The sequence below is a fragment of the Lycium barbarum genome, chromosome 1, assembly GCF_019175385.1.
Source record: "Lycium barbarum isolate Lr01 chromosome 1, ASM1917538v2, whole genome shotgun sequence".
Classification (NCBI taxonomy): domain Eukaryota; kingdom Viridiplantae; phylum Streptophyta; class Magnoliopsida; order Solanales; family Solanaceae; genus Lycium; species Lycium barbarum.
This window is the reverse complement of record NC_083337.1, coordinates 139672604-139744692: the sequence shown is the minus strand read 5'-3', so window position 1 is coordinate 139744692 and position 72089 is coordinate 139672604. Positions and strand designations below refer to the sequence as shown.

The 72089-nt window shown below is 35.3% G+C and overlaps 2 protein-coding genes, 1 non-coding gene and 2 pseudogenes across 4 annotated transcripts; 1 reads left to right on the top strand and 4 right to left on the bottom strand.

Moving 5' to 3' along the window:
• Positions 1–33323: 33323 nt before the first annotated feature.
• On the top strand, positions 33324–40322 carry LOC132639866 (polyadenylate-binding protein-interacting protein 11-like). Of its 2 annotated transcripts, XM_060356257.1 has the most exons (11): positions 33328–33642; positions 33766–34319; positions 34914–35024; positions 35115–35159; positions 35279–35351; positions 35446–35558; positions 35639–35698; positions 35781–35828; positions 35917–35985; positions 39818–39879; positions 39977–40322. In XM_060356257.1, exons 2-11 carry the CDS (start codon positions 33840–33842, stop codon positions 40032–40034), a joined length of 1119 nt encoding a protein of 372 aa, XP_060212240.1. In that variant the 5' UTR covers positions 33328–33642; positions 33766–33839; the 3' UTR covers positions 40035–40322. The 2 variants fall into 2 exon arrangements, with proteins under 2 accessions (XP_060212244.1, XP_060212240.1); XM_060356261.1 differs by lacking the exon at positions 35917–35985 and having other exon boundaries at positions 33324–33642.
• A 4742-nt stretch (positions 40323–45064) lies between these two features.
• On the bottom strand, positions 45065–45145 carry TRNAL-AAG (transfer RNA leucine (anticodon AAG)). The gene has a single exon. It is a non-coding gene; the product is annotated as a tRNA-Leu (tRNA).
• Positions 45146–48136: 2991 nt separating this feature from the next.
• On the bottom strand, positions 48137–50668 carry LOC132615032 (putative F-box protein At1g65770; annotated as a pseudogene).
• A 5175-nt stretch (positions 50669–55843) lies between these two features.
• LOC132639856 (protein CANDIDATE G-PROTEIN COUPLED RECEPTOR 7-like) lies at positions 55844–57665 on the bottom strand. The gene has a single exon (XM_060356252.1). The coding sequence runs from the start codon at positions 57427–57429 to the stop codon at positions 56122–56124; it is 1308 nt and encodes a 435-aa protein (XP_060212235.1). The 5' UTR covers positions 57430–57665; the 3' UTR covers positions 55844–56121.
• Positions 57666–71903: 14238 nt separating this feature from the next.
• The window catches only part of LOC132615024 (F-box protein CPR1-like), a 15914-nt pseudogene continuing 15728 nt past the window's right edge, over positions 71904–72089 (bottom strand).

Below are 72089 nucleotides of genomic sequence, written 5' to 3'. Positions count from 1 at the left end.
GGAATTATATTGTTTGTTAAAGGTCTTTTGGGTGGTCTTTAAATTTTGCCCCTCATATTTGCGATCTTTAAATTTTGCCCCTCATATTTGTGGTCTTTAAGTTTTGCGCTTGGATACCTGAGGTTCTGGGTTCGAACCCCCGCTCAGACATAAAATAAAAAAATAATTTTGCAAGGCAGGGCTGGAGGGAGTGTATGCCGGATCCGCATAAAGTCCTTAAGGAAAAACTAAAGTTATGCCGGAGGGAGCATAACTTTTCCTCAAGGCATAGTTTAGTTATGCCTTATGAGGCAAAAATTTTCCTTAAAGAACTATGCCTTATGGGGCAGACTTTTAATTAAGGCATAACCAAAAGTATGCCTCATAAGGCAGAACTTTTCCTTATGGCAAATTTTTAGTTATGCCTTAAGGAAAAGTTCCGCCTTATGGGGCATACTTTTAGTTATATTTTATGGGGCACACTTTTAGTTAAGGCATAACTAAAAGGATGCCCCATAAGGCGGAACTTTCCCTTAAGGCATAATTAAAAGTTTGCCTTGAAAAGTAAAAAAATAAAAATAAAATAAATAAATATATATATGTCTCAAGGCAAAGTCTGCCCCCTTCGGCATAACTTTAGTTTTTCCTTAAGGATTGTATGTCGGATCCGGCATAAAGTCCTTAAGGAAAAACTAAAGTTATGCCGGAGGGGGCATAACTTTTCCTCAAGGCATAGTTTAGTTATGCCTTATGGGGCAAAACTTTTCCCTAAGGAGCTATGCCTTATGGGGCAGACTTTTAATTAAGGCATAACCAAAAGTATGTTTCATATCTGCCTTATGCAGCATACTTTTAGTTATATTTTATGGGGCACACTTTTAGTTAAGGCATAACTAAAAGTATGCCCCATAAGGCGGAACTTTTCCTTAAGACATAATTAAAAGTTTGTCTTGAAAAGTAAAAACAAATATATATATATATATGTCTCACGGCAAAGTTTGCCCCCTCCGGCATAGCTTTAGTTTTTCCTTAAGGATTGTATGCCGGATCCGACATACACTCCCCCCAGCCCTGCCTTGCGAAATTATTTTTTTATTTTATGCCTGAGCGGGGTTCAAACCCAAAACTCCAGGTATCCAAGCGAAGGGCAAAACTTAAAGAACACAAATATGAGGGGCAAAATTTAAAGACCACCCCAAAAGAAGGGAAATCCGTGCAAAAAAATGTTTGTTAAAGTGCTAAAACTTTTAAGTCCAAAATGTTGATTAGGGTTTTAAACCTATCTTTAATAGTAATAAGATAAGCTTTTAAGCTGTCACACTTTAAAGGAGCTGACGTGCATAGCGAACACAAAACAAATGAATGTATATATAGAGCCACCTTGAAGAACGAAGTCTATGATAAAGAAAAAAGATAGAATAAATGCACATTTACTATGCTGGGATTGTCATGGTTATCCTACTAATTTGCTGATTAAGGCTCAACCTTAGCTTTGATTCCGCTTGTTAGGATTTGAATCCCAAATCCGACCTTTGTAAGAAGGTTTTCAGGAAAGATTGGAGGGTCACAGCTGGACCACTTAAATACCAACCTCCTTAGACAGAACCTACTTACGCCGTGATGTAAGCGAAGAATAAATAACACACACAAATTTATAGTGGTTCACCCTCAATGTGAGAGCTACGTCCACATTGCTGCTGCAGATCTTAAGAAAGAAGAAATATTACAAGTGTTTACAACACTCAACCTCACAACCCCAATCCCAATTACACTCAAGAATTTTACCACAGAAAATTCTCTCAAAGACCTTCTCTTATTTAGGCCTTTCACTAAGAGTATTTCTCTTAGATTTTTTCTCTCTTTGGGATGTGTTGTCTTATTCAATTTGGTGTGTATAGCAAATGATCATGGTGTCTTACAAATGAACCATAAGCTGCCTATTTATAGGAATGAATTTCCTAAGATGAGGTAAGCGCTTACATCACGACTATGTGAACAAAAGAATTGACTTGTTGGCCAATTCCACAATTGCTACCAATGTGATTTTGTCAAAGGAAGAAAAATCTTCCTTCCTTAAAATAAGGGGATGGACCCACCAAATCTCCCACTTGAAGACTAATTTTAATTTGTCTTCACACTTTGATCGATGCAGCAGCTCTTTCCTAGTTTCATACTTCGTGCAGGCCAACTGAAGCTGAGCATAGCTTCAGTTTGTCTATCGTCACTGCCTTTGTCAGCATGTCTGCTGGATTCTGACTCCCTGCGATCTTCTCAAGCACTAGCGCTCCATCTTCCAAAGCTGATCTAATGAAATGGTACCGGAGTTGTATGTGCTTCGTTCGAGCATGGTAGACCGGGTTCTTTGCCAAATGAATGGCACTTTGGCTATCACAATATAGCACACTTCCCTCGTGGTCCTGATCCAATTCCTCTAGAAAATATTGTAGCCACATCATTTCCTTTGTGGCCTCCGTCACAGCAACGTACTCAGCCTCACAACTAGAGAGAGCTACGATCTTTTGCAACTTGGAAACCCAAGAGATTGCAGTACCTCCGAAGGTGTAAACATACCCGGATGTGCTCTTTCTGCTATCACTATCACCACCGTTGTCAGCATCAACATACCCTTGCACTCCTGTTTTTTATTTTCGGAAATACAGAGCTGAACTCGAGCTGCCTTTCAGATATCTGAATATCCACTTCACAGCCTCCCAGTGTTGCTTTCCCGGATTGCTCATAAATCGGCTGACAACTCTCAATGCATGTGCAATGTCTGGCCTTGTACATATCATTGCATACATAAGACTACCGATTGCAGATGCATAAGGTATCTTGTCCATCTACTTCTTCTCATCCTCGGTTGTCGGCGACTGATCCTTTAACAACCGAAAGTGTCCAGCCAAGGGAGTGCTGACTGGCTTGGCATCATGCATGTTGAGCCTTTTGATAACTTTCCTCACATATTCTTCTTGTGAGAGTTTGATGCCCTCCTTGCTTCGGTCGATTCTCATCCCAAGGATTTGCTTTGCAGCTCCCAAATCCTTCATTGCAAACTTTTCCGATAACCCTTTTTTTCAATCGATCAATCTCATGTAGGTTTGCTCCTACGATTAGCATGTCGTCGACATAGAGTAGCAGTATCATGTACGAGTCTTCAAATTTTTTGAAGTAACAGCAGTGATCTGCCTCGCACCTTGAAAAATCAGCTTTCTTCATAAAGCTGTCAAACTTTAAATACCACTGTCTTGGAGCCTGTTTTAGTCCGTACAGACTTTTTTGAAGTTTGCACACCACATTCTCCTTTCCTTTGACTTTGAATCCCTCCGGCTGTCGCATGTAGATTTCCTCGTCTAGATCACCGTGAAGAAATGCAGTTTTCACGTCCATCTGTTGCAGATGTAGATTTTCCTTTACTACTAGTCCAAGAACAGTTCTGATAGTCACCATCTTGACTACGGGAGAGAAGATCTCTGTATAGTCGATGCCTTCTTTCTGTTGAAATCCCTTTGCAACCAGCTTTGCTTATTAACGCTTGCTTCCATTGGGTTCTTCCTTTATCCGATAAACCCATTTGTTTTGCAATGCCTTCTTATCCTTTGGCAACTCGGCTAACTCTCATGTATGATTTGCCGATAGTGAATCCATCTCATCTTTCATTGCCTGCTCCCACTTGGTCGATTCATCGACTTGCATTGCTTCTTCATAACATTCCGGCTCCCCTCTATCAGTGAGTAGAATGTAGTTGAGGGATGGAGAGTGCTTGTGAATCGGCTTCCTGATCCTGGATGATCTACGCAGTTCTGTGATTGGCGTCTGCTTATTTGTTTCAGAATCGGCAGTTTTATCAGCACCTTCTCGGATTGTTTGTTCCTCTTCCTCGGTTGTACCTGGTTGCGGCTCAGGTGTCGGGAAGTCTCTCAAATCGACTATTTCCGATTCCTTGTCCTGTCATTCTGAATTTTTTTGCAACTTGTCTTTGTACAGTACCTCTTCATTGAAGACAACATTCCTGCTTCGGATGATCTTCCGATTTTGTTCATCCCAAAATCGGTAACCAAGCTCGGTGTCACCATAGCTAATAAAGTAACACTTCTTTGATTTTGGATCAAGCTTGCTTCTAGCCGTATCATCATTATGAAAATATGATAAGCAGCCGAACACTTTCAGAAATGAAAGATTTACCTTCTTGCCACTCCAGACTTCTTCTGGAATTCTGAAATCCAAGGGAACTGACGGTCCTCAGTTAATTAAGAAGGCCGCAGTATTGACTGCATCTGCCCAGAATGTCTTAGGCAGTCCAGAGTGTATTCTCATACTCCGAGCACGCTCGTTCAACGTTCGGTTCATTCTTTCGGCTATTCCATTTTGTTGCGGCGTTCCAGGAATAGTCTTCATCATCTTGATCCCATTATCAGCACAGTACCGTTTGAAATCACCATCGGTGTATTCTCCGCCGTTGTCGGACCTCAAACACTTCAACTTGAGGTTTGTTTCTGTCACGACCCAACCCCGTGGGTCGCGACCAGTGCCCTAGCTGGGCACCTATACGTACCCAATACCCAAATTAGCATATTATCAGAATAATAATATAATAATAACATTAGTGGATGCTACAGAATTTAGCAGAAGAGCAGACTTGGCACACAGAAGCCGATAAGGCTATCATAAAACAAAACATCCCAAACATATGTACATAACCCACACAGATGTATCCACAGACCTCTACAGAACATATCATAATCATAAGACGGGACAGGGCCCCGTCATACCCAGAACAAAGTACATATCCAGATAGCAGTGACAGACTGTACCAAAAGATGGGCTTTGAAGAAGGGAGCGCCCCAAAATAGCAGAAATGGGATCCTAAATGTGTGGATCAGCAAACCTGTCGTCTGTACCTGCGCGGCATGAAAACGCAGCCCCCGAAGAAAGGGGGTCAGTACGAAATATGTACTGAATATGTAAAGCGGAATCACAGAAGTCAAATCATAATGGTTACAGAAAATGAGTACAGAATCCAGAGTGTCAAATGCATATTTCCAAAACAGACAAAATGCGTACAGAAACATATGTCATATCATATCATATCCGGTCCCTGCCACGGGACTCGGCAGATAGAATGTGGCCACCCTCCCGACGCTGGTGCCACTATACAGAGGAATCAGAAAAAGGGGCGTGGCCCCGTATCATATAATGTCATATCAAAATGGCCATAACATATCAGATCAGAATAGGCGGACATGGCACATCATACTCCACAGACCCATGTACGCGTATACCTGCCCCCTCACATCGGGACGCGGCGAACAATGCAGAGAATTACGCTTGACAACATATCCTGGCCCGGGCTCAGTGTGGGAAACATTGGGACATCCACGAATGGAGTAGTGAGAGACTAATGCAATTTAAAAATATCATAAGTGTTTTCAAAGACTCGATGAAGCGTAGCAAAGACAAACAAATCAAATGGAGTCGGACGAAATCATATTAAATGTATTCCGGATATCATAATAAATTACAGAAGTATAACTTTCCCGAAGTCATTCAGAGTGTCAAAATAATTTATAATATTTAACAGAATATTTAAAATAATATTCGTTAAGTGATTAGTAGGGTAATTAAAACATTTCTTTCAAAAATCGCTTAAAAAGGAAGCTTTAGCATATTAGGGGCAAAACCGTAAATAGCGGGCCCGCCTTGGGACAAACAAGGCGGCGGACTCAAATTGTGCCCTCTAAGCATATAGTATCACCTAAAAAGGTTATACAGACATTCTATGGCTTTCTGAATAATTTAGAGCAAAATTGCATAATTTCAGAAAAAGCGTATCAAAATGGTTCAATTCTACTGAAGGAAAAACTGAAATTTTGTCTTGCGGATTCCGAGGGCCAAGAGGTCCTTCGAGGCCCGGATCCGACCCTAACACACTAGGGGCATGCCAAGGGAAGAATTGGGTTTGCTTTACATACCTTTCACGCTCCTTAAGCCTTTCCAAACTCACTTCCCGTTTCGTCGAAAAACTGCAATTGGTCAAGTTTACCAATTGTAAGCTATGAATACCAAAGTTCCAACTTAATGCATATTTGGCTACCGAAATTTCGGCAGCACTTCCCCTATACATATAGCACCCCGAGAATTCAACTCGGCTATAATTCATCAACAACAACCCAAACGACAACATCAATATCAACAATAAACATTAAAAACACAAATATCCTTCAACTAGTCATTTTTCTCACAAGTTGACATAATCTTCAATTCAACCCAAACTTTCGAACTAACATCATGATTTCACATCCATTATCACTCAAGATCATCACAATATAGATTTAGAGACATTTCATATCATTTTCCTTAAGATATACACTCGATATACATAATATACAACTTTCCGCCAAAATCATAACTTATGCAAAACACCAAATCTTTGGCATACAACTTCATAACAAGTTTTCAACTTCCAAATTCATCAATGATCATCTTAATTCACAACCAAACAACTTCATTTCCTTAATGTCGGAAAATCATACTAAAACGACATAAGTGTTTACATTCCAATTCAATACAAACTTATATCATTCTAACTTCATTTCCATGCCAAGCATTACAACAACACTCCAATACAATAAACAAACTTGATCCATTTCATTCCCAAGCCACATATACCACACGGCCATATGCTTATTTTTCCATATCAACTAAATTCATCCAACTTTCAATTCCCATATGCATTTCATCACAATTACAACTAGAATATAACATAAATTCAACACAACTTGGCTATACAACATATATATACACACAGCTACAAGCCATATACCAAACCCACATTGCAAACTTCCATTTTTCCATACAATCAACACATTTCTATATACTACAACACAATCAAAACTTCATAACACAATAAAAAGGTAGAAATTCTTACCTTTTCTTCAAGTCTTCTTCACTTGAACTTGTGTTCACTTTGAGGAATCTAATGCTTCCCACTCCAAACCAACTATACCAAGATGCAAAGGAACCTTGACTTAGTAGGAAAACAACAAGAATTGAATTTTTAGAACAATATTTATGGTGGCTATTTTTGCACCTCAAACCCGAAATGGTCTTCTTTCTCTCCTTCTATTTTCTTTGTTGTTCTTATCTCTAATTTCTTAAGTCTTCTATGGTATATGTAGTTGAAGTGCTTGGTCACATGACCAAGCACATGACCAACTAAAATTGGGCTTGGATCATGGCCTAATGTGGCCGGCCATACACCCCTTTTTGGGCCTCACTTACAATTCAATTTTTGAGCCCAATAACTTATGGATCGTATTTTATAATTCCCGAAACTAATTTCCAAAATTCCAAAATTACCCTTAACCTTGTCCCACACTTTCATGACTCTATTCTTTCATGCATAACTCCTACGTTCAACAAAATATCAAATTTGACCTCGTATCTCAAGAATCCATTATTTATCGAATTTTTCCAAACGTGTGAAAACACGGGATATAACATCCTCCCCCCCTTTAGAACATTCGTCCTCGAATGTAAAATTAATTCTATAGGGATGGAAAATACTTTTGGGGGAGTTCATGCTTTTAAACGACACATGTGACATACGATTGATATTGAATGAAATTAAGCAGGAATTTAAGGTTACCTGTGGGCATAGGGAACAGATGAGGATATTTCTTCTTCATTTCCTCCTCAGCCTCCCATGTCATTTCCTCCCTATTCTCGTTCCGCCACAGTACCTTAACAGAGGCTACATCTTTATTCCGGAGCCTCCTTACCTGACGATCCAAAATAGATACGGGCTGCTCCTCGTACGATAGTTGCTCCGACACCTGAATATCATCCACAGGGAAAATTCTGGAAGGGTCACCAATGCATCTGCGGAGCATAGAGACATGGAACACCGGATGTACCGCTTCCAAATCAGATGACAAATCTAACTCATAGGCGACATTTCCAACCTTCCGAACAATCTGATAAGGCCCAATATAACGCGGACTGAGCTTACCCTTTCTGCCGAACCGCATCACGCCTTTCATAGGCGATACCTTCAGAAATACCCAATCGCCTACCTGAAACTCCAACGGTCGATGCCGTTTATCCGCGTATGACTTCTGTCGACTCTGGGCTGCCAACAGTCGCTCTCGAATAAGTTTCACCTTGTCCACGGCCTGCTGGACCATATCTGGGCCAATCACCTCTGTCTCGCCAATATCAAACCAGCCGATCGACGATCTGCACTTCCTGCCATATAAAGCCTCGTACGGAGCCATCTGGATGCTGGAATGGTAACTGTTATTATATGCAAACTCAATCAACAGCAGGTGATCATCCCAGCTGCCTCTGAAATCAATAATGCAGGCTCGCAACATATCCTCCAGCGTCTGTATAGTGCGCTCGGCCTGTCCGTCGCTCTGAGGATGAAAGGTTGTGCTCAGACTCACCTGAGTCCCTAGGCCCTCCTGAAACGACCTCCAGAAACGCGCCGTAAACTGGGAGCCTCTGTCAGAAATAATAGATATAGGAACTCCGTGAAGCTTCACAATCTCTCTAATATAGAGCCTGGCATAATCCTCGGCGGAATAAGTAGTCCTGACGGGAAGAAAGTGGGCTGATTTCGTCAGCCTATCCACAACGACCCAGATGGAATCATACTTCCGTAAAGTGCGAGGCAAACCTGTAATGAAGTCCATATTAATAACCTCCCACTTCCAAGTCGGGATTTCCATTTCCTGCAACAGTCCACCCGGCTTCTGATGCTCAATCTTGACCTGCTGACAATTAGGACACTGGGCGACGAACTCTGCAATATCCCGCTTCATACCGTCCCACCAGTATAAGCATCGAAGATCATGGTACATCTTCGTAGACCCAGGATGGACCGAATAGCGAGCATAATGTGCCTCACTCATGACCTGCTGCCGAAGGCCTGCAATATCAGGTACACACAACCTGCCTCTGTATAACATAGTGCCGTCTGGTGAAAACTCGAACAGAGTCCTCTCCTTATCATAGGCTGTGTCCCTGTACCGAGCTAAGACAGGATCCTCGAACTGATGCCGCTTAATATCGTCCCTGATGGATGACTCAGAAACCCCTCGAACAAAAATCTGGGTATCTCCAGAATCGGCCAGACGAACCCCGAGACTAGCCAACTGCTGAACATCACGGGCTATCTCTCTCCTGTCTGGCTGTAAATCGGCCAAACTGCCCATAGACTTCCGACTGAGCGCGTCTGCAACAACATTAGCCTTGCCCGGATGATACAGAATATCTACATCATAATCTTTCAGAAGCTCCAGCCACCTCCGCTGCCGCAAATTAAGCTCTCTCTGTCTGAAAATATACTGGAGACTCTTATGATCAGTATAGATATCCACATGAACGCCATATAAATAGTGTCTCCATATCTTCAGAGCATGAATCACCGCTGCGAGCTCCAGATCGTGGGTAGGATAATTCTTCTCATGCTTTTTGAGCTGCCGGGAAGCATACGCTATAACTCTGCCGTGCTGCATCAATACACAACCTAACCCCATGCCAGAAGCGTCACAATAAATAACATACCCGTCCGGTCCCTCTGAAGAGTCAGAACTGGGGCTGTAGTCAGCTTCTCCTTCAGCAACTGGAAGCTCCGTTCACAAGCGTCAGACCACTGGAACTTAGCTCCCTTCTGAGTCAGCCTTGTCAAAGGCGATGAAATCGAAGCAAACTTCTCCACAAACCTCCTGTAATATCCTGCTAGCCCCAGGAAACTGCGTACCTCTGTGGGCGTCGTAGGTCTGGGCCAATTCTTCACGGCCTCAATCTTCTGTGTGTCCACCCGGACACCATCAGCTGCGATAATATGCCCCAAAAAAGCCACTGAAGACAGCCAGAATTCACACTTAGAAAATTTTGACTTTATTTTGAATATAAATATAATTCTAAAAAATATAGGGACCAAAACTAGTTGTAAAGTCGTCAAACTTTAGATGGTCATAACTTTGCGCTCGGACGTCCGTTTTACGCGTTTTTTTTTTTTTAACTTGCGTATTTTTTCGAGATCTATGCGGACAAACTGTCGCAAGGCGGTTTGGCCGAGCCGATTTTAAAAAAAACGCCTTTTATCCCATTCAATTTCGATTTTCCCCCAAATTGGCGTGAAATTTTCAGTTTTATTTACTTATAAGATGGTGATACGCAATAAATTTTAACGTAAAAATCCCGGGGTAATGTAGCTGTGAATGTCAATTTCACTTCTACGGTTTCAATTTTTGAAAATAAAGCTGACTAATTTTCTCGACACATAAAGTTGACTAAACTAACCTTACTGTCAAACACTAAGTTTTATCAAACAAAACTTACTTCGGGCACCTTTTCAACCCCTAAAATGACAATCTTAACGTCTACGTATCCTTGATGTATTGGGCCTACATTATTGTACGAAGAAAAAAATATCAGGTTCTATATAAAATATTAACGTTTCAGAATCTTGACACACGACTAATCATTGGTCAAAGTATGGAAAAAACACTAAGTTTTTTCAAACAAAACTTACTTCGGGCACCTTTTCAACCCCTAAAATGACGATCCAAACGTTTACGTATCCTTGATGTATTGAGCCTACATTATTGTACGCAGAAAAAAATACCAAGTTCTATATAAAATATTGACGTTTCGGAATCTTGACACACGACTAATTATTGGTCAATGTATGAAAAATAACACTAAGTGTTGCAAAAAATAAAGTTGGCCAATTTTTTTTGTAATGTTTATACAACGCAGTAAAAAAAAAAATTGGTACTTCTATAACGCAGTATTTTACTGCATTATAGAAGTACCAAAAAAAATATTTTTTTTCTATAATGCAGTAAAATAATGGGCTATAGCACTTAACAACTTCGTCTCCGTTAGTGCTATAGCGCAGTATTTTATTGCGCTATGGGTACTTTGATAACTTTTTTTTTTGTTGGAATATTTTGATTCAAAATTTTTTTTTTTTTTGGCATTTTAATTTCGGACTCGAAGTCCTATGTATCTGGTGAAGGTACACGTGGGAGTATAATTACGCCCAATATGGACCATAGTACACTTGGGAGTCCATGGAGTCATGTGCGCATGGGACCCGCCATTAAGACGTGTCTCCATTAACCAAGGCAGGCAGTGAAGGCAAGTAATCACCAATTTTATTTTTTAAAAGTAGATCACCAATAAAAACACACACTTCTTATATTAAATTATATTATATCATGCCAAAATCAGATATGCTAAAATCAGATATGCAATATCCGTGGAAGGTTAGCTAATTGTAGATTTTATATATATATATATATATATATATATATATATATATATATATATATATATATATATATATATATATATTGGAATTTAAAAGAAAGAGATAAGTTATTGAAAAAAATTAAGAAAAAATTGCTGGGCCTAAAGAATGAGATAGACAAAGTAGTGCCGACCCATGGCTGAGGCCCAGGTCTTAGTCCATTCTTCATTTTAAAGGAAATTTTGTTCCTTCTTTTTTTTGTGCGGATTGTCTTTCGAAAGCACTGGTCTTTAATTTTAGTCCCTCAAATTGGTGTTCTTTAATTTTTTGCCCTTTGCCTAATACCCCAAGATTCTAGGTTCCAATTCTAGCTCAGTAAAAAAAAATCGCAATATAGAGTTTTGCTATGCAAACTATGCCTGCAGGTAGAGTTTTGCATTCAAAATTCTGCCTGAGGCCTAGCTTTGGCCTAGGCCTAACTTTGCTACAAAAACTCAGTCTTGTGAATTTTTTTTTTGTTTGACTGAGCCGGAATTCGAGCCTCAAACCTCATGATATTAGGCAAAGGGAAAAAAAATTAAAGACCACTAATTTGAGGGGTAAAAACTAAAGACCAGTGCCTTTGAAGGATAATCGTGAAAATGACCCAATTTTGTTTAGATGAGGGATTAGCCCGTTCTTTCTAATATGGGTGTTTTCTCATGATTATAGAGAGGGTCATTTCCACTTTTGTCCCTATTATGTGTTGGTCTTTAATTTTTGGCCTAAAATCGAACTTATACCTAGAGGACATACGCTGGGCTGGCATAACTTGTCATTATGATGCATAACTTATGTCTCTCGAGGCATAAATTCAATTTGAAGGACAAATATTAAAGACCAGCCCATTTGAAGGACAAAAATTAAAGACAATTCCATTTGAAGGACAAACTCTGCAATTACTTCTTATAGAGACATAAAATTGGTTCCTTAAAAATTTACACTCCAAAAATTATGTGCGATGTATATCTTAAAGATATACAATTCACGTATATCTTAATAATATACAATAGTAAGAATCGCTAAATCACATTATGGTATGTCATATATACACATATAGATTGTATATTCCAACATACTTACATACATACATATATATCGCCATGACTGCATCGTGTAAATGTCCTTTTATATTTGGCCAAATTCATCGACAGCCACCTGTGATTGTTCGGATTTTTCACCTAAACACCTCAAATAACTCTTGTTTCATTTAGACACCTAAAGTAAGGTTCGACTGTATCATTTAGACACTTTTTGCTGACCTGACAACTTGGGTGAATTACACACCAAATAGGCGCGAAGAGCCCAAAAAACATATTTTCTTTCTCTTTTTATTTCTTCTTCTTCATTCTTTTTCTCTACCATCACCAAGCTTACTCCTTTCATGGAGGTTGGATTCGACTCAAATCTGTTACCATCGCTATTGCTGCCATTTCCACCACCACTACACCTAATAATCAATCTACCAAAATTCCATTTCAACATTTGCTTCATTTGGATTCTTAAAAAAAATCAAATTGGTAATTGATTTTGTTCGTAATGTTCTCAGATTGATTAATTCAATGTTGTCAATTCATTTCTCATTCAGTGCTCTGTATGAAAATATTCTTACGCATAATTTGTAGAAAACACTAAAAACAAATTAAGTGAACAAAAAAACAAGATTCTTTTTTTAATCTTTTGGGAAAAGGGCAAACTCTTCGACCCTAAAAATTCCTTTTTAATCTTTATCACTGAAAACCCGAATAAATTTGCAGATGGATATGAACATAAAAGCAAGATTTCATCAAAGACTAACAATTGCACAAAAAAAAAAAAACAAGAAACTTCACTGTTCCCCCCTGCGTTCTTCTCTGCCATGGAGGTGGGGGTGGGGCGAGGAAGATAGTCAGATCTTTGGGGGGGGGGGGGGGTGTGGACGGAAAAGCCGATGGAAAAGGAGGGGTATGGAGGAGAAACCCTTTTTTTGTAATTATTTAGGTGTGTGTATAATATGGTTGGGTGGGTAGGGACTTTGTTTCTTTTTTAAAATATTATTTTTTTCTCAAAATTTATTTTTAATATTATTATTTGATCAAACGCTACATGTCGTAACTTAATTTGTCATTTTGCTACGTCATTGGCGAGTGTGTTACACATATTTTATATATTTAGCTGATTGTGCAAAAAGTGTATAAATGATACAATGGAATCTTACCTTAGGTGTCTAAAGGGACCAAGGCAACTACATGTGTGTGTAAATGGGTTTGACCTTTATATTTTTTATTATAGTGGGTTGGGTTATCAACTTGGATAGGGTTCAACCAATTATATATAAGGAATCACAGGAAGTGTTTTCACGCTGTCGATTCATCCCCAAGCCTACATGAATGCATGAACCTTAAAATCCTATAAATAAAGATCCGGTTCAGGTAAAGTACACAACAAAGGAAAAAAGATTAGAAAAGATAATCTAAGAAGCTAGGTGGAAAAGGGCAAGAACAGACGGATGTCCTTTCTTTAATTTAAAAAGAAGGTCAGACACTTAACCCTCTGATTTGTGGGTAAACCTTTTAAAGATAGAAAGCCTCTTTTTAGAGTTATTTGGTGAAAGGACACTTGGATTGTTCATTTCTATTTTGGTGTCATACAATATGTATCAGTCTCTCACGTGAAACCCTAATTTGTTCTCTCCATAATTTTGACTGCTTTTATGATTAACAATGTAACAAAGGATAAGAGTTTGAATTAGAGTCCGGAGCCTAAAGGTTATAAAAATATACGGTATAAACTAAAAGGGGATGGCCAAAAATTTATATACCAAAACGAGTATAACGTGGACTGATCCACGTTATACCCCAATTTTTTTTTTCATCTGTCAGAGATTCACCGAAAAATAAAAATAAAAAATTAAAATGTATAACGTGGATCAGTCCACGTTATACATTAAATATTTGTAAAGTGGACTGTCCACGACTCACCTACGAGTCTCATGAATCGTTTCGAGGGTAAGGAGTGCCATCACCTCTATTCCTTGCTCATGATAGCTTCGTACAATTCCATCAAATTCTTTTATTTTTTCGGTCAATGTTTGCCATCTTCAATATGGCCTTACTTTGTGAGACCATAATCTTATTTGGTCAAGGTTTTGCCATCAAGCGTGCTTTCTAACAAACATTATCTCAGCATTTTGATCTCTTTCGTCATGGAAGTTTGGCGTTTATCTATAATTATAACTTTAATATCATTATATTGAATTCTCTTCGTCTTTAGGAATTTAAGATTAAAATTAGAATTGTTTTTTACTGGACCCTTAACATTAGAGAAGTGTTCCCTTTGTTCATTTTTACTCATCACGTTTTGTTTTCCGAGACGATCTACATGTTTTTTGACTAACATTTTAAGATGTTTTTTTTCAATCATAGTAATTTGAAAAGAATTACAACTTCATTTTTTGTGTAGCTTTCGAACATCTAAATTTTAATTTTGAAATATTGAATTAATCTTTTAGCTATTTGAAGAGCTAAATGTGACAAGTAAAAGTGAGATTTTATTAATATAGCTCAATTTTAAAAAACATTTAATAGATAGAGGTAACTTGGTAAATTATATAAAAGAGTAAAGCGTTAAAATAGGACAAAGGGAGTAGTAAAATATTTTAAGGAACTTTTTGGGAAATTGCGATATAGAGTTGTCAATGAGTCATTTGTATGATTGCCCTTCAAATTGTTGGTTTTTAATTTGTCCTTCGCCTATTACTCTAAGGTTTTAGGTTTGAAATTTCGCTCAGTAAAAAAAATAAATCGCATGGCAGAGATTTGTAGCAAAATTAGGCCTATTTAGGTAGGGGTTTGCCTTAATGCAAACTTTTGTCTTAAGACAAACTTCTGTCTCAGTAGGCCTAATTTTGTCCGAATACGCCTAATTTTGCTACAAACTCTGCCTAACGATTTTTTAAAAAATATTTGACTGAACGGGGGTTCGAATCCGGAACTCATGAATTTTTAGGGTAAAAATTAAAAAAAATTAAAATGTATAACGTGGACTGATCCACGTTATACAATATATTTTGTCCTCAAATTTGAAATCTTTAATTTTTACCCTAAAAATTCATGAGTTCCGGGTTCGAACCCCCGTTCAGTCAAATATTTTTAAAAAAATCGCTAGACATAAGTTTGTAGCAAAATTAGGCCTATTAAGGCAAAATTAGACCTACTGAGACAGAAGTTTGTCTTAAGACAAAAGTTTGCATTAAGGCAAACCCCTACCTAAATAGGCCTAATTTTGCTACAAATCTCTGCCATGCAAAATTCTTTTTTTTTTTTTTTTTTTTTTTACTGAACGAAATTTCAAACCTAAAACCTCACAGTAATAGGCGAAGGACAAATTAAAAACCAACAATTTGAAGGGCAATCATACAAATGACCCATTGACAATTAAGTCTCTATATCGCAATTTCCCAAAAAGTTCCTTAAAATATTTTACTACTCCCTTTGTCCTATTTTAACGCTTTACTCTTTTATATAATTTACTAAGTTACCTCTATCTATTAAATGTTTTTTAAAATTGAGCCATATTAATAACATTTCACTTTTACTTGTCACGTTTAGCTCTTCAAATAGCTAAAAGATTAATTCAATATTTTAAAATTAAAATTTAGATGTTCGAAAGTTACACAAAAAATGAAGTTGTAATTCTTTTCAAATTACTATGATTGAAAAAAAAACATCTTAAAATGTTAGTCAAAAAACACGTAGATCGTCTCGGAAAACAAAACGTGCCGAGTAAAAATGAACAAAGGGAACACTTCTCTAATGTTAAGGGTCCAGTAGAAAACAATTCTAATTTTAATCTTAAATTTCTAAAGACGAAGAGAATTCAATACAATGATATTAAAGTTATAATTATAGATAAACGCCAAACTTCCATGACGAAAGAGATCAAAATGCTGAGATAATGTTTGTTAGAAAGCACGTTTGATGGCAAAACCTTGACCAAATAAGATTATGGTCTCACAAAGTAAGGCCATATTGAAGATTGCAAACATTGACCGAAAAAATAAAAGAATTTGATGGAACTGTATGAAGCTATCATGAGCAAGGAATAGAGGTGATGGCACTCCTTACCCTCGAAACGATTCATGAGACTCGTAGGTGAGTTCTCTTAATTTATGCCTACTCTAAATCAGGATGGTGATTTGTCCTCCATCCAAATCAATCACAGAGGCAAGCAAAGATAAAATGGTTGATATATATATACAAACTATATTGTATAACGTGGATCAGTCCACGTTATACATTTTAATTTTTTTTTTTTTTAAAAAATCGGTGAATCTCTGACAGATGATTTTGTTTTTAGGGTATAACGTGGATCAGTCCACGTTATACCCGTTTTGGTATATAAATTTTTGGCCATCCCCTTTTGGTTTATACCGTGTATTTTTATACCCTTTAGGCTTCAGACTCGTTTGAATTACTTAAAATGTATATGTAACAGAATGCAGAGTCCGGAGCCTAAAGGGTATAAAAATACACGGTATAAACCAAAAGGGGATGGCCAAAAATTTATATACCAAAACGGGTATACCGTGGACTCATCTGTCAGAGATTCACCGAAAAATTAAAAAAATAAAATAAAATGTATAACGTGGATCAGTCCACGTTATACATTATATATCAGTCGTTTTATCTTGCTTGCCTCTCTGATTGATTTGGATGGAGGACAAATCACCATCCTGATTTAGAGTAGGTATAAATTAAGAGAGCTCACCTACGAGTCTCATGAATCGTTTTGAGGGTAAGGAGTGCCATCATCTCTATTCCTTGCTCATGAATTTTTAGGGTAAAAATTAAAGATTTCAAATTTGAGGACAAAATATATTGTATAACGTGGATCAGTCCACGTTATACATTTTAATTTTTTTTAATTTTTACCCTAAAAATTCATGAGTTTCGGGTTTGAACCCCCGTTCAGTCAAATATTTTTTAAAAAAAATCGCTAGGCAGAAGTTTGTAGCAAAATTAGGCCTATTCGGGCAAAATTAAGCCTACTGAGACAGAAGTTTGTCTTAAGATAAAAGTTTGCATTAAGACAAACCCCTACCTAAATAGGCCTAATTTTGCTACAAATTTCTGCCATGCGAATTTTTTTTTTTTTTTTTACTGAGCGAAATTTCAAACCTAAAACCTCAGAGTAATAGGCGAAGGACAAATTAAAAACCAACAATTTGAAGGGCAATCATACAAATGACCCATTGACAATTAAGTCTCTATATCGCAATTTCCCAAAAAGTTCCTTAAAATATTTTACTACTCCCTTTGTCCTATTTTAACGCTTTACTCTTTTATATAATTTACCAAGTTACCTCTATCTATTAAATGTTTTTTAGAATTGAGCCATATTAATAAAATCTCACTTTTACTTGTCACGTTTAGCTCTTCAAATAGCTAAAAGATTAATTCAATATTTTTAAATTAAAATTTAGATGTTCGAAAGCTACGCAAAAAATGAAGTTGTAATTCTTTTCAAATTACTATGATTGAAAAAAAAACATCTTAAAATGTTAGTCAAAAAACATGTAGATCGTCTCGGAAAACAAAACCTGACGAGTAAAAATGAACAAAGGGAACACTTCTCTAATGTTAAGGGTCCAGTAGAAAACAATTCTAATTTTAATCTTAAATTTCTAAAGACGAAGATAATTCAATACAATGATATTAAAGTTATAATTATATATAAACGCCAAACTTCCATGACGAAAGAGATCAAAATGCTGAGATAATGTTTGTTAGAAAGCACGTTTGATGGCAAAACCTTGACCAAATAATATTATGGTCTCACAAAGTAAGGCCATATTGAAGATGGCAAACATTGACCGAAAAAATAAAAGAATTTGATGGAACTGTATGAAGCTATCATGAGCAAGGAATAGAGGTGATGGCACTCCTTACCCTCGAAACGATTCATGAGATTCGTAGGTGAGCTCTCTTAATTTATGCCTACTCTGAATTAGGATGGTGATTTGTCCTCCATCCAAATCAATCAGAGAGGCAAGCAAGATAAAACGGCTGATATATAATGTATAACGTGGATTGATCCACGTTATACAAAATATATTGTATAACGTGGATCAGTCCACGTTATACATTTAAATTTTTTTTTTTAATTTTTTGGTGAATCTCTGACAGATGAAAATTTTTTTTTGGGGTATAACGTGGATCGGTCCACGTTATACCCGTTTGGTATATAAATTTTTGGCCATCCCCTTTTGGTTTATACCGTGTATTTTTACACCCTTTAGGCTCCGGACTCCAGAATGCATGTATATGGTAGAAAAGTTTAGAAAAGAAAAAGAATGATATAACGTACTTACACTGATTTAAAATTTAGAGTATTCTACTTATTGAATTCAGCTCCTCTCCGTTCAAGTTCTTACTTCGATGAGTTCCATTTATTCCCTTTAATATCTATGATTAGTGTTAATTAATTAGAGTTCGAGCTTTAATCATAAGGTTGCCCACGGATCAGATTGGATCAGATTGCATCAGATTTGAGGATTATTGATTTATATTTCAATTTTCGGATTTAGTTTGCAAAATATAATTCAAATGCAATAAGTTCGGATTAGATGAGATTTTTTAAGTTTGATTTCAAATTAGTCGGTTTGGATAGTTCAGATTTTCGGTTTTGAGCCTTTAAGTTGAGTTGCTTCTTCTTCTTACAAAAAATAACATCCAAATAAAGTATTCATATCAAATTGCCTTAATAGTTCCTCTATCACAATTATCTAAATAACGTATTCACGCAAGCTATGAAGCTATTACCAAAAAGTGCAACATCAGTAAGGTCCTATGAACTAACGAGCCCAACATGTTAAAAACAAGCCGAACTTAGAATATGCTGACAATGACAACAAAAAGAACCTAAAAAGTACTCATATATCTTAAAACTTAACGAGCCAAACACATTGAACTTAGTAATTACTATTGAATAACTGGGCCGATGTTTAATGTGTAGGGTATATTTGACTTATTAGATTGAACATATAGGTAATGTGCTAATTAATGTTTAATGCATAGCGGGGTATGTATGGTTAAATAAAGGGTATAGGAAATTCGGATTTTCGGATATCCAAAACTGCGAAGTTCCAAAATCAAAATCTGAAATTTTTTAAAATTCAATCCGTAATTTTAAAAATTCAAAATATTCGAATTTCGGGTTTATCGAAACTATGCATATCCCTACCATGGTAAAAATAACAGATATTCTCTTTATTTCCTTCCAAGAAGTTTGGCAATCCTACATTTCTAGCAGCAGATACTTCCACTAAACATAAAGACCATAACTACATACACAGTGATGTGTAAACTGGAGAATCATGTGATGCCTATTTCTATAGTCTATACTTGTTAGTTGAACAATAACAAATTACTCTAATAAAGATGTTAAGTATAATACGTAATGAGTTACTTAAAACATGTGATTTGTTATGATTATTCTACACTCATATTAGCTAATTAGAATTTAAAGATCCCGAAAATGAAGCATGGAAATATATATATATATATATTATATGCGCGCGCGCACGCGCAAGCATGCGTGTATTCAGTGACGGATCTAGGATTTTTACCAAGTGGGTTCAATATAAAATAATAAATACACAAAAAAATTAATAAAATAAATTTAATTAATTAAAAATAAGTAAAATATATTATTGCAATTATATTCTAGAAGGGGGATGGCTATGAAAGTAATGGAACTTGATGCTAGAGCCTTTCACCGTTGAAACTTGAATGACCCAGTCGAAAGAGACAATGAGGGGTTTGGAAATTGGGACTCTTTATACCATTTCAGATTTGCGATTATGTTTAAAAAAAGAAAAAAAAAAAGAAGAAGCTAAAATGGTATAATTTCTTTTCCAAAACTTTGTGCATAGAGAAAAACCTCCTAAGTTACATGCATATAAGAAAAAAGTTTATTTATTTTGGAGGAAAAGAATATAAGAGAAACGCAATAGTTATTATTATACTGAGAAAAAGCTTTCAGAAGTTAAATAGGAAAGAAATGGTAGTTGGCTGTCGTTGACAGGTTTCGAACACAGGACCTTGGTGAAAAATGAACCCACTTTGCTATTGGGCTAGACATGCTCTTAGTGTCAAGTGGAGTCAATATTTAATTTATTAGCGATTATTTCAAAGACAAATTAAATATACATATATACATTGAAAGCATAATTAACGGGTAACAGGAACATCAAAATTATGTACCTGTTAACAGCAGCGGAAGAATTTGCAAAAGATCACCACCAAATACTTTCCCCAAATCAAGCCTCGATTCACTAGGAAACGAAGCAATTATCCACGAACTAAATGTCTCTTTTGGTTATTTGTGTGTTGAAAAGAAAGAGGGTAAATTCTTGATTAGTACACCCAGAAGAGAAAGAAGGATTTCCCTTTTTCTTTATAAAGAAGAGAAAAAGAAGAAGTTTTTCTCCAGGAAAAACTAACCCACTATTTCACGTTCAAAAAACACAACTGCAGTAGATTTCAAACGTGGGTAACTTACGTATAGTGGTAACTTCCAGTACTTATCTCTTCTGAAATTGGGCCGGGTCGGGTCAGTCCACATGGACGACCCGACCAATTTAAATATCCAACATCTCCAACTTCGCACATGGTGGACTGGACTCAAATCAGTACCATGCCAATAACACACATAATTCATACAGACAAGTAGTTTGTGCGACCTGCGAGCATCATACGATACGATATACTCAGCCTTATCAAGGTTGTACAAAAGCTCAATGTAGAAATTCAATCACATGCGGAAAGAATTCACCACTTACAAATTAAGGATCATTTTACTCGCAATACCCCAGACATTAACTGCTACTCTAGTAGCTAGTTATCCGATCCCTCATCCTCAAAAAATGTGAACTCGAGTTCATGTTTAACTTTATATCCACTATTACAATTGACACCCTTATGGTAAGTGTAATTAATAATTTTAATTGTCTTCCCTTTCGACTCGAATCTATCTATTCCAAATCAGCTGCTTTCCTAGACATGCACTGCATTGCCGAATCACTCATGGCTATTAGTAACATGCTAAAGTAACAACACTGATTGAAACTTCTAGAAATAGCCAAAAGTCAAAGGGTATTCCATTGAAAAGCTAATGTAACTTTTCGGGATCTCACACAGTGAAGAAACAGGGATCCATTCTTCCATTAACCCATTGGTCGCCTAGCACACGTGGTATGAAACACGTGTTACGATGTTCTCACCTTCTAGTGGCGCATATGTCTCATTCATTTACTTATTCAACACCGTACAGATCTCGATCTAGACACCTCCAGATGTCTAACCCGAGCTTTTCTCTTCAATAATCCTTAAATCTATCTGCTTAGAGAAACTCATATCTGGCTTCAAAAACAAGTCATAACATGGTGGTGGAACTCATCTCTTCACGTTACTCAACGTAAGAGGCTATTGCTCGTGTGAGAGAGCCAATCTCGCGACTTGTTCGACACACTTTTTCAATAAAATTACATCATCACATGCACATAAGATATGAACACAAATTCAAGAGTAGAATATTGATGAAAATATTATAACAACCAAGTCATATTACAATATAGAAATATAATCATATCCTACGCAAACCTAGAGCCATAACATGTTTCTCAAACAGGTCTCTAGATATCGCCTTTGTAAAAGGATCAACTATCATTTCTCGCGTAGGTATGTATTGTAAAGTTACTTCTCCACTTGCTACTGTGTCTCTTACAAAGTTATACTTGATGTCAATGTGTTTGGTTTTGCTGTGATACTTAGGATCCTTTGTGTATGCAATAGCCGCTTGACTATCACAATGTAAAATCATTGATCCTTGAGAATTCTTTGCTACGCCCAAATGCTTAAAGAATCTTTTTAACCAAACAACTTCTTGTACTGCAGAAGCACAAGCCACAAACTCAGCTTCCATAGTTGAAAGCGTCGTGCAAGTTTGTTTCTTACTTTTCCATGAAATATCACCACCATTAAGTAAGAAAGCATAACCGGATGTCGATTTTCTATCGTTCCGGTCACCACCCCAATCAGCATCTGTGTATCCTCTCAAGTGTAAATCATTTCCACTATAACATAGTGAACAATCAACAGTTCCTTTCAGGTATCGGAAGATCCTTTTCACAGCTTTCCAATGATCTCTTCCAGGATTAGACTAATACCTGCTAACCAGACCTACGGCATAACAAATGTCCGGACGAGTACACATCATAGCATACATCAAGCTCCCGACAGCACTAGAATATGGAACTCGAGACATGTCTTCTTTTTCTTTTTCAGTCTCTGGACACATTTCAAGGCTTAAAGTTTCACCTCTTGCTATTGGAGTATCCATGGGTTTGCAACTATTTATTCGGAAGCGTTCCAAAATTTTCCTTATATAAGTTTCTTGAGATAGACTCAAAACTTTCTTGGAACGATCTCTTTGGATCTTAACACCCAATATATAGTCTGCTTCACCTATGTCTTTCATGTCGAATGACTTTGAAAGCCATGACTTGATAGTTTTCACATACTCCAAATTATTTCCGGCTAATAAAATATCATCCACGTAAAGGGAAAGAATTACAAACATTCCATTGGACTTTTTCATATAGATGCAATGGTTTTCATCGATCATGGTGAAATCATCTCTTTGTGAAATCTCAAACACCACTGCCTTGAAGACTACCTCAGGCCATAAATAGATCTTTTTAATTTGCAAACTTTCTTTTCTTGGCCTTTAATGATGAAACCTACAGGTTGTTTCATGTAGATTTCCTCGTTTATTCTCCATTGAGAAAAGTTGTGTTCACATTCATTTGGTGTAACTCTAGATCCAAACGTGCAACAATAGCCAAAAGTAACCGAATTGAGGTAAACTTCACAACTGGTGAAAAGGTTTCCTCATAATCTATTCCAGCTTGTTGGGTAAAACCTTTTGCGACCAATCGTGCCTTGTATCTTTCTATTGACCCGTCCACTTTATGTTTAACCTTGAGAACCCATTTGTTCCTAATAGCTCTACGCCCAGAAGGAAGGTCAACCAGATCCCAGACTTTGTTGGTTCTCATGGACTCCAATTCTTCTTTCATTGCTTTCATCCATTCATCTTTTCCAGGACTTGCCAAAGCCTCAGTCACAGAATTAGGCTCATCCAAGTCTGTGGGAGACACCAGGAAAACGTAATCTTCAATCTCATAAGATCGTTTAAGTACATTTTTTTTGGTACTCTTACGTTGTTGAAATTCAGATTCCTCTAAAGGATTTTGGGATTCAAAACTCCCACTTGGACCAGGAACCGATCTTTGATCTATTTGACTAGCAAACATGTCCTAAGACATTGGTTGATCATCTGAATTTAACATTTCATAAAGAGGCTCTCCTTCTTTTATTTCCCCCTTTTTAGGAAAATCATTTTCTAAAAATGTGATATCTCGTGATTCAATTTCAGTTATACTTCTATCTTCTAATTCACTAATAAACACATACCCTTTGGAGTATTCTGAGTATCTTATAAAGATACATTTCTTCCCTTTTGGACTCAGTTTTCCAAACTTACCAAAACGATCTTTTACATATGCAGCACAACCCCAAGGTCGTAAATCATTCAGGTTCGGTTTATGACCAGTCCATAGCTCGTAGGGAGTGGAAGCAACTGATTTAGAAGGCACTTTATTTAGTATGTAAGCCGCAGTCAATAACGCATCTCCCCAAAAAGAGATAAGTAAATTTGCCTGTGCCATCATTGACCTTGTCATGTCCAATAATGTTCTATTCCTCCTTTCTGCTACACCATTCTGTTAAGGTGTGTAAGGAGTAGTTAACTGTCTCGTAATGCCTTTTTCATTACATAATTCTTGAAACTGTTTTGATAAATATTCACGACCTCTATCGGTTCTTAAAGTCTTTATACTTTTATCTATTTGATTCTCAACTTCATTCATATATTTTCTAAAGCATTCAAGTGCTTCAGATTTATGAGAAATCAAATAGACATAACCAAAGCGCGTGAAATCATCAATAAATGTAATGAAATACAAAGCACCAGACCTTGCCCTCACATTCATTGGACGACAGATATCATAATGGATTAATTGCAACGGGGAATTTGCTCTCTTAGCCTTCCCAAATGGTTTACGCGTAATCTTTCCGGCAAGACAATTTTCACAATTTGGCATTTCAATTTTGGAGAAAGGACCTAAATGCCCTTCCTTTGCCAATCTATTCATCCAGGCTTTCCCTATGTGACCTAATCTTGCATTCCCTGTAATAACATCAACTTCACTGTTACTAGAAATAGCATGTCATTACACAACGGTCAACATAATAGTCATAAGTTGAAGGATTACAATCTAAAATGATAAAACCATCATAACGAAGTCCAAAACCATAAAAAACATTGTCTTGAGTAATTCTAACACCATTGCGACTAAACTTTAAATCGAAACCTAGATCTAGAAGAACATACACATATACTAAGTTACGTCGGATCTCTGGAGCATATAGGACGTCATGCAACATCAATGTTCAGCCACCACGCAAGTCCATTTTGCAAATGCATATCCCTTTGACTTCAAGCTTTGCATTATTTCCTACATATATCCACCTTGATCCAGGTGAGACGCGACGAAACTCCACAAACGCTTCTCTATCACGACTTACATGGTCGGTGGCCCCTGAGTCTACAATCCATACAGGATAAGATTCAGTTAGTAAAGCAGTGCTAGAAACATATGTAGCACTTAGAGATGCGTTTTGAAATGCTACCTTTTTCGGCTCGGGACACTCATGAGCAAAATGCCCCGGAGCATGGCAGTTGTAGCATTTCATCTTACTCTTGTCTTTCTTCTTGAAAAAACCATTTTCCTTTCTTGGGATTTGACTTGTTCCTTTTCTTGGAGGGTCCTTCTCCGGTCTCCTTACCATTTCCGTCATTTTTCCAATTCTTCTTGCGTTTGAATCCTGAAGACTTTTTGCCACTGGATTCTTCCACATAGGCATTAGATACAGTTTTAGCAGCACCAAGTCGCTCGTCTTCAAGCTCGACATGACGGGCAACATCAGAAAAAGTTTTGATGTTATCATTATGAGTTAAGTTAACTTCAAATGTTCCCAACTATTGGGAAGAGACCGGATCACTGCCTGAACCTGCTGCTCATCAGAGAGAACATGACCAGCACTTTTGAGTTGAACAATCATGTTAGACATCACCCTAAGGTGTTGCTTGACATTGTGATCATGACGCTTCTTGTAAGTATCAAATATGATAGTCAGCTATCTAAGGCGGGTCACAGTGGTACCCCCATAAGTCTCTCGTAAGTGTGTCCACATAGCATGAGCAGTAGGGTATTCTTCACATTCGTGAATGAGATCAGCAACCACAGAACTCACAATAATTCCACGTGCAGTAGAATCTTTCTTTTTTCACGCATTGTAAGTTTCCAGATCTCTTCTGTGCTGGACAGTGTTACCCTCTTTTGGGTGAACCAAAACATGGTTAATACCTTCCAGAGAATCTTGCTCTTCTAGTACATACCACATTTTATGACTCCAGATGTCGTAATTCTCGCCATTTAGTTTTTCACCTTTGTTTAAGTCAGCAATGATGCTCTTAGATGTCATATCTGTTGATTGAGACAATTAGGCAAGCTTATACTCATCAATATTTACTTTAACAAATTTATGTGTGTGATATTCACACTCAAGCAAATTAATTCCCATAAATGATTTCACATTTAGTGTAAAATCGAAAGGTCACAAAGTTTCCGATCATCATCTACCGTCTAAACGTGTAATCAAAAATGAAAAAAAAAATCTTAGCGTGAATTTTATTTAATAACTTTCAATTAAGTCTCAACCCATTTAAAATAAATAAATAAACGGGATATAAAAGAAAGTTAAACAACATAACCATATATTGAAAAGAAATTCACAATGCAAATTACAAGTTCATAATCTCCCACTCGACTTCAAGTTCTTGAACATACACCTCAAAAGGTTGACTTGGAAAGAAATCGTGATAAATATTAACTAAAATACCACTCCAAGGCTCTCGGAGGGAATCTACTAAAATTGCTAAAGCTTCCCAATCTGAGATTTCAATAAAATTAGCCAGTTCTTCTCGTTGCAACCGAAAAAGTTCAATATGTTCAGGCACTGAAGTATTAGGAGACATCTTAAAAGCTTTAAACTCTTTGAATTTCTTCTCTCCTTCCCTTCGTATAGCCCTTTGATCCCTTAGTAGATTTTGTGTCGCCCTCGGAACATTATTCCTTATGACTTCACGTCCACGGAAATGTGTCCTACGACGACGTACTCTTCTACATTGTCTCCTTGCTCAATTTCGAGAACTCCCACTTGGAGTACTTCGAGCTTGTCCCTGTCTAGCCATGTCTGAAATGGGAACAATGAAACAATAATAATGGACATACCATTCAATATGACAACACATGCCACATTACTCGTAGAAGACAAAAAATACGTTTAAGGATCATATACCAATATAATGGCGTGGCTATTAGGAGGTTAAAAAAAATACTTTTTATTTTATTTTACTTAACATAACTTCAACACTTCATAACTCACTCGTTTTAAATCCGTTTTCAATGGGCAATATATCAACGGAAAGCTTGTAGCGAGTAGATTCTGAAAATATATATCACACATTGTAATTCTTAACAAGAAATTTCCAAAAATTAAATTACAGAAAGCAGTTTTTTTTAAAAAAAAAACTGTCACAATTTTTTGGCTTTATCTTAAAAAAATCATAACTCACTCGTTTTAAATCCGTTTTTAATGAGTAATATATCAACGGAAAGCCTGTAACGAGTAGATTCTGAAAATATATACCACAAATTGTAATTTATAACAAGTAATTTCCAGAAATTAAATTATAGAATGCAGTTTTTCAAAAAAAAACTGTCACAATTTTCTACATAACTTCAAAAACAATTATACCTCACTCGTTTACAACCATATGACATGGCTGTGATTACACAGTGTAATGAAGTTACTATACAGTTGCACAATTTTAAAACCACCGATTCTTGGTGTAGAAGATTCTAGCTTCTTTGATTCTAGTCACGTGGAATACCAAAAAAAAATCACCACACTGATGAACTTCTAATTCGTAGAAAACTTGTTCTAAATTAATCAGTCCCATGAATAATTATTAGGTATAACACATCACCTTGGGAATTTCTAAACAGTCATTTGCAAATCTGATGACTTGTTGGATGCGAAGCAGAATTTAAACTTGGCTGAAAAGTCAAGTAGTCACACTATTCCTTTTTTTTTTTTTTTAAATGTTGTTTATCATGCAACTTAATCAGTGTACTACAATACACATACGAAAACAACAGAAAGTACGGCAATAACTTTTACGCCATTAACTGCTATCGCATCGGCAAGTAGAACACACGATTAACGCTAGGGCAAATAACATATATATTTTTTTTTAACATCAGTGTTTTTCTCAACTATGAAGCAAATATAAAACCTTATCAGTGTATTCATACAAGAAAAAAAAGAAAAAAAAGAACACACTAACCTGGCTCTGATACCATTGAAAGCATAATTAACGGGTAACAGGAACATCAAAATTATGTACCTGTTAACAGCAGCGGAAGAATTTGCAAAAGATCACCAGCAAATATTTTCCCCAAATCAAGCCTCGATTCACCAGGAAACGAAACAATTATCCACGAACTAAATGTCTCCTTTGGTTATTTGTGTGCTGAAAAGAAAGAGGGTAGATTCTTGATTAGTACACCCAGAAGAGAAAGAAGGATTTCCCTTTTTCTTTATAAAGAAGAGAAAAAGAAGAAGGTTTTCTGCAGGAAAAACTAACCCACTATTTCACGTTCAAAAAACACAACTACAGTAGATTTTAAACGTGGGTAACTTACGTATAGTGATAACTTCCAGTATTTATCTCTTCTGAAATTGGGCCGGGTCGGGTCAGTCCACATGGACGACCCAACCAATTTAAATATCCAACATACATAGTACATTTTTTCTCACAAAGTGGTTTATATGAACCCACTTGGAACCATGTAGGTCCGTCCCAACGTGTACTCACTCTCAATTATGTCTTAATTTATATATGCGTGATAATTAGTACTCTCTTTTTCCCTCCTAAGTCATGACTCACGAACAAAAATACAAGTATAAGATAGGATTATATATCTTCAACTAAAATGATTTTCGTCGCAAGCTCACGATTTTCTTGTTTGTTTTGACACCATAATTAAGTCGTTAAATTTTCAGTCCGACTAGTGTCATGTATCCATTTGTATTTGATGTAATATTTTATTAGTTTATTTTCCACTCTATCGCAGTCCATAAATTGAATTAGATTAATTCAAATTCGTACCAAAAATCGACTCCGGTGAATGGTGGCCGGTTTTTGGTGCGACGTTATATATGAACTAGCGAAATCCATTTTTGGCTGTCTTCTCTAAGTAAATTCATTTTTGGATCTCTCGTTAAATATATGGCTGAACTACTAAAACTGTTTTCATGTCATTATATCGTCATCTACAGAGACAAGGCCCACATTTTTTTCTTCCTTTTGTGTTGTTTTCATCTTACTATTTATTTATTGCAATAATTATTGTTCGGTCAAAATTTGTCCTAATAAAATATATAATAGCTAATTGACAGTATTTGGCCAAAAATCTGAAAAAGAAAACGATGGGATATGGTGGTTGAAAATTACTTGAGCTTGGAGACAAGTGTAGTTATTAAACATAAAGAAATGTAACGCTAAGAGCTGCAAACTCCATAAATAGTTGGGCACTACTTCTATCTGGCGTGTAACATGTGAGCTCCCCACTTAATATTTTATTCTCAAAAATTAATTAACTTGGTCAACTTTTTATTTTATTTTTTATTTTATGCTGATAATAACAAATTAATAAATTATGATTTCTGACAATTAGTGATTTTAAAAAAAACAACCCCGTAAAGTTGGATTCGTTTTTCCCAACTCCTCGTATAACATGAAATTCTAATACACGTGGAAAATAAGTGAAAGCGACAACATTCATGTAGATGCATCCAGATTCATACGAGACTTTACAATCAAGGAGTGTGGAGGAATAAATAAGATCCTCAATCCTTAACTAAAGGCGTGCATTCGTGAAATTAGTAATTAAGAACACGTGGTAAGAAGTCTTTCTTCCTTTAATGAATTATATGCCTCATAACTCAAAATTAATCAATCAATAAATTTTGAATATCAAATAGTCCAAAGAAAAAAAAATTGATTTTATAATTTTACAGCCCAAATATGATTAATACATCCATTGCTTTCTATTACCAAAGAAAAAGGAGATACATCCATTATTTTGTTATCAAAAAATATTTTCATCAAATATTCATAAGTATTTTCGAGTTAAATATAGTGAGTTTATATCTGGTATAATAAACCCAAGTTAATCCTCTCTAATGGTCGGGGAAAACAAACAACAATATACCTAATATAATCCCATAAGTGTGGTCAGAATAAATGAATTTAAAATAATTAATACATATATTTTTGCATTGTTAGTGTACATAAATTTATTATAGTAAATTATTTACCTTATTTTGTATTATCAAAAAATTAGACGTATATAGAGGCTTATTTTGGAGTACTATAAAATATTTTAACTAATAGTATACACATTTTTTATACTCCTATCAATGCACAAAAATAAACTCGAATGACTCGTTTGATACAAGGGACAACTGATAAAGGATAATTCATTCAGGGATATTTAAATTTTAGATGAATTTATTTCACATAATTAATTAGTTATCAGGAATTATAATATTATTTCTATTTAGGTAGGACGATGGAATAATAATTTCGGGATAATCAACCAAACGACCACGAAGAGATAGTAGTACTAGATTACGATCACCGTGGCGTTCCATGAATCGTGGCAGTGTACATAGCAGTGCGCACTATTGAAAATGTGATGCCCTTTTCAAGAAAATGTTAGATAGGGATAAAATGCGGGCTTTATTAGCACCCAAAAATGCCATTTATAAATGGCACTGTGAAGTGAATGGCATGGCACGTGACTACTCTAATACTCCCTTCGTATCGTGATAAGTGTCATTTTAGTAAAAAAATACGCATATTAAGAAATCTATAATGCAATATAAAGTTTACCAAATTACTCCTATATAATAAAAATAAATTACTTTTTTCTCTTGATTAGAGCATGTACAAGTAGTAAATATTTTGACATTGAGAATCCAGCAATACCAAGTTACTATGTGACTTTTCTAATCATCATTTAAATGTTACTTTAACTTGTCAGTTTTTATCTAAAGGTAGAATTCGAAAAAACTAATCAATTTATGTCTTGATTTTCTAAAATGATACTTATTATGAGATAATTTTTTTTTTACTAAAATGACATTTATTATGAGATGAAGGGAATACAAACCCATGGTTGAACCATGATTCATGATTCAATATCATCATGTTCTACTATCAACCACCCCCAACTCTTTTTTTATTGCCAATTCACGAATCACTCCCTTCAATAAAGAAGAAAAGAAGTACTCCATAAACATTACTCTCACCATTTTGAAATATATGTTTTACCATAATATTCATATTAATTGGTGTATAATCTTAATAGATTTGAAATGAGTAGTTAATGTTAAGGATAAAACAAAAACAAAAAAGTTTGTCTTTTTCTTGAAATGCTAGCTAAAGTGGACAAGTAAAAGTGAAAATTTATTTTTAATATAATAGACAGATAAAAGTAAACAGAAGGAGTACTAACGAATTTTTGGGATACGACACACATCTCAAGAAAGTTAATTAAAGATATTAATTAAAAGATAGTTTGTCAATATTACCTTTGTGCTTATTCTCAACTTTTTCGATAATCAATGTTGAGATTTTTAGAAGACCACTAAAGAGGAGGGTAATTTTGAAAAAAATTAATTAATACATTTTTTGATTTTGAAAAATTAATTTATTTTGGACCACAGAAAAAGTGTCAGAAATTTATTTATATTAGAGTTGATAAAGTATCTTTGATCCATTTAATTCTTTTACTAATAAAAATGGTATCTCGGTTAACTTGCACACATTCCAACTATATCACTCACAAATATCGAATTTTACTTTTGTTCCTTGAATTGAGATGTATGCAGTGTGACTGGGGCAAGATTTTGAAGAGTTTTTTAAAAACAAAAGTTCAGATGAAAAATATACTATATTAACGTTGGTCTAACCAAAATTTATAGTCTAACGATATTAATCGAGCTTTCCGCAGGTAAATGTGAGTTCAATTCTTATTATTCCTTTTCACCTTCTCCTTATTCTTATGTAATAATAAAAATTTAAGAAAATCCGAAATTAAAATCTGTAAAAGTTAATTTCTCAAGTTCATATGGAGTATTTTGCTTATATGTTAATTCACTAAGGCTTTTCACTTAATTTCTAAAATTCTTAACATTTCAAACTTGCGGTTGTGGACATTTAATAAAAAAGTTGATTCCACTAGGGAAAAGTATAGATGGATAAAGTAAAGGGTTGGCAAAACTAACTCTTTTTATACCGCTTATATGTATATATTGCTGATTTGAGTCGTAGACTTGATCGATGTAACTCTCTTAAAAAGATAGTAATATAATTAATCTTTACATATTTTATTTATTATCAATTTTACTGATAGTGCAATTAAATTCAATGAGACAGCTATTTCTATACTAATTAATTTCTATCTAACAGTATGAGACATGACTCTAAATCAATGGTTTTATCATATATCTCAAACCCAAATTTCCTTTTAAGGATATTAGCAATTGCAATTTAATACACGTTCCTTTGATTCTTAGTAATATCTTTGACTTTCAGTTCATTATTGATTTGGACACTGATAAAAAATCTCTAGACCCTTGCGATATACATTAAATAAGTACGTTTTGCGGACGACTTTTGTATTTCAATAAGAGTTGGCATCACGTAGAGGATTTATGTGGATACACTTATATTTCTTGCTTAGCATTTATATTAAATGAATTTCGCAGCATTTAAAACAACGCCAACACAATTATATTTCTTAAATTACAAGGAGTCTCTACATTTGGAGCATGAGATCTGACACCATGATAAAAACACATTAACTTAACGTATAAAATAAATATATTTATGCTAAGTTCGTATTACCTATTCTAAAAAATAAAAAGATACCAACAAACACGTGTTTATAATCAAGTGATCAATGAGTCGGAACAAAAACAAGGAAAAACTAGCATTCGAATACTAGCAAAGATAAACAAAAGTTAAATAATATTTTCTCATGTAGCCACACCACAACTGACACCCAAAAAATAATCTAAATGCACAAAAATGAAAATGAACACAATCATTTTCTGCAGCAACCAACAGATATTCGGACAAATAACATTATTATAGAGAGATTTGACTGTATCACGTTAATTAAAAAAGAAAAAGATAATAAACACAATGATAATGTTAGAATTAAAACTAAAAATACTCTTATTCCACCACTTAGGGTCAGTTTGACCACGGATAATTTTCACTTTTTTTCTGAAATTGTATTCCGAAATCATGTTCTGGACTAGAATTATTATTATACAATTTTTTGGAATTCAACTGAAGTCGGTTTCACATTTTTCACTTCAAATCACCCACAAAAATTCGACATTTTTTCAAATTGTATTGATATCCACACACAACTCTAATTGTTAAATATTATTTTCAACTTTTTTATGTCCAAACGCTCACTTAGTAAGCGTTTAGACATGCGATTTAAAACCATGAGATGAAATCAGCATTTGGACATGATATTTTATCTCATGAGATAAAATTTCAAATTATCCAAAAAAGTATAATTTAGAATTTCAAATCATAATTTCAAACAATGTCCAAATGACTTCTTAAAATAAAGAATATATAACAAATGGAAAATGAATGGCGTTTAAAATCCATCAAACATACTTGGGTTTGTGGTGAGGTGGGACTGTAGAAGTGGGTTCTTCAGTGTTTATCAATTTCTTTTGGACATATGTAGCATAGCAGCAACTGAAATAATAAAGTCCAAAAAGCAAGTGTGCCAAAGCAAAACGGACGATCCAAAGAATCGACCTTCTTCTCTTTCATTGGTATAAACTAGTGGAATTTAGTACTACTCCTACTATTTCATTTCTCTCTCACAAAAAGACTCAGTAAAAATAACACACTACACACTCCAAAGCAAAAATCATCGGTTCTTGATTTTTCATTCTTAGCTGACGATCTTGGTGTTAGTACTCTCTATTTTCTTATCAATGGACACCATCTAGATAGACCATCAGGTACGTTTTTTGTTTTTTAAATTTATTTCCCGATTTAGTAATAAATTTGAAAACCCAACTTGATCTTCTTGAAAAAAAGGAGTCATCTTTATTTGTTTATTTTGATTTGTGGGGTTTTGACAGAACCTATATTTAGAAAGAAGGGTACAAGAAGAAGACAAAAAAGGAGCATTCTTTGACACTGTTCTTGAAAAATCATGGCTGTTGTTGAGAATGCTGCTATTAATGTTGTTGGCTCATCAAATCCAGGCAGAATTGTACAGAAAGATGTTGCTGTTGTTGTTGATCGTCAGTCAATGACAATGAAACAGAATGGTGTTATTAATCAGAATTTCCATGTTAATCAGCTACAGCAAGAACCCCAGAAAGGTTCTTTACAAGTCAATGGAATCAATGGAAATGGATTATTGGGTAATGATCACAGTGTTATTGAGCATGAGCATGAGAAAATGAATGGTGGTGATTTAAGGAATGGTGATGATGAAGGGTTTAAGAAAGAGATGAGAGATTTGCAGGAAATATTTTCCAAATTGAATCCCAAGGCTGAAGAGTTTGTCCCTCCTTCACTGGCTAACAACAACAACATGCTAGTCCCATTTCCACCTGGTGCTGTGCAGTTTAACAATTTTGTAATGCAGACTGACCAGGGAGTTGCCAATGGAAATTCCAACAGAAGGGTATCAATTGATCACCTTTTTGCTTCCTGATTTATCATGTTTTGTTTGGTCTAAAGCAAAAGTTGATACTCCCTTCGTTTCAATTTGTTTGTCTTAATTTGACTGGACACGGAGTTTAAGAAAGCGAAGAAGAATTTTGAATCTTGTGGTTTTGAACTAAAGATATGTATAACGTACCAAAATGCTATTTAATCTCGTGGCCTTAAATGTGAAACGTGAGATGTTGGAATTAAAGAGTTGCCAAATTAGGAAAGGGCCATTCTTTTTTAAGCAAACTGAAAAGGGAAGTAAGACAAACAAATTTAAACAAAGGGAATAATTTACGTTTGTTTGTTTGAGTGCGGTGGAATATGGATAAGTTAGGTTCTCCACTTTAGTTTATGTTAGATGTAAGATGATCACTTGGAGGACATTTCATGTTGTATTAGGAGGTTTTAGTCATTATAGCGTTAAAGTGATGGTATTGAGTTTCTTTTATCTGTTTCTCTACCATTTATTTCGGAAAAAGAAATTTTCTATTTTTTGTTTCTTTTGGTAATATATCTACGTCCGTGAGTCTGAGCTGATTAGTTGAGTTTTAAATTGCGTGTGCAGAAGAAGAATGGGTATGGTTATGGAAGGAGAAGGATAAATACCCGAACAGGCATGGCCCAAAGGGAAGATGTTATAAGGAGGACGGTTTATGTATCCGAGATTGATCATCAGGTAATAAAGATCGGTCATGTGATATTGTTACCTGGGTTACTGCACCTTTATCTTATTTATTTTAATAATTCTCTCTCTTCTTTTGTGTAGGTGACTGAAGAGCAGCTCGCAGGACTCTTTCTTAGCTGTGGACAGGTGGATATCTATCTGTTATGTCAAGCTTCTGTTCTCATTCGTGGTTATTGTCTCGCTTTTTTAATTATGTTGGAGGAAATATTCTGTTTCCATATCTGACTAACCTCGATGTACTGAAGGTTGTCGACTGTCGTATATGTGGTGACACCAATTCTGTCCTTCGTTTTGCCTTTGTTGAGTTTACAGATGAAGGTAGGTTGAAACATGATTATATGTTTACATATTCTGGCTAGACTGTTAGGGTGTTTGTTTTCTAACATCACATTTTCCCCATTATGTTACGCAGAAGGTGCAAGGAGCGCTCTGAGTCTTGCAGGAACTATGCTTGGGTTTTATCCTGTGAGAGTGCTTCCTTCTAAAACTGCAATTGCACCGGTTAATCCAACCTTTCTTCCAAGGGTGAGGAATTGTGACTACATTTGCAAATGCATACTTAGTGCTGCTAATACTAAATTTTTCACCGTTTGTGCTGATGTTAGTCTGAAGATGAAAGAGAGATGTGTGCTAGAACTGTGTACTGTACAAATATTGATAAGAAGGTAATTTTGAGTTTATTATTCACTTTTGTTGATGACATCAATGAAGAAAAATATTTATGACTTGTATGTTTGTATGAAGCAGGTTACTCAAGCAGATGTCAAGCTGTTCTTTGAGACCTTTTGTGGAGAGGTTTGTAGCTGCTCATGTAACAAGTCTGAAAGTGCTGTTCCTTGTTGAAATCCTAACTCTATGTTATGGATTTTCTTCTCTAACATAGGTTCATCGCTTGAGGTTGCTTGGTGACTATCATCATTCGACTCGTATAGCTTTTGTTGAGTTTGTCATGGTAACTTCCATGAGCTTCTGACTTTGTATTGCTGCTTATGCTTCCTTGAGTTGTCGATCTCTTCCTCTTATTACTCATCAAAGCTACTGTAACTTCCAATAGGTTGCTATCGATGTTGGATCATGTTGATTTTGCAAATGCTTGCCTTGAACATTTTGTCTTTGCTCAAAGTGTGTTATCTCTTTTACTTAGCGCTGGTGGTTTTAAAAGGGTAAATAATTTTATTAATGTGGGATAGCTCCCGTAAACAAGATGTATGCTAAAAAATAGAGAAACTACACAGTAATATGGTTATCTACAATCTTCTGTACAGAGAGGAACTTCTGGTGCACAAAAAAGGCAAAAACTAACATATAAGAGGCTATTCCTCAAATGTATATGACCTTTTTCTAACCGCAAATGATATGATAGGGTTTAATGAAAATGCACAATCACTTGCCCCCTACCTTCACAAGTCCTGAGCAGTGAGTGGTATTCTGTGTGTAGAGCATATACATTGGAATCCATCCGCTGCCTGATCGTGTAAATTTCTTTTGAATCTCAAGTCTCAAAAGCTCACCCTGTTGTACCACCTGGATTTATTGTCATCATCTCTTTTTCGAACGAACTTGTGAATAAGTTAGGGATGGTCGTCCTGAATGTGCTCTCTCCGTGACCACTGTTGATCCCAAAAGACTCTTCTTTCATTTCCTACCGTATAGGTAACCAAGCTGCTAAAATCTTCTAAACCCTTCATGATATTGCTTAAAAGACGTATCTATAAGGTAATGTTACATTCTAGCCTCCATTTCCTTTCCATGACTCTGTATTTTCTGGTTACCTCCCTTCGTAATGCCTGCTCTTCTATCCCAAATCTTCATAGCCACTTCCTGTGTAGTCAGTTGTCGAGAACTATAAAGTATTTCACCCAAGCCCTCATAATCAGAGGTGAAGATCTTCGAACTAACCAGGTGAAACTTTCGGGTTTCATCTGCCATGTCCCAAAAGAAGTTTCTCCTTTTCAACATTTTTGTCACATTAATTGGAACTCTCTGCCGGTATTTGGACATTATTCTGATGTTATGTGATTCTTTGCGGTCAAAAGTGTAGAAACACCAACTCTGGTCCCTATTTGGATCCATTGCACTTACTCGAAATGTCGCTTTTGGCATGCTCAGTTCTCACATCTATGAATTCTGAAATAAATTTCACATAAATTGAGTTTTGGCTTAAATTCTTTCCCTTTGCTCCTGGAGTTCCATATAAGCATATACTGCTTTCTTTCTTTGCCACCAGTAACTCGGTAAGTTTCTCTATAATAAGACCTTTCTTTGGCTTAATAAGGTCCTTCATCTGCAGGTTAACTGGTACTGTAGGTCTATTGATAGCCAGTTGCAGTTTAGTTTTCCTACTTTTAGTACTTCCTAGTGCAGGTAGAGTTATTTTTGGTGGGAGAATTCCTTTAGTTCCTCAACCAGCAGATGAAATGAGATAGGTGAGCGCATTTTGATAGAATTTTGTCCACCTTCCCAAGAGAATTTACTTGCACGCTTAATTTTAGGGTTGCTTTCCTTATCAAAATTTTTTGGTCGTTTTATTATGACTATGTTGACTATTTCCACTGTAGAAAAAGTTGGAGATGAAAGAGATTAATATGCTCGACCAGAACTAACTTTTTCACCTTTTGCGCTTCATTCACATGAAGGATTGTGGTTGGTTCGGGTTGAGTTATGGATCTTGTACATACTTTTTTAATTGGTTTTCTATGAATGGAATTGTTGGACTTATAAGGAAAAAAAAGAACAGAAAAGCTGCATCCTTTGCAAATAAAGAAAGGGAAGGTCTCAGTACTATATGGGATTTGAAGGAGCTTGTTTTACATAGCTCAGGATGGATCACATTATGGAAGGAGTCAAACAGTAGAAAGAAGTAGAAATTAAAAGACCTTACTGAAGGGGTTCAAGACAGCAGAAACAATATTTGCTTCTCTGTTGTGTATTTGATCAGTTGAACAGGCAATATTCAGTCGCTATCTACACATGTTAAGTCTTGATGTAGCTCATCTGCAGCAACTAGTGATATCAGAAGCCTTAGAATTTAGAAAAGTGGAGACGAAAAAATTGCAATCTGGGTGTTTTTGATGCCTGACCAACTCAAGTGGACTTGTTGGTGAGGAATCAGTTTGAATTTATAGAATGTGGCAATAGAATGCCCCATGGCGAGTCCCCAGAAGTATTTCTCTTACCCTACATGTTCAGATTGTCTGGCGAAATTGTTGCTCACTTTGCTTCTGTCAGCGACCAACCTTTAAGCTCTTTCGTTGAGTTAAGGCCTCCCAATTACTTATGTCTTTATCACTTAAATTAAGTCTGGAGATATAAGGGCTATATACTTGGTACTGTTTGTTCAAGAAAATAGATAATATTAACTTCCAACCAAACAATCTTCAACTTTGATAAGCAGGGAGTACTTTAATACCTGCAATTGGCCAAGTCTGATTCCCCTTGATATATCCCAGCAATTGCAAGTACTCTCATTTAACCTGCATATTTAGTTATTTATACTTTCTCAGTTCATGAGTTGCTTTCAATTACTCTCTGTTTCAATTTGTTAGTCTCACTTTCCTTTTTAGTATGTTTAAAAAAGAATGTCTCTTTCCTAATATGGCAACTCTTTAATTTCAGCATCCCACCTGGCATGTTTTGGATCACAAGATTAAAGGGCATTTTGGTATATCATACATATTTTTAGTTTAAGACCACAAGGTTCAAAAGTCTTCTTTAATTTCTTAAACTCCGTGCCTAGTCAAACTAAGACAAATAAAATTGGAACGGAGGGAATATTTGTTTCTTCTTTTTCCACCACATCCTATCCCTCTGAGGGTTAATAATTGGTAGGGATATATGAAAAATCTTCTATAATTTTCTTTGTTCACTGGATTCTGTATCTGCATTTGAGGTTTTCATCCAGTAAATTCCAGAAGCTGTTTTCCGTTACCTGTGGAAAATGTTTGTTTCACGACTGAGATCATGAACTGTAGAGTACGTGCTGATATTCCCTGAGAGACGCACTTTCAGTTTACGGGTGTGTTTGGTATGAAGGAAAATGTTTTCCATGGAAAATGTTTTCTTGGAAAACAAGTGCATTTATTACTTATTTTCTAGTGTTTGGTTGGTAAGCAAAGAAAAAACATTATCCCAGGAGCATTTATATGTAACCTAGCAAAACAGTGTCGGGGTGAGATGGGATGGGGAGTGGGGTTCAGAGATGGCGGAGGGTGAGATTGTCATGGGTTGGGGGTGTTGCGTGGGTGGGGAGGAGACAATGAACTTGAATTGTCACTTATGGAACTTGTTTTCCTGACTTCCCTTTTCTCATTTTAAGGAACTTGTTTTCCTAGAGAAAATGTTTTGCAGTATACTTTGACCAACCAAACATGGGAAAAATTGGAAAACATTTTCTCCAAACCGAACACACCGTTTTGCTTGTACTAGTTGGGGATGGGACTTGTAGGGGATAGCACTTCTAAGTTTGGAAATGACATACTTGTGCCTGTTCTTCTTGTCTTCTATTCATGGCAGACAACGCGTACATGGTGCCTTTTCTTAGAATTTCATTTGATATTAGTGTGCATGGTGTGGCATTTCTGTGATCTCAACAGCTGGTCCTCAGTTTCTGATGATTTTCTATTGTATTTTGTAGTATATTCATTGGATTTCAGAATAGAAGATTTTGAACTGTTCCATTTTACTGATTTCGTTTTTGCGTCACTGCATCTCCTTGATGGATTTGGTACGACTTTCCATTACTGCACTTTATGTATGGTTTCATGCTAAATTTTCTTCTGTTTCAGGCGGAGTGTGCAATTGCAGCACTGAACTGCAGTGGTGCAATCTTGGGATCACTTCCCATAAGGTTGTTTTTTGATTCCGTAAAATTTCCGCTAAAACTTCCTCTCGTATTTACTGAGATTGTCATTTAATCTCTTATCTTTATATTGTGGTCTATGCAGGGTAAGCCCATCGAAGACTCCTGTGCGTCCGCGTTCTCCTCGCTCAGGACTGCTCTAATCAATCACTTTGGCGTTGCTTTGCAGTTGCTCTTTTGCTTATAAGCATATCTAAATATACACATATAGTATTAGAGTACTTTTGTGGCATTTGTCTTTTAGTTTTTCGTACTTAAATCTCAGCTGGGAAATCTCTCACCCACGAGGTACTTATCATGTTTATTAAGCTTATAGAGTTGGCTGGTTTATGAGGGTGTAAGTAGATTTAATTTAAGTTGGTATATTATGTTTTTATAGACAAAGCCTTGGAGTACCTATACTATATGGACGTTCTTTACCGTTACGTTCATCAGTAGCTTTCTCAAAATTCCTCTTAATTTTTTCGCTCTTTACTTTCTGCTATGTCATTGGGGTTGTGCATAACTTGCCCGGACCCCATAGAGATGTAGGGTAGTGACTTGCTTGCACGTTTTTTTTTTTTTTTATGTGTTGTTGGTTTTCGTTTTTTGGTTCTTCATTTATTTTCTTGAATAGATGATAGTGTTGAGAAGTTTAGAATTAGACATTGCCAAATTTGGGATAACTCTGCTGAGATAATCTGGGGCAGTCAAGGCAAGTGTCACATCCCTTAGAACAGAATCCTTTTCTAGCTCTGGGTCGGGTTTGGGTTTTTTTGTTTATGGGTTTGGTTCTTTCGACCGATGATGCCACGTGTTAGTTACGTTAAACTGAGGGACAAAGATAATACGAGGCGTACATTATATTTATCTATGGAAAAATGAGCAGCCGTCCGCTTGTTTGGTTTCAAATAGTGAACTAGAGGGTGGCTCAACGTGTTTTCCATTTTCTTTTTCCAAAATGAGACAGAATCATTAAGTTGCGGGATGAGATGAGTGAGGATATTCATGGGATTATTTTATCCCACCATCAAGGGCGGCTCAACGGAATCGGTTGCCTAAACCCGAACCTTTACGATTTGCCTTAAATTTTTCTAATGAAATTTTATATATGTTTATTCAAATCCTTTCTTCATCTTTTTGTATAGATGGCATACAGACCATATTGCATGCATCTTGATTATTCACATGTTAGTTTTCACCGTTAGAGATATTTAATAACTATAGTCATTAAAATTTTAATAACTATTGTATAAGAAACATATATTGACGGTTAAGATAATATTTTTATAAGTTTTCATGATCTAACAACCTTAATTTTATACCACTAAATAGATGTCAAAAATAATTTCATATATTTAGAATAATTAAAGTCTATCTTGAAGTTAAAAAATGGTTTAATCCACTACTTATAAGAAATAATCAACTCTACAAGAGCCTTCGCCTTTTTGAAATTATCAAAGTCTTCATCAATTTGTTCATTTTTATATATTAATTGCATAATGTTTGTTATTCTTTAATTTATATGAAGGTATTTAACTGGGCAAGGGCCAAGGAGTTTAAAAGAAAATGAAAGGCTTTTGAAACTTGTGATCCAAACCAAGCAATGAAAACTTTTGTGGCTATAAATCATCTAATTAATGTAATATAAAAAGTTTAAAATTAGATTTTTATTAACTATGAAAAAATATCATTCTTTTTTAAACTGACTAAAAGGAAAAGAATGCTACATAAATATGGACGGAAAGAGTATAAACTTTGAATTATTTATTTCAATAACCTCTATCACATTTCAAAAAATAATATAAACTCTAGCCCCTTTTACTCATAATTTTATAATGTACAAATCACACACAATAATAATTTTTTGGGGCCTTCAATTTGGGGGGGCCTAAAGCAATTGCTTTAGTGGCTTACCCCTCTAGTCGGCCTTGCCCGCCATTTGTACTAAGTTAATCTTGGGATAAGCTAGTATCCCAAACTAAACATGAGATAAAGTTAATCCCAAATTTTATCCCATGATTGTTATCTTTATCCCAAGTACGAAACGACTCCTAATATTAGTATTAACTATTAAGTTATTACGTTTAAAAGAGTATTGCAGATAAAGTTAATCCCAAATTTTATCCCAGGATTGTTATGTTTATCCCAGGTACCAAACGACCCCTAATATTAGTATTAAGTTATTACAGTCAAACCTCTCTATAATTGACATTCGTTATAATGACATTTCACTATAACGGTTTGATTTTCTCCGGAATCGATTTTTCATGTTATATTTTACTTCTCTATAACAACATTCTCCCTATAACAGCAATGACATCAATTATAGCGGTACACTCTTTGTAAAATAACCTCTTTATAACAGCCATACTCAAATAGTGTGTAATAATATTTTGTAAGAAATACGTGACAACAAAAGTGTCGATGAAGAGCCTCAACCAATTGCCACTTGGAGATAGAAGAGTCAACTGTTAAGCACTTAGACAGCCTTCAAGGAAAGCTATTGAACTTCCTTTTGCTGAAAGCTTAGATAAAATTCTTCGTCAATTTAAGCGTTATATTATCACTAAGAGACTATGTCACGACCCAAACTGATGGGCCATGACTAGTGCCCGAGCTGGACACTCGTATACGAACCTGCTAGCTATAATCAAACTGATACTAAGGACAATATGAAAATTTGTAAAAAAACATGCTGTGGACTCATATTGTCATATATCAGAATGAACCTGTCTCCTGAGGAGTCACAGCTAACCAAGACATAACAAAATATGCAAGCCAACAAGGCTGCCACTATATATGGGGATATCCAAAACGAACTACGTCGATATAGTTGCCCAAAACATATATACAACCTACACATGTCTACAGACCTATAAGAATATCACAGTGAATCATGACGGAACAGGGAAACGCCGTACCCCCAAATATGCATAAGTCTATATCAAAAGGATCTGTACCAAAATGTGTTAAGCTCCGGAATAATGGAGCTCCCCAAGCAGCTGAGTAGAAGTCCTAGGCTGGAGGATCACCAAACTGAGCGTTTGTACCTGCGGGCATGAAACGCAGCCCCCGAAGAAAGGGAGTCAATACGAATAATGTACTGAGTATGTAAGGCATAAATAACAACATATGTAGATATGAAAGGTAACATGGAATAGGAGAGATAACCTGTACATCTTAAAATCATATGTACGCAAGCACACATATATAATATAAGTATTAGTGTTTCAGAACGTGCAACCCGATCCATAAATGTTAGTGATGTGGAACGTACAACCCGATCCAAAAGTGTATCATTTTGCTGTGGAACGAACGACCCGATCCATAAATATCATATGTTAGTGCCGAGGAACATACGGCCCGATCCATAAATATCATATGTTAGTGCCGAGGAATGTACGGCCCGATCCATAAATATCATATGTTAGTGCCGAGGAACGTACAACCCAATCCATAAACATAATATATACACATTCATAATGTAAATAGCATGTATGAAAGCTCATATGAAGGCTACAACTTTATCGGAGTGACGTAAAGTCAGTAACCTCCGATTATATTATGGAACAATCATCATCGCTATATCTCACCCCGAAGGAAAATTTTCATGAGGTGAGATCAACAACAATGAGTAAAATCAAGGAAATCATGAAATATCCTCAACAATCTCATGATAGCATTAAAGCCATAAACTTGGAACCTTTAAACATAAAATCATCATTATCATTGTAATCATCATAGAAACATTCTCATCTTTATCATGATAAGTAGCTTTAAGAATCATGAACTTCTAGCCTTTTAAAACAAGAAGGTTATGGAAACATTTATGGAATCATAACATAGGAATCATGCCTTTGAAAGAAAGGGACGAGCCTTAACATACCTGTGCAGCCTCCTATTATCTACGCTTATCCGTCCGTACTCGTAAATCTACATTCAAGAGGATTCGCACTATCGTTAGACTCATTGTTATATGCTTATGCTATGTCTTCATATTAAACTATTCTATATCCTGCCGAAAATCGGGCAGCATCTCTCCTGTTTATATGCTTAGCCCGAAATGTCAATTCAACAATCATCAACAACAACAACAACAATACCAACATCATCAACACCATTATCAATATCAAAATATTCCATGAAACATCCCACACGATGTTTATCCAATTTCTCAACCCGCAACTTTATTATTCGATCATTTAATCACTCTATCTTCGTGAATAAAACAAAAGTAATATTAATAAGGAGAGATTCATACCTTATTCTTGTTAAAACAACAATATCGTCCATATCCACCTTGAATCTAAGCCACAATCCACCGCAAAGCAATACTAGAACCATAACCATGCATTATCCGAGCCTCGATTAATACTCCGCCGCTTAAAAATCACTCAAAACCCTCAATTTTAAGATATCCTCACTCCCCCATATGATTTCTGAATTTTGGGAAATGTTTTGAATGAAAAAAAAGAAGGGTTTTCCCCCTTTTATAGGGTGACAAAGTCGGTGGAAACCGACTTACTCAGCAACCTTCGGTTTCCACCCAGCAACCTTCGATGGCCCAGTCGCGAACGCATAGGGCAATTCTGCCCAGTTCGACCAGATTTTCGTTCTTCACCCGCTCGACCTCCAATCCTTCCGATACTTCTTATACATGATCTTAAACCCTCATAACCATAATATAGGTACGTACAATCTCATATATCCCTTTATCCATAAATATGCTTAATACTTGTGTCGTTCCTTAAATCTGAAAGTTAACTTTCTTGCTCAAAATTCCACGTACTTGTACTTATACCTGTCGAGCATTCTTCTGAAAGTACGAGGTGTAACATACTATAATTTACGAAACAGCCTACAATTGTAGAGTTCTTGCGTAAAACTTAAAATATTTAAATTCTCAATTAATTTAAAATGCATATATGTTCCATAGATTTTAATTCTTTATCTGTGTGGTACAACTAATTATGAATTTAGTAGTAATTTATTAGTCTTTTCAATTTTTAATTTATGAGATATGAAAATCAATTGAAATTTTAAAATTTACAAGTATATTATTTTCGTTTATAACATAAAAAGTACAAAAAGTTAATTGTTTGTCTAAATATCAAATGCCAGGTTTGACTGTATTACGTTTAAAAGAGTATTGCAAATTCATGTACATAGTAAAAAAAAGGTATAAAATAAATGTTGAGAGTGGGATTTGAACCCACGCCTTTTCGGACCAGCACCTTAATCTGGCGCCTTAGACCAACTCGGCCATCTCAACACGTTCATATTTGTACTGCTTTAAGATTTACATAATGTAGTTATGTCTTTTCTTTTTCCACCCATAGCTTTCAACTTCTAGGCGTTACATTTTTATTAAAGAAATGAAATATCTTATTACAATAGGCATGACCTTAACAAACAGCCAAATATATATATTGATGAACGGAAGGACACGTGATCTCTCATCCGTCTCCACTGTTGCAACTATTTCACTTTTGAGGATCTTCATTGTCCAAGTCAATGCACGTATATAATCAGCCAAATAAATGAAGGAAGATTAGAAAGCATAATAGAAACCAATGTCAGAGGCATAAGATTGAGAATGTTACAGAAATATAATGAGTAACTATATATTGAGGGAGGCCACATCAAATGATTGAAGAAATAGCTTTAACATTTCCCAAAACTTTCTTTTTAACCCTTGTGTCCGGACACTTTTATGCACCTTGAAATTAAAGTGATATTTGCTATCTCTATCAGCACATGTATCGGGTAATTCTATCCATTAAAATCAATAAAAAAAAATCACTTGGTATTTTTACCTCTACTGCAATTTAAAACTTAGGCCTCATAGTTCTTAACACACTTCATTAACTATTAGATCACACCTTGGGTGCTTAACATTTTCCAAATCTTGATTCACCTAACTGGAGAGATAAATAATGCAGATGTATGATTCTTTTTAAACTTCTTGCATCCGGTATTCAAAACCACTAGTTCGACTAATGCAAATATATTTTGACAACCTTCATTGGAAAAAAAAGTAAACTGCTCCCTGTCAAAAAAATTTCAATTAGGGATGACCGAGCTAACTTGCATCTATAATTGCTTTATGATCCCCTTTTCCCAAGCCTACCTCCATCCGCAAAACACTCATCCTACGTCACATGTTCATTGCGAGTGCTTGAGGAAGATAATTTATTGTCTCAAATCTTAACATTCATAATCATCCAAAAAGCTATGTGGTATTTGAGCTACGCAACTGAAGCATATAATTCTATTCACAGACTTGAACGATGAGCACAGCATGTGAACGTGAGAGTCAGAAATCACCCAACGAATGGACTAGAATAGAAAACACTATTTCATTGACCAAGTAAGTATGCCACATAAAATGAGACAAAAGGAGCAGTAACTTTATGCTTTCCCACTCAATTTACCCCGTGTTACTCTTTAAATCTTATTGCACGACAAGTGCTTGGCTCTGCTCCGGTGAATTGACAATCTAACAGCATAAATTTTGAAGAGTTCAAAGGGGAAGAAAACCAAGCTAAATTTACTCTTGGCTCTGAATCATCCGCGAAATCTAAAGTAGCTTTGGCTTTGGATAGTAGCATAAGGTGGGGTGTGGCAGAAACACCATTCAATCCTCAAACAAAAACAATAGCGTGAGCCATGAAGCAGTTCAAAGCTTTATCTGATAATAAGAAATTCCCGAGAAAGGATCAGTGGAGCATGGCTGTTTCAAGCTCGGAGAATAATGAGCCCGTCCCCTCTAACTTTTCCACTTATTTACTAGGCTTTAACACTGTGACAAAGTTCGAGATAGATGGCTATCTTAAATTAGTAGCTAAAAAGTTAGTTTCCCCAATTGCAACTACCTAAACAAAAGCAAACCTATCCTCAGAGAAAAGACAATGATAGATAAGTAAGAAAAGACCTCATTCTGCAATGGTTAACGCCCTCTTGTAACTAAAGTAGATCCTAATCACAATCTCAGAATAAAAGCCCAATTGAAAAGCAGAGCTTGCAGCCTCACGCAGAGAGCATTTACAAAACTATAGTTCATCGGCTACTCACTACAAGCACAAAGGCATGCTCCTGGTAACCACCTTTATCTGTGCAGTCATTCATCTTTTGGCTCATACATAAAGCTAGTTGCAAGAATGCACACTTCATGAACCAAAGCACTATATCTTGCATATCCAACAATTAACTAATTATATGAATAGACTACAGACAAATTTAGTTTCAAAGTAGAGCATTAGAAAAAACAGTGTCTCAAATTTTATACTACAAGAATCTTATGACAAACTTAACAAGAAAGTCGACACTAACTTTTAAATTTGAGAATCCACGAGTTAAACATATGCTCCCAAATGCAAAACAAAATTCTTCAAAGCACTAAAGAAGGTTTTTTGACAAGAAAGCTATTCATAGCAGTTTTTAATTGTTGAATGAAGCAAGATATGTTGGACCTTATAGGTTATAGAATTGTGTTATACAGAGGAACTCACAACAACCTGGAAATGGTTTCTAAAATGTAAAAAATCCCTATTAGTGTAGTTTTCTCCTTTGGCTCTAAAAGTTACCCTTCAGGCTAATCAACCAGTTCAAGTCTCCATAGCAAGAGCTACACGAAACTGAACTTTTGACAAGACAGATATTGTTAAAATTATCAGCTAGGTCAAGCTTGAAGTGAACTCACCTAGGATGTCATCCCGACATTGGAGACCAAATTCTCCTGTAGAGCAGCGTCAACAGAAAGACATTAAGCATGAAACTTTAACGCCTAGCCACTCTTCCTACTCGACTGTGTTTACCCTTGGATTGAACAATTCAAGAAACTAACAGTATCAAACAGCATAAATATATTAAGATAGTTAGCAGGCCATGAACACTAGATGCAACGACTTCTATATTTTTTAGTTTCAATTTGAGTCTTTGACTACAATTATTATGACCCAGTGAAAAGGCTCTTCAACCCTCTCTACCATCATCTCTTTCTTTTCATTAACTAATCTCAACTCAAATTAAGCCTCCTCCAAGCAAATAGCCCTTTGGAGCACAACAAGAAAAAGGAAGCGCCAAAAAGAAGAAATAAATGAAACATTCTCCAAATACATAATTTGAAAGGAACTCATAATTCTACTTATGATAAGGTGTTCATGACAATGAAAATCAGGAACCATAATATGCACTGTATGAAGGAATCTGAAGCAATTGTTTCTAGAAATCAACTCAGAATTAGCAATTAAAGCAAGGAAAATAAGAGTTGCAGATAGAAAGATAAATTTTTAGTTCTAGCCTACCTTCCAAAACAGAATAGAGATATCTAAAATGGAAACTGAGCCTACAGCTCCCTTCTGAAACAGACATAAGTAGTAAAATCTAAATAAGTAGCCAAAAACTATAACAAACTTGACTTCAAAATAAATTAATAGAGAGTTGGTGTGACCCAAGTTGGTGGAGTATAACGACTGCCTTTATAGTGAGGCACGATGGTGTCATCTGCTATGTTGAAAACACCCATGTCCAAGCCGCCTCCTTCTAAATATGAGCAGTACATAACATAATTATCATCCGTGAAATAAATGTGATTTGGCTTAACTCCAGGAAATTGAGAAGCTTGGACTGATAGAGATGCATTAGCACCCAAAAAGATAGCTCTGTCTCCTAATTCTTTGGTTTCTGTCAATTTTCCAGCAGCTAAATCGACCTTATAAACCCGAAAATATCTTGTCTCAAAAGTTAGCTTCTCATCAACCTCATCATCATAAACTTCATAATCGGGTATCAGTGGAATCTTGGACTTAACGAGACCACCATGTCGCGCAACTACAAATAACGATCCTAGTGATTCTACAATGTATTGTTCATCTCCAACCTGATGTCGAGGCAACTGAGCTACTTTCTGAGCCTCAGTTGGGTCACCACCAGTAAAATCACAAACTAGCACGTCGCCTAGCCAACGAATGGCATAAAATTTGCCATTAAAGTAGACTACATGACGAAGAAGAGACGCTTCTTCTTTAATCCTAGTCCATCTCAAATGACCTGGCCTCCAATAACTGAGGTACTTATTATTTGCCTCAATGACCATGAGAAAGTAGTCTGATGTTTTAGAAGGATTAGCCGACAAAACTGCCTTGTGAAAAAAGGTCCATGGATCCTGAGTCTGTTGGCAAAGATAGCCTTTGGTGGTATTTGGACGTGGCAACTCAATCTGGACACCGGAGAAGGGATGTAGCAGACAAATTTCACCCTCGTCTTTCCCCGCTGAAATAAGCCATCCCATACACCTTTTTTCGATAGCTTTCGGAATGCTCTTCTTCAAAATCATACCATTATAGAGACTGAAGAAATTTCGACAGGAACTGTCATCATTGCCTTCTTCCTCGGCTAACATAAGCCATGGTACCCTAGGCAGGTCACTGTTAAAGTTGTCCTTAGTGGCCACACTTCGCCAAGATTTGCAGACATAGCGAAATTAAGGTAGTCTTCGATCAAATTCAAACGCTTAGCTACTTGAACAAGAGCGTCTTAAAGTTATCGCATTTTGTATGACTAACACCCCTGTATTGTATATAGCTCACTTACCAATATACTCCCTTTATTTTACCATCAAACATTTACATAAAAGGGAAATTAAAAATTTAACAAAATATTTTTTGAAACATTTAACTTTAGTAACTCATAAAAAGGAAAATAAACACAAATTATTTCTTAATATATACTACCAACTATTAGTAGTAATAATTTTCTTGCACTTTATTTAAATATGTATGTTATTTGTTATTCTATTTAATTATAATATTTATTATATAAAAAATTCTCTTTTTTATTTTTAGTTATTTATTTATTTATGTTTTTCGTTTCAAAATTATCTTATATATACTTAGTTAGATGAAGTTTTATTTGCGTAGAATTTCCATTATATAAAAGGTTTGATTTTTTTAATTTGAAAAGGGATAACATCATAGAGGGCGTAAGTATAGAATTTCATAATATTGAAGATGTAAGTGTTTAATTTTAAAATACAGGAGGTCTACCCATAATTGAGTCACGGTGGTATTTAGTGTAGTTAACCCTTTAAACTATTTCGATTTTACTTTAAAAATAAAATAAGTTACGTCCAATTAGCTTCGAAGATCAATTAAATTAATTCTTGATAATAATAAAAAAAAATGGTATGCAATTCATGATGAACAAGATAATCATTCTTATACTAGGTCGCAATGACGCGTGTCAGCACGGGCCCAACATACTGAACTTATAAATTCTATTTTTATTTTTTTGGAGAGGTGTTTTAGAGCAACTGTTTAATGATATAGGATATCCGTCATGACTAATGAGTTTGATTATTAATAGTGAGTATTCATATCACTTATTTCATGATGAAGCATAGTTTCATATAAAAAATACACGCACGCTACCGTTGGAGGGTTTCAACATAGATTATATTACACAGTTTGGTAATCATATAAATGTTTTCTATCTATGTGAAAGCACTGACTCTTTATGTGCAAAGAAAAAAAATTGTACAGGAAGTATGAATCTGACATATATCAAAATGTTGTTCCTATGTACTCTTGGTTAGAAGAGACAATTGCTTGTATCATTTGCCATGGCAATACTCTGAACTCCTCTACAGTTTTCCAATATTGGGTGGCATCCTACATGGCATGAATGTAATAGGTTCTAAAAATTAAACTCAAATTTCAAAACCAAACTCATAAGCAGAAACAACAATGTTAGTGACAATGCCCGTCGTGCTTGATGCTATTGCAAAATTCGCCATCACAATCATATAAATCAAAATCACAAACAGAAAAGGCCTCAGGTATAGATATTATACGAGCAAGAGAGACTCTAACTCCAATCTCTTAGTTGAGGAACAACCAATCTAGCATAAAATAAATAGTAAAACAAAAGGGTTATCAAAACTAAACTCAACAAATCACCTTTGTCATCAAACAAATTAATCTCACATAAGACAAAAACTCAGGCTTTTGTCTCTCAGTAAGCAACTCACTATCTTAGAGACACTCCTGCTACATGTGAGAAGCGATAAAGAAAAGGAAAGGAGAGGATATGTTCTGTTCCCTATCTTCAATGTGTTTTGTTTCTTGCTGCTATCATTTCAGGCTAGATATTTTTCCTAGCAACTTATTTTAGGCTTTTTCTTTTTCTCATGTTTATCAGATTCAATCCCCCTATTGCTTTTGGAGCACACATCGTCCCAAGCCACCAACCAAATAAAGCTTCTACAATATGCCTCTATAGCCTTCATAACCTTTGATGGAATGATAAACATTTGAGCACAGTATGCTTGGATCCCAAATATTACTATCTGCACTATTTGAATCCTGCCCTGCTTATGAGAGCTTTTTTGCTGTCCAAGAAGCTATTCTAGCCATCACTTTATCAATCAGAGGCTTCCATTGCAATACACTGAGTTTTTTTTTGTAGCGAGAGGAATGCCTAAATATCTGAATGGTAATTCTACTTGGCTATAACCCAGAACTTCTTGTTGTTGTTGTTGTTGTTTTTTTTTTTTTTTTTTTGGCTGCTTCACGTCAAAATTTACTCCTTCATAGTAGGAGCCCGTTTGGATTGGCTTATAAGTTGCTTATAAGCTGTTTTCAGCTTTTTTGAGTGTTTGACTGACCAGTTTAAAGTCATTTTGTGCTTAAAATAAGCTAAAAAAAACAATTGGGTCCATTTTATTTAACTTATCTAAAGCAGCTTATAAGCTGAAAACAGCTTATAAGTAAAAAAAAAATAAGTTGGGTAGACTACCCCAACTTATTTTTTTTAGCTTATAAGCTGTTTACAACTTATAGGTATAAGTCCATCCAAACAAGCTCTAGATAGCACTTTTGGATAGATTAGCTTGTAATCCAGAAGCTGCTGAGAATGCACTGAATTTAGCTTGTAGCCCGTAACTGAATGAACATCACCTCTGGCAAATAACAAGTTATTTGCAAATGATAGATGAGTGATGTCCAACTTTGAGCACAGTGGGTGATATTTGAATTGCTTATCTTGTTTAAATGTCTTCAAAAGTCGACTCAGATATTCCATTACAATAGCAAATAAGAATGAAGATATTGGATCTCCCTGCTTAAGACCTCTTGCAGCATCAAAAGGTCTTGTGTACTCCCCATTCACAATAATTGAATAGTTGACTGTTGACACATATTTCATAATTCAACTAGTGAACTTGTTAGGGAAACCCAAACCAAGCACCTGATGCAAATAATTCCAATCCACAGTATCATATGCTTTTTGGATATCAACCTTGATTAGACACCTCGAAGAAATATTCTTCCTGGAATATGATTTTACTAGCTCATGAGCTAATATTACATTGCCACTTTTCCTCATGGTATGAAACCTGCTTGTGTGTCTGAAATAACTGAGGGCAACACCTTCTGTAATCTAGAAGCCAAAACCTTTGCAACCAATTTATAAAACACTGTGCAACATGCAATTAGCCTATACTCTTTAATATTTGCTGGATTTGGAATTTTCGGGAGAAGGGTAACTGGTGTACAATTTACTGATCTCAACAGTTTTCTTGTTTCAAAAAATCTTTGACAGCTTCACATATGTCCAGTTTGATCACTTACCAGGCTTTCTTGAAAAATAATGCATTATACCCATCCACCCAAAGGTACTTTATCGTCTCCAATATCACTTAATCCTCTATAAATCTCCTGCTCAATAACAGGTGCACACAATTCTAATTGTTGATCATGGAGCAAGACTGGTCCTAGTTTCATGATATGCAAATTCACGGCTGGTAAAGAACTGCATGTTGTGCCCATCAGTGATCTATAAAAAGCTATTATCTCCTCCTGAATTTGTCTCTTGTCAGTTAGTAATGTCCCATTCTGAGCAGTCAGCATTGAGATCCACACATCAAATGTCACTATACATACATAATAGCACCTCAATATAGCAGTCACGAAATTTTCGGACAAACACTGTCATTATAGAGATATTTGACAGTATAATTTCCTTTGTTGAGTATGTTTTGAATGATAAATAAAATGTCTTTGTTCTAAATTAGGTAAGATGTTGGTTTAGCATCATTTGAGAGTTGATCATGGAAAATAGTCACGGTATTGAGTTTAAATTTTTAGCAATTATGTAGGTTATGACATATTTTTTTAAATATTAATTTTGCTTGGCATATGTCACGGTGCTTGCGAAGAAGACAAGATAATAAAAGGGATAAGGTACTATTATCTCCCTGAACAATACCCGAATTTGATACGACACATCTTACCTTTCCATAGGTCTTATTACCCTCTTAAACTTATTTAAAACGGAAGAATTATTCCCCGTATCACCTTACCTTTCCATAGGTCTTATTACCCTCTTAAACTTATTTAAAACGGAAGAATTATTCCCTTAAACGCTGATGTCCACTCTCATATGGGAGAGTGACATACAATCTCCTTGCCACATGTGTATTTATTTATTTTCTTTTTTTTTTTTTAAAAAATTCAGCTCACGTGTCAATTTTTTTTTAAAAGATAAAAAGCTGATTTTTTTTTTTAAAAATATGAATTTTAAAACCCGTTTTTTAAAATTAAAAAAAATTGAAAATTTGATAATTTTTTTAAACCCATTTTTTAATTTTTTTTTTTGAAAACATGGATTAAAATACTGAATTTTCTTTTAAAAAAATGAATTTTAAAACCCTTTTAAAAAAAAAAATTGAAAATTTGATTTTTTTAAAACCCATTTGTTTTTAAAAAAAAAAACCTGAAAACATGAATTTTTTAAAAATATGGAAAAATGAATTTGTTAAAAATATGGAAAACTTGATTATTTTTTTTAAAATGTCTTAAAAAATCTTGATTTCATTTTCGTAGGACACTTTTATTTTTCAAATAAAATCCGGAAAAAGGGTTTTTCTTGTCAAAATGTGAAAAAACTGAATTTTGAAAAAGTTAATTATTTTTTTAAAATGTGGAAAACCCGTTTTTTAAAACTAGATTTATTTTCATATTTAAAGAAAATACAGTTTTTTAAGAAAAATATTAAATCTTCCCTTTTTTATGTTTCTCACTCTTTCAAAGAGTGATAGTGCCATATCCCATAATAAAACTTGTGTAAGTTTCATCAATTGATGTTCCTTATTCTTGACATATCATTTGATAAGAACAACTGAAAACAGCAATGTACTAATGTGCCCTTCATGTTTCTCTTTTAGGATTGATTTGCTTCTTCTTTACCGTGAAAACGTGTTGGTTTTGCTTACTCAAAGCACCAGTTACATAGTTTATTGTAAGTTGTCTTTCCTTGCAATTTTTGTATGGCTTGTTCGATCTTTCTATAAGTTTAGCCCAGTGGACTATTGTTTGAAACTTGACACATGTTTACTTCTCGGCTATATTTTGTATATATTTTTATCGCTTCTTCATTCTCTTTATATTACTTAATCACAATAAGAAACTATAGCTGACTAGCCTGAGCTTATTGAATCCTCTATATACATCCACTCAATTTGGGTTGGTAGAGAGCCAGTGTAAAAAAGTTCTCCCTGTTTCCAGAAATATTTTCGGGTATCCAGTCGCCAATGGATTATTATCCTATCCTGCTAGAAGAGGGGAGTATCTTGTGTACATGTAAGCATTGAAATGAATTTACAAAAGGAGCTGTGCTAACAATCCAATTGTACAAAATAGAAACTCTAATGTTTTTTTTCTTTCCTCAAAATTTCTAGTCCAGTGAGCAAACTAGAACATAAGCCAGCAATAATGTCTTGCATAACATGTGTGAGGGCAAAGTTCACCTCATTTTGAATACTATCGTAATGAGGGATCTCTTGTATTTCCTTTGAACACCTCACAAATCAAAATTTTCTGCAACCATGAATACTATGAAGACCATGCATTAGCTAATGCTCCAATAATGAAGTCCGTTAAAACCATCTCTGCTTTCCAAATGTATAACAACATCTGCTTTAACTTCCCTAACTAATGCAACAGTTGCTTCTCGAGGCATGAACATTAGCAAAAAGACTCCAATAACAAGCTGATCTCCACAATACCTGGAAACCAAATCCATGAGGCGGATGCTGCATTCTTCGCGAATCAGATCTATGATCCTTGAGAAGAAAGCCTTGTCTTTGGTATCAAGAATGATGCAACAGCAAGAAATGTTTTTATTGGTTGCAAATGCATCAGCTGTTTCAACACTAAAACCCAAGTAAATCATCAGTTCTCAAGCTGCTTGTAGATGGCACCAGCAAGGCAAGCAATAACATCACTATGATTTTGAGACAATGATAGCTAGAAGAAAATATGAAGCGATGCCACAAACAGAGATGATAAACATCAGCAATGCGTAAATGCTCTGATAATTATACCTAATAATAACAAGAGCACTGTCTGGTAGCACCTTTATCTCCTCTTAATAACCTGCTAAGAGGGGATTATAAAACCAGCAAGACTCTGCCAAATTATGAAGGTGCCATTCATACAGCAAAAAACAAAAAGATCTGCCAAATTTAGAGAACAAACGAGCAAAGGCCATTGATGCCAATAATATGCAGAACAATATTCCAACAGCTCTACATGTTAATAACCATGAAAACAGAGTAACTAATGTGAATAGGGGCGTAATAGTCCCTCTGGAAGAGCATATACAACCAGAGGCGAAACCAGAATTTGAAGTTCATGGGTTCTGAATTTGCTATCGAACCCATATTCATCACAGTTACTGGGTTCACAATTAAATATTTATACATATCTAATAGATTTCCTGAAACGTATATAAGATATAAACAAAAAACTTAATACTCTCCCTCCTCCCCTGTACACAACATCAACTCTAAAGATCAGTGCAGGATATGAAATCAGTATGGGTTAAGAAATAAGAACAAAGGAAATGAAAGCAAACCGAAACTTGACTTTCTGTGGTTATTAAAAGAAAAGGCTTCCTGGAAAGTCCAGCATAATATTAATTGTGAAACTGAGCATAATATTAATTGTGAAATTGACATATCCATTCAACATATTACTATCCAAAAAGAAAACTATCGGGACTACCGCTAATACAATATCTTGAATACCACTAATAGGTCACAATATCTTGAATTGCTGACAAAATCGTTAATCAATTTGTACAACAGAGAGGTCAGCTTCTCAGCACGAAAATCTATGAGTAAAATTAAAAAGCACGTGCCATTTCACTTTAGATTGTTTTATTTCTGGAGCCTTCTTACAATGGTGATCACAATTCAAATTCGTCTTCAAGCTTGAGGGCCTCTGAAGCAGCTTCTTCCTCTTCATCATCAATTGCAAAATAGGGGTTATGCGCCTTAGGCCTAAAGTTATACCCAGTAAAGACATAGAAGGCAAGTGTAGCCAGTTCAGCAGCCACCACACTAGTCCACTGATACCGATACGAAGTAATGGTTTCCAGAGCATAAACGACAACCCTCGTGAAGTATATATAACATATCACAATAATATAATACTGCCTAAACAATGTCAACTTCATCAAGTTCACAGCCGCTTTTCCATCAGTCTTTGCTGCCTCACGCAAGTTCTTAATCGACCACACAATAGGAAACAATACAGCACAACAACACACAATATCTACAAGCAAGAAAACCTGCTTCCACGTATACGATCTCTCACCAAACGGGCCAGTTTCATCAATCACAACTTGCGCAACATTAGCCACAACTTGCAACGGTATCACAACCATCAAAACCTTCTTTTCTTTATCTTGCAAATAAGGCTTCACAAATGACCAACCAGTACAAATCAAAACAATCAACGTAAATAACGTAATCCCTTTCAAGAAACTAAATATATAGAACAAAACATCCCAACCATGAGCAGTTCCTGTTCTCTTAATATACGATTTATCTTCAGCTTCACATAACAAATCCAATGCCTTCAACACCAATACCGCGAGCATAAAGAAATGAACTTTATAAACAGTTAACCTTTTCCTATAAAGGGTATAAACCCAAACAGTCCCTAACAACACATACGCCATAAAAAACAACAAATATATAACAGGAAGTGCAGTTTTCCCAGCTGATAAAAAATCAAGATTGCCACTTTTGGGGTTAAAATTATACATAACAGAATGTACATTCATAGTAACTTCCAAATTGGGCATACAATTAGCAAAAGCAAGAGTAAACTGATTAGCATCAGATACACTAAACGAGGCGTTGAACTCACGCGCCTGTGGTTGCAAGTGGTCAAAAGTGAAGACTTTTTTTATAAGATTAGATTCAAGTGGACACTGAATTTCACCTTCTTGAAGTTGTTCAAGCACGTGTACCCACGCGTCTAGGGTACAAAGGAAAAACCCTAATTGGGAAATTGGGGTTTTCTGGTTATTGGAGAAAGAGATGTCGGTTACGGTTAGGTTTAAACGACCCGAATGGGTGTACCCGAATTCGTCAAAAGGGATAGTGGAACGTGAATCGGATCGGATCTGTGTGGATCGGATCTCACCGACGGTGACCCGGATTGTGAGAGTGATGGTAATTACGAAGAGTGCAAAACGAGTAGCCATTGTTTGAAAATAAAATAAAATTTCAGATTTTTTTACTGAAATTGAAGTGAAAGCTTCAGATGGTTGACATGGGATGATGAGATTACCAGATTCTTCTATGACAAAGGACTATGTTTTATTGTGTTGTGTACGATGTTGAATGTTAGCTGGCGGAAATCAAGAATGTCGGTTGGGTTTAGTTGGGTTTTAGGGGGAAAAATGTGAGATGGGCAGGATTGAATAGAGGAGAATACATGGATTTGTACTATTTTAATTCTTCATACTCCTCAATTAACCAGTGTAGTAATTTTAAGGGATATTTCAATAATATACAATTTAGTACAAAATATTATATTTATGTAGTCATATTTTAAATATACATTCGCATAGCCAACTTTTTTCTTGCAATAATGTTCATACATACGATATACAACATTACACGTTTACGGGAGCGGATCAACCTTGTATAAAAGTGTATAATAATGTACAAGAGGGTCATTTCGGGTAAGATCAGAAATATGGGCCATTTCGGATAAATATTTTCTCCAAATAAATATAGAGTGTTATTTTCCCTAATTTTAAAGGGAGGAATTTTCCTATATATAAAAAGGTGCTTATAATCTTCTTTGACCAGCTTAGTCAAATAATTCTAAATAGAAGTTTAATTTAAATTAAAAATTAATAATAAAAATTAAATAAGCTTCTATACGCGTAACAAGTATATGTACATATAAGAAATATTAAATATTATCTATTATTATATATTTAAAATAATATTTTAATAAAATAAATTGATAACTGATATCTTAAAGAGTAATCTATATATTCTAACTCATGCTAATATAATATGAAGATCATGATTCATCCTTTTGTAAACAGCGGAAGGATATGGATGAATATAAAAAGTAATTTTCTAGAATAAGAATACTAGGTAAACATACTTGAAACTCGGTAAATTCTGAAAAACTTAAGGATCCCAAATAAGGAAGAAGAGTTTATGGGAAGCATTCATGAAAATTACTGATGTGCATTGGGTGGAACCGTGGAAGTCACACACAAAATAAAAGAATAACTTGTTTCTTCATCACAAATAGCTGGCCATTTTATTTATTTATCAAGAATTAATTAAATTTTCGATGTTAATTAAACATAACTTATTTTATTGGGTTAATAACACTTTTGGTCACTCAATTATTGGTAAATTTGATTTTAAATCTTGTGACTGTTCAACTACAATATTAAATTACCCGTGTATTATGTTAAATTTGTATTGTTTCTTCATATTTCAGGGTAATATAATTTTAAAATGTAAAAAATAAAATTTAAAAAATAAAAGAAACTTTTGAAATGTATGATCCGAAATAAGCGTTAGATATTTGTGTAGCTGTAAATTATGTTATAAAGATAAATTATTTTTAAATATAGAAAGGTAATAATTTTTCGAGGACAGATTAAAAAGAAAACGATCATAATTTTTTTTGTAGAGAGGACTATATAATTTGCGAAGATTTTTGGGATGAAGTTATAGAAAAGCAAAAAGTAATCCGCTAGGGTTTAGAGTTGGTATTCTTTTTCTCTCCCACATTGAAGGATGACGAATTGGTCGGAACTTCAGAATGAGGCTGTGGTTCAAGTAGCTAGGGGTAAACATTGTGTAGTAGGAGAAGTGGCTAGGTAACTAAAGTTTCATGCTTGATGCCTTTTGATTGACGCTGCTCTACGGGAGAATTTGGTCTCCAATGTGAGGATGACAACCTAGGTGAGTTAAACTTCAAGCTTGACCTAGCTGATAATTTAACAATATCTGTCCATCAAAAGTCCATTTTTGTGTAGCTCGAACTGGTTGATTAGCCTGAAGGGTATTTTCTAGAGCCAAAGGAGGAACTACACTATTCGGACATTTTTCTTTCTACATTTTAGTAACCGTTTGTACAGTACAATTATAAGTTCCATCATATCTTGCTTCCTTGGACAGGTAAAAACTGCTATGAATAGCTTTCTTGTCAGAAACCTTCTTTAGTGCTTTGAAGAATTTTGTTTTGCATTTGGGAGCATCTGCATTACTTGTTAATTGTCAAATTCAGAGAGTTAGTGTAACTTTCTTATTAAGTTTGTCTTAAGCTTCTTGTAGTACAAAATATGAGAGTTGATTTCTGGAAGCAATTGATTTTCGGCTGCTAATGCATATCTCTCATGGGTATTTTCAACATAGCAGATGACACGATCGAGCCTCACTATAAGGGTGTTGCGCTCAGTCGTTTTACTCCACCAACTTGGGTCACACCAACTCTCTATTAATTCATTTTAAAGTCAAGTTTGTAGGTTAGTATTTTGGTTTACTTGTTTAGATTTTGGTCTTTATGTCTGTTCTAGAAGGGGGCTGTCGGCTCACTTTCTGTTTAGATTTCTCTATTCTGTTGTGGGAGCTTTACTAGAATTTAAAACTTTTCATTCTGCAACTCTTATTTTCCTTGCTTTAATTGTTAACTTGAGTTGATTTCTGGAAACAATTGATTCAGATTTCTTTATGCAGTGCATATTATGGTTCATGCTTTTTATTGTCTCAAATTTCTTATCATAAGTAGAATGATGGATTGCTTTCAAACTATGTATTTGGTGACTGTTTCATTTTATTCCTCCTCTTTTTTTTTTTTGGACTTCCTTTTCTTCTGGTGCTCCAAAAGGTTATTTGCTTGGACTTGTAGTAATTATGAAAGCAATCTTTCATTTGGAGGAGGCTTAATTTGAGTTGAAATTAGTTATAAATGGAAAGAAAGAGATGATGGTAGAGAGGGTTGAAGAGTCTTTTTGCTGGGTCATAGTAACTGAAGTCAGAGACTCAATTGAGAGCACTAAAAAATATAAAAGCCATTGCATCTAGTGTTCATTCCCTGCTAACTATCTAGTGTTAATGCCCTGCTAATCATTGGAACTGTTATTCTGAATTGTTCAACGCAAGGTACCAAAGTAGGATAAGTGGCTGGATGTTAAAGTTTCATGCTTGATATCTTTTGGTTGATGCTGCTCCACAAGAGACTTTGGTTTCGAGCTTGACCTAGCTGTTAATTTTAACAATATGTGTCCGTCAAAAGTCCAGTTTCGTGTAGCTCTTTCTATGGACACTCGAAGTGGTTGATTAGCCTAAAAAGGCTCTAGAAATAAAACAATTTAAAGTGAATTTGCACGTGTTTTATAATTGCTTTTAATTTTTCTCATAGTTTTTCAAGGTGAGAGGCTGACCTGTCTGCTGTATCTAATAGTTTGTACAAATTGATTAGCAATTATATCCATAATTCAGGATGCCGTACAATGGATGTGATAGTTTCTTTTTGGATAGTGGGAATATGTTGAATGGATATGTCGGTTATGCGATTAACGTTGTGCTGGATTTTCCAGGAAGCTTTTTCTTTGAAGAACCACAGAAAGTCAAGTTTCCTGTTTTTGCTTTCATTTTCTTTGTTCTTATTTCTCGACCCCACTGATTCCATATTCTTACACTGATCTTTAGAGTTGATATTGTCAATGCTCTTCCGGAGGTACTATTATACCCCTATTCGCGTTGGGAAATTTCCTTTCATGATTATTAACATGTATAGCTGTCGAGATGTTGCTCTGTACATTTTTGTCATCAATGGCCTTTGCTCGTTTGTTCTCTAAATTTGGCAGATCTTTTCGTTTTACCATATATGAACGGCACCTTCATCCGCATATGTCTGTATCAACATGTTTAGGGTGGGTCTTACTGCTGGATTTATAATCCTCTTTCAGCAGGTTATAAGGAGGAGATAAAAGGTGCTACAAGACAGTATTCTAGTTATTAGGGGTATTATTATCAGGGCTACTACTTGCTGGTTTTTGACACTAGTAGCAGTTACACATTGCTGATTCTGGAAATCTTTTTTTTCTCTTTTTGGCATGCTTCATACCTTGTTCTAGCTAGCACTGTCTCAAAATCATAATAATGTTATCATTTTATCATGGGAATATGTCAGATGTCATTTCCAGCCTCAGATTCCACAATCTCCTCTCGACAATAGTGTGTTGTGTTTTCAGATGGTTGGATTGGTCAGTGGTCCTGTTGCTCTTTAATCTCTATACTAGTGGATATTTGATTGAAGATTTTACTATCTCCCTACTCACCAGGGTTGTTGTGATTTGGTCAAGAAGCTTGCAGAATCTTACAGTGAAATGCAAACAATTTTTTTCTAGCACAACTCCTTTTCTAAATTTAGCTCAACCATCCATGAAGAAGCCAAGCTTGCTACTGCTGTTTTAGCTTTGCTCACTGGACTTGAAATTTTAAAGAAAAAACATTGGGTTCCCATTTTGTACAATGGGATGGTTAGCACAGCTCCTTTTGTAAATTTCATTTCAATGCTTACGCAAGATACTCCCATTCTTCTAGCAGGATAGGATAATAATCCATTGGAGACATACATTGGATACCCAAAAATATTTCTGGAAGCAGGGAGAATTATTTTTTTCGAATTTTTTTACATTGGCTCTCTACCTACCCAAATGTATATAGGACAATAAGCTCAGGCTAGTGATCTATAGTTTCTTATTGTGATTATGTAAATATAAACAGAATGGAGAAGAAGCATAAAAATATATACTACAAAATGTAGCCGAGAAGTAAATATGTGTCTCAAGTTTCAAGCAACAGTCCACCGGGCTAAACTTATAGAAAAAATTGAACAAACCATACAAAAATTGCGAGAAAAGGATAAAAATGGTCCCTTAACTATGATAGTAGGTTCAAAATAGTCCCTTAACTATGTACTTAACGGTTTTAGTCCTTTAAGTTTGTTACAAGTTAACAAAAATGGTCCCTTAACTATGAGAGTAGGTTCAAAATAGTCCCTTAACTATGCACTTAATGGTTTTGGTCCTTTAAGTTTGCCATAAGTTGACAGTTTTAGTCTCGACAAAATATTCATCGAACTCTATCTGTTAGATTTGACGAGAACTATGAAAAAAAGGGAAAATTAGTGAGAATTCTAGATCGGTCAAATAACTCGGGACAAAACTGACGGACGTTAGTCGGTTATAGGAAAAAACTGAGGAAAAATCTACAGACTTGATAATGTCAAAAAATAGTGTCTCGGAGCACAAAGACCGACGGATTCTGTCGATTAAAATCGAGGGAGTCCATTCGCTAAGTAAAATACACTAGATTCGTTTTTACTGAAAACTAGAGAAAACTAAATACTTCCAGTGTAGTGATTCTTTTTTTTTTTTAAATAGTTTCCGCGCATTTTTCCTCAAAAATAACCGATGGACTTCCGTTGGTTTTCGTAAAAAACAATAAAAATAAAAATAAAATAAAATAGTGTCCCTCGATTTTATCCATCGGTTTCCGTCCATCGTTTTTTTCGCTTGTTTTTGGTAGTGACAACTTTTTTAGTTTCTGCTATTTCTAATTTATTTCTAAAGTCTAGTGTATTTTATTTAGTCGATGGATTCCCTCAGTTTTAATCGATAGAGTCCGTCGGTCTTTGTGTTTCGAGACACCATTTTCTGACATTATTAAGTCTATAGGTTTTTTCCTATAACCGACTGACGTCCGTCAATTTTGTCCCGAGGCATTTGACCATTTCTTTAATAATGTGTACCTCTAGATGTGAGTTCTCGCTAATTTTTTCCTTTTTTTTTACAGTTCTAGTCAAATCTAACGAACAGAGTTCGATGAATAGTTTGTCAGAGACTAAAACTGTTAACTTTTGGTGAACTTAAGGAACAAAACCGTTAAGTGCATACTTAAGAGACTATTTTTAACCAACCCTCATAGTTAAGGGACCATTTTGTCAACTTACGTCAAACTTAAAGGACCAAAACCGTTAAGTGCATAGTTAAGAGACTATTTTGAACCTACTCTCATAGTTAAGGGACCATTTTTGTTATCTTGTAACAAACTTAAAGGACTAAACCGTTAAGTGCATAGTTAAGGGACTATTTTGAACCTACTATCATAGTTAAGGGATCATTTTTGTCCTTTTCTCTAAAGAAAATTGCAAGGAAAGACGACATACAATAAACTATGGAATTGGTGATTTGAGCAAGCAAAAACAACACATTTTCACAGTACAGAAGAAGAAATGAATCATAAAAGAGAAACATAAGGAGCACATTAGTACATTGCTATTTCAGTCGTTCTTATCAAATGATATGTCAAGAATAAGGAACATCAATTAATGGAACATGGACTCAAGTTTTATTATGACTCTTAAGTTTTATTTTCTTCTTCGCAAGCACCGTGACATATGCCAAGCAAAATTAACAATTAAAATTTATTGGTCATAACTCATAACCTACATAATTGCAAGAAAATTATACTCAAACACCTTGACTATTTTCCAAGACCAACTGTCAAATAATACTAAACCAATTTCTTACACAACTTAGAACAAAGACATTTTATTTATCATCAAAACATACTCAACAAAGGAAATTATACAAAACGTCATCGAAGCACGACGTTTACTTTAGTTTTGAACTATAAAAGTTCAAGTTCTTCGTCATTTAAATGAAGAGGAAAAGGGTCCACCCAAGGGGAAGACTTGGCCAGGCAAAGTAACCACTACCCCACTATAAGGTTGACGTGCCACATAGTCAAAATTGGAAAATGCATATTAATAATTCAAGGCAAAATGCTTCTTTGGCGTATCCAACTTCAAGTCTTAAACCTAAAATGGACAGCATAAACTCTCTCTCTCTAAGTTTCCAATTTGACAAAGGGATCCAATTTTTTTAAATTCAAACCTTAGGTTTTTGCAAGTTTGGCTATGTGTTGGAGCGGCTATAAAGAAATTAGCACGATCTATAAGTTCATTGTCAACCTCATTAGTCATTAAAAAAGGGGCAAAGGGGCAAATATACCCCTCAACTATAGGATATGGAGCAAATATATCCTCCGTTAAAAAAAAGGAGAATTTATGCCCTCGCCGTTAATGAAAAGGGGCATATATACCCCTCAACTATAGGAGATGGAGCAAATATACCCCTCGTTACAAAATTGGTGCAAATATACCCCTGTCATTTTAAAATGGTGCAAATATACCCCTGTCGTTTTAAAATGGTGCAAATATACCCTTTTCACTGACGGATTTTAAAAAAAAATTGGTTCTTTTTTAATTAAAAAATATCACGTGACTTTATAAAAAAGTCTATCCATTTTTTTGTGTAGACATACTTTTCTAAGGCCACATAGTAATTTTTTTTATAGGTGGAGTCTGTTCGTTTAAAAAAAATATCTCCGTGACTTTAAAAAAAATAAGTCTACTCATTTTTTAAAACGAACCAGACCTTACCCATCAAAAAAAAAAATTACTATGTGGCCTTAGAAAAGTATGTCTACGCAAAAAAATGGGTAGACTTTTTTTTAAAGTCACGTGATATTTTTAATTAAAAAATAATCTAAATATTTTTTTTTAAAATCCGTCAGTGAAAAGAGTAGACTTATTTTTTTAAAAGTCACGGAGATATTTTTTTTAAACGAACAGACCCCACCTATAAAAAATATCACGTGACTTTATAAAAAAGTCTACCCATTTTTTTGTGTAGACATACTTTTCTAAGGCCACATAGTAATTTTTTTTATAGGTGGGGTCTGTTCGTTTAAAAAAAATATCTCCGTGACTTTTAAAAAAATAAGTCTACTCTTTTCACTGACGGATTTTAAAAAAAAATATTTAGGTTATTTTTTAATTAAAAATATCACGTGACTTTAAAAAATAGTCTACCCATTTTTTTGCGTAGACATACTTTTCTAAGGCCACATAGTAATATTTTTTTATAGGTGGAGTCTGTTCGTTTAAAAAAAATATCTCCGTGACTTTTAAAAAAATAAGTCTACCCTTTTCACTGACGGATTTAAAAAAATATATATTTAGGTTATTTTTTAATTAAAAAATATCACCTGACTTTAAAAAAAAGTCTACCCATTTTTTTGCGTAGACATACTTTTCTAAGGCCACATAGTAATTTTTTTTTTGATGGGTAAGGTCTGGTTCTTTTTAAAAAATGAGTAGACTTATTTTTTTTAAAGTCACGGAGATATTTTTTTTAAACGAACACACCCCACCTATCAAAAGAAAAAATTATTGTGGCCTTAGAAAAGTATGTCTACACAAAAAAATGGGTAGACTTTTTTTTAAAGTCACATGATATTTTTTAATTAAAAAATAACCTAATTTTTTTTTTAAAATCCGTCAGTGAAAAGGGTATATTTTGCACCATTTTAAAACGACAGGGGTATATTTGCACCATTTTAAAATGACAGGAGTATATTTTCACCAATTTTGTAACGAGGGGTATATTTGCTCCATATCCTATAGTTGAGGGGTATATATGCCCCTTTTCATTAACGACGAGGGCATAAATCCTCCTTTTTTTTAACGGAGGGTATATTTGCTCCATATCCTATAGTTGAGGGGTATATTTGCCCCTTTGCCCTTAAAAAAATGATTACTTGCACTAGAATTAATTCTTCACATGGGTGAGCCTACGGCGTTTGTTCACATTCATGAAATTCACAAAACACATTAATTCATTCTTCAATAATGCTACATGATCTGATTGTTAGGTTTTTTGGGTTTTTTCTTCCTATGTGAAATTGAATTAATAAAACCCAATCCAATTAGGTTTTTGGGTTTTCCCTTCCTATGTGGAATTGGATTAATAAAACTCAATTCAATTTGCCCAAAATTTCTTCTATATATAGGATCAATTTAGGTCTTATTTTCAGAACACAAGAGTAAATTCATAGCAGCCATATAGAGAGAAAAACGTGAGAGAGAAAGCAAATTTTCGTCCAGAAATTTTCTGCTACAGCAGTCCAATTTAAATTGCGTTTACCGATTCGTTAACCGTTGGATCGTGTTGAAATTTGAACTTGGGGTTCTAAACATCTGGTTCTTCGATTTCAACGGTGGAGATCGGATTTTGTTGTCTGTAGCTCCAGTTTGAGAGTACGAACAATAGCTCATTTTTGGGGGTGATTTCTCTCCTTTCTTCACTAGTTTTGGTGCTATCTTTTATGTATTATTGCTCCGTGCTTGGCTTTGTTGTTGTAGCCATTTGGAGAATATTGTTGTAACTCTTGTTGTTTATAGTAGAGCTTTTGTGGGCCGGAGGTCCCATGAATGTTTCCTCTTCACCTTGAAGGGATTTTACCACGTAAATTTGGTGTCTCTTCCATTCGATTTATTTTTGCTTGCTTTGCTATTTTATTGTTGGTATAGCTGCTGCCTGGATTTCCATTTGTGCTAGTGTTTATTATCTTCTCTTGGCTCAAATAGTGTGGGAAGTTTCGATTTGGGTATTTCTTCCGCTGTTACCTCGTCGTGCAATTTGGTTATTGCTTGTTTCTTCCCAACAAAGTGGTATCAGAGCTTGTGGTTGTATTTGGTTGTGTTGATCGTCTATTTGAATGATGGAGGCAAATATGAGCAAGATGGTTTGTTTAAATGACAGTAATTACCATATTTGAAAAAGCAAGATGAAAGATCTTCTATTTGTCAAGAAATTGCATTTACCTGTGTTTGCTTTTAAGAAACCCGAGTCTATTGAAGATGAGAATTGGGAATTTGAGCACTTACAGGTTTGTGGCTATATTAGGCAATGGGTTGAAGATAATGTTCGAAATCATATTGTGAATGAGACAAATGCTAAAAGCTTGTGGGAAAAGCTCGAGACACTTTATGCTTCAAAGACTGGCAATAATAAGTTGTTTCTACTGAAACAATTGATGAATATTAGATACAAAGAGGGAAGCCCTATTTCTGATCATATCAATGATTTTCAGGGTGTCCTTGATCAGCTGGCTGGAATGGGTGTCAAGTTTGATGAAGAAATACAGGGACTTTGGCTTCTTAATACTTTGCCAGACTCTTGGGAAGCCCTTCGAGTTTTTTTTGACTAATTCCGCTCCTAGTGATGGTGTAACTATGGAATATGCTAAGAGTGGTGTTTTGAATGAAGAGATGAGAAGAATATCTCAAGCTTCGTCTTCTTCAGTTTCACACTCCGATGTTTTGGTTACTGAAGACAGGGGGAGAAGTAGTTTCAGAGGTCAAAATGATAGAGGTAAAAGTAGAAGCAAGTCAAGAATCTCCAGGTACAAGAATCTTACATGTGACTATTATCACTTGAAAGGGCACATCAAGAAACATTGCTACAAGTTTAAGAGAGACCAGAAAAGGCAAAAGAAAGAAGGCGATAATGAAAATCGTGTTGCTGTTGTTGCTGAAAATGATCTTCTTGTTGCTTATGGTAAAAATGATATCAATATTGTTTGTGATGAGTCTACCTGGTTTGTGGATTCAGGTGCCACTTCTTATGTCACGCCAAAGAAGGAATTATTTTCTTCTTATACTCCGGGTAATTTTGAAAATTTACGAATGGGCAATAATAGTGAGGTTGAGGTACTTGGCATTGACACAGTTTGCTTGAAAAGTAAGAATAGTTCGAGGTTGGTTCTTAACAATGTCAAGCATGCTCCAGATGTTCGGCTGAATTTAATTTTTATAGGAAAACTTGATGATGAGGGTTATGATCAAACCGTTAGTGGTGGCCAGTGGAAGCTAATTAGAGGTTCAATGGTTGTGGCTCGAGGTTACAAGATGTCTGACTTATACTTATTTCAGGGCTCCATTTGTGGTGACTCAGTAAATTTAGTGGGGAATGATACTTCATCAGAATTATGGCATAGAAAGCTGAGTCATATGAGCGAGAAGGGGAATGATAACTTGGCTAAGAAGAATTTGCTTTCTGGAGTGAAACAAGCAAAGTTAAAGAGATGTGTTCATTGCTTAGCCGAGAAACAGAAAAGAGTTTCTTTTCAGAGTCATTCACCTTCACGAAAGCACGATTTGCTGGAGTTGGTACATTCTGATTTGTGTGGTCCTTTTAAAGTAAGCTCTCGTGGTGGTGCACTTTACTTTGTGACTTTTATTGATGATCACTCTCGCAAACTCTGGGTATTTCCTTTGAAGTCCAAAGATCAAGTACTTGATGTGTTCAAGACTTTTCAGGCCTTGGTTGAGAGACAGACAGGGAAGAAACTAAAATGCATCCGCTCAGACAATGGTGGTGAATACATTGGTCCCTTTGATAATTATTGTAGACATCAAGGCATTCAGCATCAGGAAACTCCTCCAAAGACTCCTCAGTTAAATGGTTTAGCAGAAAGGATGAACAGAACTCTAGTTGAGAGGGTTAGATGTTTGCTTTCAGATGCTAAGCTGCCGGATTCATTTTGGGCAGAAGCACTTAATACTGTTGCTTATGTTATCAATTTATCTCCTACTGTTGCTTTGGATGGTGATGTCCCTGACAGAATTTGGTTTGGTAAGAATGTCTCTTATGCTCATCTGAGAGTCTTCGGGTGTAAGGATTTTGTGCATGTTTCTAAGGATGAGAGGTCAAAGCTGGAAGTTAAAACTAGGCAGTGTATCTTCATTGGTTATGGTCAAGACGAATTTGGTTATCATTTCTATGATCCAGTTAAGAAGAAACTTGTTAGAAGCCGTGATGTTGTGTTCTTTGAAGACTAGACAATTGGAGATTTTGACAAAGCTGAGAAGGTTGATTCTCAGAGCAATGAGAGCTTAGTTGATGTTGATCCAGTTCCTGTGACTATTGCACTTGAAGAAAATCTTCAAAATAATGAAGATCAAGTTGATAATGAAGATAGTTATCATGTTCAGAATGACCAGCATAATGTTGTTGATGCTCCAGTGGAAGATGATGTGATTGGCCAGCAACCAGTTGCTATTGATGTTCCAGAGAGTTCTCTCAGAAGATCTATTAGAGAGAAAGTACCTTTATCTCGTTATTCTTCCAATGAGTTTATACTCTTGACTGACGGGGGAGAACCTGAAAGTTTTGATGAGGCCATAGATAGTGAAGAAAAAGAAAGGTGGTTTGATGCTATGCAAGATGAGATTAAATCCTTGCACGATAGTCATACATTTGATCTGGTTAAGCTTCCTAGAGATAGAAAAGCTTTGAAAAACAGGTGGGTTTTTAGGGTGAAACATGAAGATGGTAACCCAGTTCCACGGTACAAGGCTAGATTGGCTGTCAAGGGCTTCAATCAGAAGAAGGGAGTTGTTTATGAAATTTTTTCTCCATTTGTGAAGATGTCATCCATTCAGACTGTCCTAAGCTTGGCTGCGAGTCTAGATTTGAAGCGTTTCTTAATCGCCGGGATGGCGGTTTCCTCCACATAGTCGGGAGGGGGAGAATTGTTATGTTTTTGGGTTTTCCCTTCTTATGTGGAATTGGATTAATAAAACCCAATCCAATTAGGTTTTTGGTTTTCCCTTCCTATGTGGAATTGAATTAATAAAACCCAATCCAATTTGGACCAAGCCAATTTTGCCCAACATTTCTTCTATATATAGGATCAATTTAGGTCTTATTTTCAGAACACAAGAGTGAATTCATAGCCGCCATAAACAGAGAAAAACGTGAGAGAGAAAACAGATTTTCGTCCAGAAATTTTCTGCTACATCAGTCCTATGTAAATTGCGTTTCCCGATTCGTTAACCGTTGGATCGTGCTGAAATTTGAACTGGGTGTTCTCAATATCTGGTTATTATATTTCAATGGTGAAGATCGGATTTTGTTGTCTGTAGCTCCAGTTTTCGAGTACGAACAGTAGCTCATTTTTTGGGGTGATTTCTCTCCTTTCTTCACTAGTTTTGGTGCTATCTTTTATGTATTGTTGCTCCGTGCTTGGCTTTGTTGTTGTAGCCATTTGGAGAACATTGTTGTAACTCTTGTTGTTTATAGTAGAGATTTTGTGGGTCGGAGGTCCCGTGGATGTTTCCTCTTCACCTTGAAGGGATTTTACCACGTAAATTTGGTGTCTCTTCCATTCAATTTATTTTTGCTTGCTTTGCTATTTTATTATTGGTATAGCTGCCGCCTGGATTTCTATTTGTGCTAGTGTTTATTGTCTTCTCTTGATTCAAATAGTGTGGGAAGTTTCGACTTGGGTATTTCTTCCGCTGTTACCTCGTCGTGCAATTTATTTATTGCTTGTTTCTTCCCAACACTGATGAGTCTTCAACATAATGCTAATTAGGAGAAATCATTAGCTGGATCTGGATACGTAGATGTTCAATCTCTTTTTTATCCGGTGATCTAAGTCAAAAGATATCTCTTTAAAGACCCTCCAAGATTAATCCTTTACAAAGAATATAAAAATTCTTTCAAAATCTACTTTCAAAGCAAAGTTAAACCATCACCGAGAGCTGGGCTGAGATGGATAAGATTTAGTATGAAAAAAAATCATCGGTAAGGAGTGTTTCCCTTTTTATATATAGGCCATACACTTTATGAATGTTAATTAATCAGATTAATAATTTTCGTATAACATATAGTTGAAAAAAGATTAACAAAGTTAGCACTGTACTTATCTGTACATTAAACGAATTTTTAACGAATTTAGCTTCAACACTTATATGGTTGTAAGGTGCACCTATTTCACCATCATATAGCACCCAAACAACGATAGTCTCAGAAGTTCTCTGTGCGAGTTGTGTTAAAAATTAGTTCAATATGTACTACAGTAATAACCTATTTAGAATTCGGCAAATAAAAATAATTAATTCATTACTCATAAACTAAATTTTTTGAATTTGCTTCTGACGGTGGAGGTGCATATTCTAAGTGCAGTTTCTCTTGTATTATTTAGGCCCCATTAACCATGCAGGAGAGAAAACCACTTGGAATTTATAAAGGACATAGTAATTAAGGATCTCTTGTACTGTTCTTTTTTATAGTGAAAAGTCTTATCTGCTTTTGTCATAAGAAAGTAGGTTAACTGTTCTTGTTAAATCCATATATTCTTTTCTTTTTTTTGTTTTTGTATATGATTATGTGTTAATTAATCTCACCATCTTACGCAACAGAAAGAATGCTTCTTACAAGTTGTCGAGTCTCATTGTCGGTTTTCAGGTTATTCTTCAAATGAATTAGCCTTTTGGCTCTTGCAGAAATGCAGGATAAGATTACGTACAATAGACTCTTGTGATCCGGTCTTTTCCCAAACCTCACATATAACGGGAGCTTAGTGCACTGAGTTGCCCCTTCAAATGAATCAAATTAAATAAAGTTTCACTATCCTAGCCCTGGTCTAGCACTAGTAACAATGAAAGTAGACAACATTATCTTCCGTCTGGTATACTTCCTTTCCTCTCTTTAGTGTTATTTTAGCTACCACCTAAAGTACTGAAGAACTAGATTTTTCAATTACCTAACAAGAAGTAAAATTGCAAAATGTAAATTATAACAAATTTACCGTGAAAAACTCTTTGCTCAAGGGAGTGAAAAACCACGACCTACCTTTAGTAGAGTAGCTACCTCAAAACTTCACTAAAGCTCGAGCAATTTTAAGGTTACAATCCAATATACAACTTGATCAACAACATCCGTTTACAAAACTTCTAGTAAAGTAAATAGGTTATTATTCTTGTATAAAAGAATCAAACTAACAACTCAAGAACTATAAAAACTTCCTCTCTGGCACAAGTTCCCTTCATTGCAAGTTTGACTCTTACAAAGCTCTCCTCACAATGTACTATTTGCAAAGAATATATCTCAATCGGTGTGAATAGCATGAGAGGCAATAGCATCAATGTGATGTTTTACATAGGAGTAGGATAGACCGA

Excerpts from the sequence above, each read along its gene's own strand:
- LOC132639866 (XM_060356257.1), top strand. The coding sequence starts at position 33,840 with ATGGCTGTTGTTGAGAATGCTGCTATTAATGTTGTTGGCTCATCAAAT. Across the intron at positions 35,559-35,638 it reads ATCCAACCTTTCTTCCAAGG|TCTGAAGATGAAAGAGAGAT; the intron begins GTGAGGAATTGT and ends TGCTGATGTTAG. Across the intron at positions 35,986-39,817 it reads CTTTTGTTGAGTTTGTCATG|GCGGAGTGTGCAATTGCAGC; the intron begins GTAACTTCCATG and ends CTTCTGTTTCAG.
- LOC132639856 (XM_060356252.1), bottom strand. The coding sequence starts at position 57,429 with ATGGCTACTCGTTTTGCACTCTTCGTAATTACCATCACTCTCACAATC.